General features: G+C 46.1%; 2 protein-coding genes and 1 long non-coding RNA gene across 4 annotated transcripts in view; 2 read left to right on the top strand and 1 right to left on the bottom strand.

Annotated features, from left to right (window-relative positions):
* Positions 1 to 19,118: 19,118 nt before the first annotated feature.
* Positions 19,119 to 25,359, bottom strand: LOC126516737 (uncharacterized). 2 transcript variants are annotated; one of them, XR_011892336.1, is made up of 4 exons: positions 24,930 to 25,359; positions 24,061 to 24,160; positions 21,091 to 21,276; positions 19,119 to 19,279 (listed from the first exon to the last, which is right to left on the bottom strand). It is a non-coding gene; the product is annotated as an uncharacterized lncRNA (long non-coding RNA). The 2 variants fall into 2 exon arrangements; XR_008609497.1 differs by having other exon boundaries at positions 24,061 to 24,132.
* A 2,291-nt stretch (positions 25,360 to 27,650) lies between these two features.
* On the top strand, positions 27,651 to 56,569 carry LOC126516599 (kelch-like protein 10). The gene is made up of 8 exons (XM_072289393.1): positions 27,651 to 27,974; positions 34,868 to 35,087; positions 37,846 to 37,995; positions 39,803 to 40,005; positions 51,747 to 51,825; positions 55,552 to 55,787; positions 56,269 to 56,437; positions 56,555 to 56,569. Exons 1-8 carry the CDS (start codon positions 27,730 to 27,732, stop codon positions 56,567 to 56,569), a joined length of 1,317 nt encoding a protein of 438 aa, XP_072145494.1. The 5' UTR covers positions 27,651 to 27,729.
* Positions 56,570 to 60,172: 3,603 nt separating this feature from the next.
* LOC140215379 (uncharacterized) overlaps positions 60,173 to 72,089 on the top strand; it is a 12,319-nt gene continuing 402 nt past the window's right edge. Inside the window, exons 1-4 of the mRNA XM_072285967.1 lie at positions 60,173 to 60,325; positions 64,688 to 64,866; positions 67,714 to 67,833; positions 70,920 to 71,045. Coding sequence (XP_072142068.1) covers positions 60,186 to 60,325; positions 64,688 to 64,866; positions 67,714 to 67,833; positions 70,920 to 71,045 — 565 coding nt within the window. The 5' untranslated portion in view covers positions 60,173 to 60,185. The remainder of the gene's footprint in view (positions 60,326 to 64,687; positions 64,867 to 67,713; positions 67,834 to 70,919; positions 71,046 to 72,089) is intronic.

Genomic DNA, 72,089 nt, shown 5'->3' with positions numbered 1-72,089 from the left:
TCACAGCACATAACCGCAGCTGACGCGCGTAACATGTTTGCGTCCCCCAGACATATTTCCGCGTACTGTAGTTACCGATGCACCGAAAGGCTTCCCTGACGACCTTATATGAACGAACATTGCGTAAATTTCACAAAGTACGACCTAAAACATGTTGAAATCGTTCCGCAGCAGGCGACAGTAACACTTTCAAGCAGCGCCGCGCCGGATTGCGCAAGCCAAAGAGGAGGAAAGGCTCGCCGCGCGTCCTTTCCTCCTCGCCCGATGAAAGAGTCTATAGAATAATGGTGCGACAAATGGAAAATGAAAATAAATGAGAGTAAAACTGTTGTATTGCGCATAACGAATAAAATAAATCATATTTTCGATTTTGATTACACAGAAAATTCTTCGGTGCTTTCCACTGTTGACGTGCTGAAGTTAGACATACATATATCCGCGAATTTAAGCTGGTCAAACAATGATATAAAGATATGCGAAACTGCGGAAAAGAAGCATTGGTTCTTGCGACAGAAATTGCAATTATCCTCACGGTCAGTAAAACTAACAGCTTACTTAACTTACGTTCGGCCCGCGCTAGAATATGCCAGCATAATCTGGGACCCTTATCAGTCAGGGTTAATTGACAGACTCGAAAGAGTTCAACGTCGAGCAGCAAGGTTTATTTTATCACGTTACTCTCGCACAGATTCTGTCTCCGAAATGCTCGGTTCGCTGAACTTGCCTATGCTCGCTGAACGCAGGTGCATAGCTAGGTTAAAGTGCTTTTTTCTTGTTACTAAGAGCGAACGATAGGTGGCACAGAACAGTGACGACTGGATCACATTGCGCTCCGCTTCTTGAAACAATTTCATGCGGAAATTTCACCGAAACCCACCTAAAAGTATATATTCTTTTTCGTGAAGTTCAAAGGATTCGAAGGACACCAAAATCTGGGACCTGGACCCGCTTCACGAGGACGTATCAACATAAGAAGAAACGAGTTGCACAGAAGAAGCTAACCCTAACAACGACTTCGGTGCGCGGCGCAGCGCGGGGACGCTCGCATGTTCGATGTGCGGCGACGAGTGTGTGCGTGGACTTTCTAACAACCATAAAACGGACTTTTTCGGACATTCTCTCGCCAAGTAAGAAGCCAAAGGTGAGCAATATTTACCCCACATTTGGACCTTTGAGCGCGAAAACCCACGTATTTGGCAAGAAACGAGTGAGCCTAACTGTATAGACCTTGCGCAGCGGAAGGCGGTGGTCAACAGCATGCCTAAAGAGGCCTAACGACTTTTCGACCGTATGGAAGTCGACGAGGAGCTTCCCGGCCCCTATCGGGCGTCGGAGAACCATTCAAACCAAGCGAGTAGCGTCTCGCAACAAGTGGAATTTCATGACGAAACGCGGACGTTGAGCGACGCGTCCCTCGACGAGAGGAACGCCGACGCGGGTCTGCCTCGTGCGTGGACGGATGACGGCTGGCACACGGTTCTTTCACGCAGACAAAAAAGAAAATCAAGAAAGCGAAAAAGAACCCGAGAAGGGAACCGAAAAGGAAAATGAAAATTCACCGGGCAACTCGTCCGCCTCCGCACGAGGAGAGAACCAAACCAAGAGGGATTTCCGACGTAGAAAACGCCGCGGCCCGCTGCCCCTCCCAAAGGAGGTTATAAAGATTAGTCTGAGACCACACAAAGGCCTCATAGTCAAGAATCTGCTCGGATCAGAGCTCTTTGTGGCAGTGATAGAGGCCTGCCGGAACAGTTGTGGAGGGGACAGCTTTTTACTGCGGCTCCACCCCGGATCGAAAATCGTAATATTATCCACACCATGCGAACAAGTGGTGAGCCGGCTGAGAGATCAGCCAGATAAAAATCAGAGGACAGATTCACCCCTTTAACGCGTACGTGGCAGACCCCGAGGACGTCTTGCGAGGTATCGTTCACGGGCTATACCACCCGGAACCACCCAGGCCGAACTTATGGGCAACCTACGAATACGGACTCAAGGGGTGAACATAGAGAGCCAGGATGCTGGGCCCTTCGAAGTCAGCAATAATAACTTTTACGGGCAACGTACTGCCGAGGTGCGTCTACTTCATGGGTGCAGAGGCGATCTGTTACCCCTATAAGCTGTTGCGTAGTCCAGGGTAGCGTATCGTACTGCTGCCGAGTTGTAGCGGCGCCTGCCTATCGACGCTCGACCGACGTTACTTATTGGGTAGTGTGGTGTTATCGGCGGGCTGCAGGCATACGGTAGACCATGGCGACCAAGCAAGGGCGAGACGATTTCTAGTGCGAAACTTGCACGGTTTATTCAAAACTTGGTGAAAGAAAATGAGAAGAGCATGAAATGATCTAAAAAGTACCTTTCGGAGCCCCTTAAATAGGCTCTCTACAATCGTGGGAGGGATCTTGCTTCTGTCGACGTCACGGGACCGGCACAGAAAGTCTGCTGCAGGGAGGAGGCCATCCCGTCTCCAGGAATTGTACACGCTTGTCCGTCTCGTTGTTGGTTCGTGGAAGTTCTCCTGTAGACTGGCCGTTCGAGGAAATGGTCCCTCTGAAGACGCGCGCGCGCGCGCACACGCAGCACACACACACACACACACACACACACACAAAAGAGGCCTGTAAACACTGCGGGGCTTCCGCCAGACCGGCAGACACTAGAAATGGTCATGGCGAATTAGGAAGTCACGTTTCATTTCGACGAGGCAAGGTGTGTGAAGGTCGGGTGAGAGAAATTCCTTTCTGCACGTGGTGCGGGACGCCAACCGTAGCAGGAGTAGTCACGCCTCATTTCGACGAGGCATGGTGAGAGAAGGTCGGGTGAAATCCCTTTCTGCACGTGGTGCCAGACGCCAACCATAACAGCATCTCCGGCGGGGGAGGAAGATCCCGACGCGTAGGGGCCAGCAGCCGCTGTGCGAGGGATCGGCGTTTCAGTAGCAGAATTCCTCTTAGAGGTGACGAACCCTTAGTTCGTAGGTGGTAGATTCCTGGGAGTTGTCATCAGTCCCCGTGGCCGTTCTTGTGACTTTTCTGCCTGGTCCGGTCCGGTGAAATTGGTCTTGCAAGCAGGTCTCGCAACTTTTCGTCTCCTGCGTGGACAAGCAATCACCCCAGAACAGTGCTGGACCCACAACCACAAAGCAGCGAGCACAAGGCCACCCTCCTCCAAGACACCGGCTTTAAAAAAAAAAACCGCTACACCTTTCCCATTCCTTACGCGCGTCCTCCCCCCCTGAACACTAAAAACAGCCATTTCTGAAAGCGTTAAGACGTGGTCATAAAAATCAGCTAACAATCGACTACCTTTCGGGAAAAAAAAACGTACGAACGAATGTAAAAATGACACGGAAACCCGGATTTGCATGAGGCTTTCGTTACTCTAGGGGCAACGACTCAAACCGTCGGCATTGCCGTTAAGCTTACCCTTCTTGTAGCGAATATCGAAGGCGTACTGTTGAAGAGCCAAACTCCAGCGCAAAACGCGACCGTTTTTCGTAGACATGGACTGCAGCCATGTGAGGGGACAGTGGTCAGTCTCTGGTGAACCTTAAACCAGCGATATAGCAAGCTAGCTTCTACACCACCCATACTACGCAGGCGCATTCCTTTTCTGATGCACTGTATGCTTCCTCACGAACTGAAACCTTTCTACTGGCGTACAGTACAGGGTGTTCGTTCTCGTCATCCCTCTTTTGACAGAGCACCACCCCCATACCCCTGTCGCTGGCATCACACTGAAGAATGAATGGCTTAGAGCAGTCGGGCGCGTTCAACACTGGCCGACTCCTTAGTGCGTTCTTCAGCATACTAAAAGCCTTTTCTTTTGCGTCATCCCACTTTGCCGTCTGTGGTTGTTTTTCTGAGAGCATCCGTTAAACTCGCAATCTCGGAATACCGAGCGTTCTATCTTTGGTAATAACCCGCCAAGCCAAGGAATGACCTAATGTCCCGCTTGGTGCGTGGTTGCGGGAAGTTGTCTATTACGGTCAGTTTAACCTCGGAAGGCCGACGATAGCCTTGCCCTATTATGTGACCTAGATAAGCTACCTCCGCGCGCCCTAATTGGCATTTGGGAGCCTTAACAGTTAAGTTGGCCTCTTGTAGACGACACAGCACGGTTCGCGGGTGTTGCATATGGTCGTCCCATGATCAATAAAAGATTGCTATGTCATCGAGATACGGAAGTGCAAAGTCCTCCATTCCTCGTAGCACCTGGTCCATAAGGCTAGAGAAGCAATATGGCGCATTCTTCAATCCAAAGCTCAGGATTTTCGGACGAAAGGTTCCCATCGGGGAAATAAACGCCGCAAGCCTGCTTGACCTCTAGGTCAACGGAACCTGCCAGTACGCTCTGACTAAATCGAGCGTAGAGATGAAATTAGCACTACTCACTGTCTCAAGCCTTTCCTCGATATGCGGTATTGGATAAGTCTGGTCCTTCGTGATTAAATTGAGCCTGCGGTAGTCGATACATGGTCGCGGCTCCTTTCCAGGGACCTCAACTAAGAGGCGAGGTATAATCGCTCTCTCCTGGCTCGATTACACCTAGTCCTAACATATTGTTTATTTCAGCGGCCATGACTTCACGCTGACGAGGTGAAACGCGATAAGCTTTCGAACGAACGGGGTCCGACGAGGTTAACTCGATATCGTGAACGATCGCGGTGGTCCTGCCCGGTGTGTCTAAAAATACGTCGTTAAATTCAAACACGAGCTCCCTTAGTTCGGCCCTTTGAGTGGGATTCAACTCCGCCTGTTCTACTAAATTGTCAATGGTCTCGTGAATGTCTTTTGCATCCGTCACTGTTGTTAACTCTGGAAAGTCGACAGGCATCTCCTCAGGTTGGTTAAGGGACATGTTCACAATGGCTTCCCTCTGCCGAAAGGGTTTAAGTAGATTGCTATGGTACACTTGTGGTGTCCTTCGTTTTCCAGGTACCGTGATTACGTAGTTTGTTTCAGATAATTTATGAATTATGTCAACCAGGTCCTTCCCATTGAACCTCTAGATTGTTTTTCAATGAGGGTTTCAGGATCATTACCTTTTCCCCAACTTCAAAGCGTCGCGTGCGAGCCGTCCTGTCATAGTAATGCTCAGCATTGCTTTGTGCCTTACCCATTTTCTGCTCAGCAATGACTGTGGCAGGGCTTACGTTCAATAACTTTCTCCTGCATTCTGCCTCTCGAGACATTTCAGGCTCCGGCACTTGCCTGACCTCTTCCTTAGCTGGTGCACTTTCCGCATTATCCCCTAAAGGGCTGTCCTGTTTGGTGCTGGGTGAGGAATCCTCCGTCAAACATGTTTCCTTCACCACTGGACATTCGTACACTGCCTTGGCCGCGAGCTCCCTTGTCTTGGAACGAGTTAGGGCTTGCACTGTTCCCTCACTAAACCCGATTCCCTTGCGTCGTAGCAAATCCTCTGATTTGTTAGAAAACAAATACGGATACTGCGGCGGGAGATGTGCCGAGACGGCGGCTTCAGTGTCCAGTACTCCAAAAGGGCCTTCGATACGAATCTTGGCCACAGGGAGAGAAACACTGGAGGCCTCTACGGCTTGCCTTATCGAAGCACATTCTCCTGTGAATTGGCCTTCCTCTACGTACGACGGATGCACCACGTCCATTGTGGCTGCCGAGTCGCGAAGCACTCTACAGTTTGCCGTTTACCACGAGGTCTCTAATGTATGGTTCTATCAAGTTCAGATTTTCTACGTTACTACTTAGTGACATCAACACTAGTTTGGGATTTTTGCATCCCACGGAGATTCGTCCCGTTTGCTGGCAGTTGTAGCAAACTATTGGTTTCTTGGCCTCGAAAGCTTTTTTCTTTTGCCTTTCTGCCCTCTGTTTGGATGACTCCTCCTCTCCCTCGCTGTCCTCGTCACTAGTTTTCACCGAACCTGACCTTTCCAGTGTTTTATACCGACTCATCTTTCACCATCGCCTTGGCTTGTCGGGTCTGTAATTATTGATCTCCTTCTTAGGAGCTTCGTTGCCTTCGTCCGCACGGCGAGTTACGTACTCCTCAGCGAGATCGGCCGCTCCCGTGATAGTGTCTACGCCTGGCCTATCCTGAACCCAATACTTGATGTTTACTGGCAGCCGGCGGTAGAACTGTTCTAAAGCAACGCACTGCATTCTCTTTTCGGCGTCGCCGTGTGCACCCTATTCTCTGAGCCATTCCTTCAGGTTTACCTCTAAGGTGTATGCAAAATCTGACTATGACTCGCTTTTGTTTTTCTCGACTTCCCTGAATTTTCGCCTGAATGCTTCTACTGATAATCTATACTTCTTAAGCAGATTCGCTTTGACTTCATCGAAGTCCTCTGCTTCTTCGTTCCCATTGCGGGCGACGATATCAGCTACCTCACGTGGCAGTAACGCAAGCAAGCGTTGCGGCCACGTGTTTCTCGTGAATTTTGCCTTCTCACACGTGCGCTCAAACTGTACCAGAAAAAGACCAATGTCCCCTCCTACTGAGTAGGGTGCCATCAAGTCTTTCATTCTGCGCTCGTTTTCACGTGCCTCTGTGCTAGGTCTTTCAGTATGTTGAGCTTTCAGCAACTCAATCTCTAGGCGCTTTATTTCGAGTGCGTCGCGTGCAACACGGTCGCGCTCTTCTTTTTCCTCTAGGCGCTTACGCTCTTCTTCCTTTAGGCGCTTACGCTCTTCCTCTTTCTCTAGGCGCTTACGCTCTTCCTCTTTCTCTGCAATACTCTCTAGGCATTCCTTCAGTTCGTCGTCTGCCCCGATCGCCCCAATGATCTCCGGCTTTCTCTTTGATTCGGCAATTTGGAGGCCCAACTCTTTGGCAAAGCTCAACAATTCCGGCTTCTTTAGTGCCTTCAAGTCCATGGCTGCCCTTAGTGCTGCTAAGTCTTTATAACAACCGTGACGTACTCAAAACTTCCGTCAACGGTTAAAGAAAAATCACTGCACTGTACTTTCCAAAAAAGACGTAAAAGCAAAGTGATATCTCAGTAAAGAAAAGCCGTGCACTCACCATATGCAGTCATGAATCCAGGCATCTTCCTACCGAACGTTGTCACCAGGACGAAGAGGCTACGATCTCGTAGTTGTCGTCCAAGTTGGGGTCTCCAGGGTTCCGTATCCCAATCGCTGCCAGTCAGTTTGTTGCGTACTCCAGGGTAGCGTATCGTACTGCTGCCGAGTTGTAGCGGCGCCTGCCTATCGAAGCTCGACCGACGTTACTTATTGGGTAGCGTGGCGTTGTTGGCGGGCTGCAGGCATCCGGTAGACCATGGCGACCAAGCAAGGGCGAAAGGATTTCTAGTGCGAAACTTGCACGGTTTATTCAAAGGTTGGTGAAAGAAAATGAGAAGAGCATGACGTGATCTAAAAAGTACATTTCGGAGCCCCTTAAATAGGCTCGCTACAATCGTAGGAGGGATCTTGCTTCTGTCGACGTCACGTGACCGGCACAGAAAGTCTGCTGCAAGGAGGAGGCCGTCCCGCCTACAGGAATTGTAGACGCTTGTCCGTCTCTTTTGCGCGTTGCTGGTTCGTGGAAGTTCTCCTGTAGACATTGGCCGTTCGAGGAAAGGGTCGCTCTAAAGTCGCACGCACGCACGCACGCGCGCGCACACACACACACACACACACAAAAGAGGCCTGCGAACACTGCGGGGCTTCCGCCAGACCGACATATACTCCAAATGGCCATGGCGAATTAGGAAGTCACGCTTCATTTCGACGAGGCAAGGTGTGTGAAGGTAAGGTGAGAAATTCCTTTCTGCACGTGGTGCGGGACGCCAACCATAGCAGGAGTCACGCTTCATTTCGACGAGGCTTGGTGAGAGAAGGTCGGGTGAAATCCCTTTCTGCACGTAATGCCAGACGCCAACCATAACAAAGCCCACCATACAGGTTTGCAAGATCTGTCGGTCAACAGGACATCGCACCCACGTGCGCCCGACTCCGAACGCCAACGTGTGCTACAAGTGTGGGGCATCTAATCCGAACCAAGGACACGAATGTGCCCCGAACTGCGCCATATGCGGTGAGGTGCACGCGACGGGAGACAAAGCGTGCAGAAAAAAACTGAAAAACGTGCCTCCCCGAATATCGCGAGTGGACCAGCGCCGAAGAAAGCCAGAATGGACCAACTCGGAGAGGGAATTCCCTCAGCTCGCGCAACACCGGCAAAACCTCATCGCTGGTTTAGCTCGGAGCGAGATGAAGCGGCGCAACAGAGCCGGCAGGGATCCAGATCGCCGTCGAGATTGCGATCAAGATCAAGGAGCCACAACAACCAACTAAATAAAGCCAAGAGACCCGATCGAGGGGACCCCCGGGAAACCCAGCCTGAAAAACACATCTTGTAGCAGCGGAGAGAAGAGTTCCCCCCAGGCCGGGGAAGCAGAGGAAGAAGCAGCAGCCGCCGGACAACCAACCAGGTGAGCTGGGTGAGGGTAGTGTCTCCCTGTGCTCCAATAACTGATAACCATCAGTACAGGAAAATTATAGAAGAGAATAAAAGGTTAACACAAGAAATTAAACAGCTTAGGAATCAAATGGCCGCGGAACGCAGAGTATTAATCGGGAATCTCATCAATGGAGAAAAATTCGGAAATGCCATTAAAACATTGCAAAACTCAGGGTCGGTAGGCAACCCCAACGAGGGTAAGAAAGAAGCGCAAAAACGTCCTGCCCACGAGGAGAAAACAGAAACGAGCGAAGGGATGGGCGAAGACACATTGGTACCCCGACGCAAAGCAGCGAACTAATACAGCAAGTACAGAACCAGGTTCAGGAAAACAGGGAAGGTATAGCAAATTTCAGTGAGCTTTTAGGCGATTTCATGACGGAAATTAAAGCTTTCGTCGGAGAACTGAGAATTCAGAGGCAGTACGTTAACGACGTGGGAGGATTGCAGAGGGCAATAAATAAACGCCCCTCTCCACCCTGGTTAGTGAAAAACCATCAAAAGCGGGCCGCGGCGACGTGGACACGCCCATGCAGCATGGCCAAAAATAATATGAAAAGCGCAGAACAATTAGAGATTTGGCAGTGGAACTGTCGCACATTTAACAAGTGCGCAGCAGCACTCCAAAATGACATAAACTCGGCTCCCATTCAGCCAGACGTAATATGCCTGCAGGAAGTTGGCCAAAAGATGGTCAAACTACAGGGATATTACTGTCTTCAAGATCTCAATTATCCCTGCGTAGCCGCACTGGTAAGCAAGAGTATTGCAGAGGGTAGAACATATAGAAAGTCTAGAGATAAATCATGAAATATTTAGCCTCCTTCCTCTGAAGAAAGGCAGGGCAAGGAGTGTCATAGTAAATCTACACAGTCCTCCTAAATATATAAAATATGCATTTGCAGAACTTCTTACGGAGGCAGTCTATACTGCTGGAGGCAGAGACAGACTCATGGTGTTGGGAGGCTTTAACGCACCCAACACCACTTGGGGCTATCCGTGAGATTCTCCCAAGGGAACGCGTATCGAACATGCCGTATACTAACTAGGGTTGAGCCTAACTACGCTCCCCCCCACCCACGCCTACGAGGATGGGTAACACCGTAAGTAGAGACACGTTCCCAGACCTCACCTTTACACACAATATTAAGGACACCAAGTGGACAAACTTCGAAGAGGACCTCAGCAGTGATCACTACACAACCAGCATTTCCCACTCGACCCCAAAACTACACAGGGTCATAGGGCACGTGGTGATCACTGACTGGGAATGGTTCCGACGACACGGTCTCCCACCCGACGCCGTACCGGAATCGATGAGGGAGTGGTCAGAACGCATAAGATTGTCACACAAACATCTAAACGCATCGCAAGAACAGCAGAGACGCCTGCAGTAGACAGGCACCTGCTCCACCTGTGGGAGAGCAGGCGCAGTCTGCTGAATAGGTGGAAAAACCAGAGATTGAATAGGAACCTCCTCCGCAGAATCGGTGCTCTAGCGGAAGAGGCGAATCAATACGCTAGCAAAATTGCAACCGAGAGATGGATCCAGTTCTGCAGTTCGCTACAGGACACTCTGAGCACTGCAAAAACTTGGGTCATCCTGAGGAACATGCTCGACCCAGAAAAATCCAAATTGACAATGAGCAGAACATTACAGAGAATCACGAACGAGTTTCCGGGTACAGATCAGGAATTAATACAAGCCCTTAAAGACAGATACGTCGAAGACGCCAATACTACCAGGAGTCCAATTATCTACACGGGTGTAAAAAGCGGGAGCCTCGACGCCCCAATAACCAAGGGTCATTGGGGCAGCTCAGGTGGCCAAAAAAAATACTACCCCTGGTGCAGACCAAATTGCAAACGCAATCCTTAGGAACATCAGCGACAAGGGCGTAGAGGCAGTGACAAACAATTTTAACGAACACTATTGCCTCATAGGAAAGATCCTCGGTGAATGGAAAAAAGCCAAAATTATAATGATACCGAAATCTGGGAAGCCATCCCTGCAGGCACTGAGAACCATAGCTTTGACGTCGTGCATGGGGAAGCTTTTTGAACGAGTTATACACACACGCCTTCAAAATTTCATAGAGGACAAGGGCCTACTCCCAGCCACTATGCTCGGTTTCCGCAGTGGCCTCTCCACTCAGGACGCATTCCTCCTATTATAAGAGGATGTCCTGAGCTCTGTAGCGAAAGGAGGAGAGCATTTAATACTAGCCCTTGATCTAAAAGGAGCGTTCGGCATTATCTCGCATAAGGCCATCCTATCCGAATTAAACAACGTCGGATGTGGTGAAAACATCTTCAATTACATAAAGGCTTTCTTAACAGGGAGGAGTGCTACAATAAGCGTAGCACAAGTCACGTCGGAACCTTTTCAGATGCCAAACAAAGGTACCCCTCAAGGAGCCATCATCTCTCCTCTGCTCTTTAATATCGCCATGAGAGGACTCGCGCAGGCCCTGGATGACGTACCGCAGTTGAGATACACCTTATATGCGGATGATATCACTTTGTGGGCAACGCGCGGATGCCTGGCTAGCAAGGAGCAGACATTCCAAGAGGCTGCAACAGCAGTTGGAAATTTCGCCCGGGCCAGCGGGCTCAGTTGCGCCCCATATAAATGCGAAATTATCAGGGTACATGAAAAAAGATACAAAAGTAATGAAGACAGACATAAAAATTGAAGGAGTCAAAACGAATGAGGTAACCGTTGCAATAATTTGAGTTACTGGGTTCAGAGTAATGGAAGAGCAGACCACACAATTAACATGTTAAAATCAGCGACGAAACAAGTTGCCAGAATGATACAAAGAATAACGTATCACAAAAAAGGAATGAAGGAGGCAGATACAATTAGTTAGTAAAGGCCCTTATAGTGAGTAAGATAACGCAGTCTACCTTTCCACACACTAAACAAAAGTGGAGAAGCAAACATCGAGTCTATTATTAGGGGCGCCTACAAAGTGGCCCTGGGGCTACCGGTAGGCACACCAACCGAAAAACTATTAGAGCTTGCAATACATAATACCTACTCCGAGCTAAAGACGGCGGTACTGCCTGCGCAGAGAAGTCGTCTAAGCCAGGCGAGAGCGGGGAGCGAGATACTCGCTAGGGTGGGCTTCTCACCGTACCCACCGAACCTGGATGAGGTACTGGTGGCAATCCCGGATCCCGTCCGGTGCAAGATCTCTGTCACTCCCCTGCCCAAGAATATGGACCCAAACCAAAACAAAAAGCGGAGAGAGTAAGATGGCTCCGTAAACACCTAAAAAACAAAACAAATGTTTTGAATGTGGACGCTTCCAGGTACAACTGGAGACGGGCCGTAGCAACAGTAATTGGTAGCGACAGGACAATGTTGAGTGCCTCCCTGTACACGTCCTCGATCACTAAGGCGGAATGCTTTGCCATTGCCCTGGCGATCAAATAGCAAGAACGGAGGGAGGAACCACACACGATTATCATCTCTGACTCGCAGGATACGTGCCGTTTCTTTTTGAACGGCCGCCTCCTGATAAAAGTTAGAAATTTCCTAGGCGGGATATTGACAAACGGATACAAGTTGATCTGGTGTCCGGGACACACAGGCCTGGAGGGACACGAGTGCGGACGCTTTTGCTCGAGGGCTCACGAACCAAGCAGAGCCTCGACAGCACTGTCAATCACCCCAAACATTCCAGGAGTCAAGCAAGGAGGACAACGACCTATCCCAAATGGCCCCTCGCAAAGTTCTTGCTCACCAACGCGGCATGCGACAAAAATAAAGCGCCCCCAGCAAATCATTAGAAGGGGAGGACAAAGATTAAACAAAATTTTTCCAACGCTGTATGGGCACACCTGTCCGTGGCGTGGTGGCTCGCCATCGCTATCACATTTTGTCGGGCTGCCAAAATAGACCACGAAAGTTAAATGCCTTTTTAGGTAAATTTCAATTATCAAACACTTTGGATCAGTGGGAGGCACAACTCGCCAGCTCTGACCCGGAGGTGCAGCTTGCACTTTTGGGTCACGTCAGGCAGGCGGCAGCAGCCAGTCGAGCCCTGTACTTGGGGCCCCATCAATCAAGCTCATAAGCTTTCATCCCAACCCCTTTCAATAGTTATTCTTTCCTTCCTTTCTTCTTACTAATAACACATTCAACATCAATAGTGAACAGTATTTGATAGCACGACAAGGCAGAACGTTACGGAAAAGCAAATATAATACTTTTCAAATACCTCAGATGCACACTAACGCTGACGCATTTTCCTTCTTCCCAAGAACCATTAAAGAATGGAATGAATTACCAGTGTTAACGCGAGAAAGCACCAGTGCAGAACAATTTGAGAACTTAAAGCTACATTGAAAGATGCACGCACGTATGTGTGCTCACTGCTTTTTTTTTTTTTGGCGGGGTGTGTGTATGAGCTCGTTTGTTGACACTGCATTTATAGTCTTGTATTATTGATCGGAGTATGTGCAGAATATTTCACTTATGTATCTTTTTTGTTTGCTTATGCTCGCCTAATCATGTACTGTACTAATTGCCGAAATACTGCTATTGACCTGTTTTTTGTGCTATATGTAATATTGCAATATTCATGTATTGTTCTAATTGTTGAAGTGCCGCTTTTAACCCACCCTGTAATTGCCGACAGGCCAACAGTATGAGTAAATAAAAAAATATTCTTCAACCTGACTCTTACACTTTCTCTGTTAAGGTCCTCAATCTTCGGTGCAGTTTGTCCCCAGTGTTGCTGAACCGGACAATCTCATCTGCAAACCGAAGGTTGCCGAGATATTTCTCGTTGAACCTCACTCCTAAGCCTTCCCAGTTTAATAGCTTGAATAATTCTGCCATGTATGCAGTGAATAGCATTGGACAGATTGTGTCTTCTTTCTTTATAGGGATCATTCAACTTTTTTGTGGAGAATCAAGGTAGGTGTGGAATCTTTGTAGATATTTTCCCAAGACACTCACATATGCCTCCTGTACTCTTTGATAACGTAATGCCTCTACGACTACTGGTATCTCTACTGAATCAAATGATGCCTTTTCATAATCTATGAAAGCTATATAGAGAGGTTGATTGTATTTGCAAATTTCTCTATTACCCAATGGACGACATGAGTGTAATCCATTGTAGAGTATCCCTTCCTGAATCCAGCCTGTTGTCTTGGTCGACGGAAGTCGAGTGTTGCTCTTATTCTATTAGAAATTATATTGGTCAATATTTTATACAATACTGAAATTAAGCTATTGGGTCTATAATTTTTCGATGCTTTAACGTCTGCCTTCTTGTGGATTAGTTTAATGTTGGCATTCTTCCAGTTGTCTGAAACCTTTGAAGTCGTGAGGCATTTCGTATAAAAGGCGAAAAGCTTTTCAAGCGTATCTCCACCATCTATGAATAAATCGACCGTTATTCCATGTCATCCTGCCGCTTTTCACCGGTTAATGTCTTGCAAGGCCCTTCTAACTTCACAAACAATTAGAGAAGTAGCCTCTGTATCCTGTTCATTATTACTTAGAATGGATTTTGCAAGGCTGCTCTGGGTACTGTACAGGTCAGTATGGAATTCCTCTGCTTTTAATATATCTTCGAAATTGCTAATGATATTGCCCTACTTATCTGTCAGTGCATACATCTTGGCCTTTCTCATGCCTAGTTCTCACTGATTTCATGCTGCGTCCAGCCACAGCACAAAGGTCAGTTCGCTCGCTGCTGATGCCGCGTTCCCACATTGCAGCGCTTTGACAGCGAGTTCTGCGGTCATCGAATGAGGTGTTCAAGTGTGCCTGTCCACCGCGTCACCATGGTTGGTAATTTATTCAGTATGCCTATGTTTACAACTTTATGCGGCTGATAAAATACTATCCTTATATCGCATAGCTGTCCACTTATTTTCTATCGCATTCAATGTTTCGCCTTTCGGGAGAAACTGTGCTTTTTTTTTAGTACGCAGAGTGGGTCTCGCGGTATCCCCTCCATGCCCCATATAAAAAAATCTAAATCGATAGACCACTTCGTTGTATCTCACTAGAGTTGAATTTCCCTGTAAAACTATCATTTGTGTTTTAAACACCAGCATAACACCTTAGGAATATTTGTTGCGCACTTTTTTGTTTTTTTACTTGTACCAAAATATTTTCATGTTTTTTTATCTATGTTCTTCACTTTTACCTTTTTTTTGTTTGTTTAGTATTCTTTTCACTAAAATAATTTTATTATTCAAATGCTTTAATATTGCAATGTTTCGTCTTTGTTTGATTAATATTACTTTTATAATGCTAACACTAGTCTTCTTTTTCGGTACCTTTCATTTCCCCCAATTTTTAGTTTCTCGTACATTTCTCCTAGACTGCAACCTGCCGCCGGATTGTGGGCCTTCCTGGGTACGTGCCACAACTGAAGGTTATCATCCTCATTATCCGAAGCCAACACAACGCGAGAAGCAACACGTGGCATATTGCCGTTAGGCACGGTCATCCATTAAAAAGTGGATGAGGGGGGAGTGCAAGTAGGAAACCACCAAACTGATCGTTTTTAACCGATGTGCACGGTAAAAAAATTAGCCTTACTTTACAGAAAATCTGCTGGTAATTTGTGACCGAACATGTTTCCGTTAATAAAGAACGGTCATTTCCGTAGAACGGACAACTGAAACAGAGAGACCGTAATACAAGATACAAGTGCTTCTGTATCTAGAAAACGGAAGACTGTAGTCTGAATCTCTACTATAATCGTTAAAATACAGGTGCTTGCCGTATTCAGAAAACGAAAGACTCCGTATGCTGAATCTGTACTATATCCGTTAAAGTACAGGTGCTTCCCGTATTTCGTGTTGCAGAGCATATCCATTGTTTGGAGAATGTACCATCAGGGACAAAATTGCGCAGGACGCGCGAGTCAGCCGGATTTTAGTGGTGCGCTATTTGCAGGGATCAGCCGCGCTAACATCTGCGTTCGGAATGTGCATACGTGACCCACTGTTTTCGGCGGTCTTGAACAAAGATGCAATTTGGTCGATGCTCGCACTTCCAGGGTACTTTTGTCCACGATAGTACACCTCCTTTATTGCAAATGTCATGAAGGCAGCTCATAGCCCAAGCAGCAAGTCACGATTGAGAAAATTGTCTTGCCAACGCACTGACATGGCTGCAGAGATAAAGACTTTGCACTTTGTGATACGAAGCACTGCATTGCATATATACGAATAGGTGCAAAATTTCAGTCAAGTTTTAGATCACAGAAGGAACTTTATTGTCTTCACTCACTCGTCTTGCACTTTTTGCTGGTGAAAGTTGTTCTTCACCCCAAACGACTTGCCAGGATACGCTTGCTGCTGTTAGGAGAAACAAATAGTATTCATGAATTTCCATCTAAAGAAAGCGGCAAAAAAGTATAATCACAGAATACAACAATGCAGTAACTTCTGCGTTAGCAAAACATGTACGTAGACCAACATTGTTGGAACAAGGGATGTTGCTGTCGCCAATATTTCGGCATAGGTGCTTGTCATCAGGGTAGCAAATGTTTTCCTTGGCTGTGTTTTTTTTTGTTTGTGCATAGCTCACATGCCTCTAGCCTCATTGGGGGAGAAGCTGGTGCACATAATAGGTCAAGAGTGGCCAAAGTGTTAAAACAAAGGCAGGAAGGGTGTTCTTAGCAGTGGTGATTGTGATGGAGCGGGTATGAGCACTGCTGTCAGTTCTTGCAAAGAGTAGGGGTGACCAAAACAGAAAACGATGTACACATGTAAGCAGTCATTATTCTAATTTTCCCAGAAGTCACAATAGGTATTAAGATAAACAGTTTGCACATTTGGAAAAAGGCAACGAAGAATTAAGGAAAATAAATTTTGTATCAAGATGCATCTGGTTAACATCAGTGTAAATGGTAAATGGAGGCACATTATGAATACATATTTTGTTCAAAGCCGATGAAAAAAAGATGTATTGACCAAATAATAAAAAATAGGGACATTAAAATTAAACTGGGTATGACCATAAAACAGTAAAGAACAGCCTGTGGGAAAAAATGGGCTGGACAATATGATAACAGGTGCAAGATTGCGAAATGTCGAGCGCTGTTTATATTCATGCGCTGTTGATGGCTTAAGTGTCTGTCTTCCTGTGGAACCTTTGTCTTGAACAAGGAAATAGGTCATTTTTTAAACAAGTCGGTGTAAATGCTGTTCAAAACTTCAGCCTTACTATAATGGAAGAAAATATTATGGGCAGTTCTCCTGGGTGGGCTTTCATTCACCAGTTATTTCCACAGGTGTAAGCTCAAAATTTAATTGTCTAAATGGACCTTAGCTCCTGGCAAACCATTAGCTGGTCTTTATTTTTCAACACAGATGCCTGCACATTATATGTTGGCAGGAGCACTAGCGAACTACATTATACTTGTTGCCACAACCAAAGTTAAATTTGGTAACAGTGAGTGAAAAAAAACACAGCATTCCACAATACCGATTCAAGTCATCTGGAGAATTTGCTGAAGTTATTGTACACCCCCCACCCCACCATACACACAATTATACACCACACTGACTCTCATGGTGTCAACCATGCTATTATAACACTAGGCATCAAGTGAGGAGAATTGGGGGACAAGAGGGCACAATTCTTTTCGTTAGAACATCAAATGTGCTTTACATTAATGCTACATTCCAACTAACAAAGGAGCAGCCGGTTTGTGAGATAGTGACCAATGCATACGAAAGCTCATGACATTCTGTGCAGCAGAATGTTGCCGATGATGTGTTATGCGCACAAGTGCACTCTTTCACACAAAATGACATCCTGCAGTCAAAGCTTGCGTCAACATTAGAGGTTGAAAAACACCACAGTGGAATGCAGAGTGCTAAATTTGTTGAAAACTACTAAAAATTATTCAATTATTCATTATCCTTACTGTTTGTTAAAGATTCACAGACTGTTCTCTACGGATGCTGTAAACAGGCACCCTGCTTTTACAGTCGTAGCAACAATGATCTGTGGCACAGACAAGGAGAATTGCTTATGAAGTTTATGCAAGAGTATACCCTACAAATTACACCCCATTTCACATTCCAATGTGGTAGAAGAGGAAGACATAAAAAGCTATTTTCTGGTGGAGGATGCATACCCCAGAGTAGAAGAAACAAGTGTACCCTAACCATTGCTGTTGCCGATGCCTGTGCACTAGCAGTTACATATAATATGGCAGTTACAATTGTTTTTCCACAAGCATTGCAAGCTGCTGCCAGTTTACCAGTACATAGCTGTAATACATTTAGGGCAAGCTAAAGCTCGCTAATGGATTTATCGCATATGACACAATTGGAATGCAATATTCTGCAAATAAATGAAGTGCGATGTGGCATCCCATAATATGAAACACCTTTGAGGAATCTGAATCACCACCTCGGCCATGACGAGGTAAAGAGTGTTCTGTGTAGTGCACCTGTATAGCCTAAAGCTGTGGAGAATGCATTTAGTATTAGCTGTGAAGGTTTCTAATTTTAACTGCACACAGTAAAAACCTCCATGCAGTTTTTCAAAATGCAAACCCCCTACCTTTTTGCTGTTTAAAGGTAATGACACATAGGGCCATAACATGTACATTATGGGCTTCGTTCCCAAACAATCAAAGTGAATAGCACCACCCTAAGTGTTATGTGCCTGCCTCACATTTGCTGTCAAAAATTGTTAGTGTCGGATGCTGCGATCGGCAGAGAAACTGATTTGTGGAGCAATATAAAGTATTAAGTACTGTGAACTGAGTTCTGTTTAAGCATTATCGGATCTTAATGTTAAAAAATGAGGAATAAATACAACATGCATATCTCACGTTGCAACCCTCATGGGGTATTTAGTAGTCTGAATTATAAAGCATTCCGGATTTACGATGCAGGACAGATTTTATTCCACTGAAAGAATGGCACCATGCCAATGATTCTTGCATTTGGTGCTACATTTATTTGTATTTAGTTCAGTTGGAATGTGTGTGCACTCCCAATTTAGGCAAATTTGTATTCTCTGATTACCTTGTATATGACACCAAGCACTTGCTTAACAGGAGTATTTCTAACATTTGGAAGATACAAGGCTCCTGAATGCAGATCTAAGCCTGGGGTGCACGCCGCCCTCAAATCTGATCAGCAAGTTTCTGGAACTCATCTACAAGGTTTCTTATGATGAATGTAAAGTTGCTTGTACGGGAGAAACAGGGAATTTAAACAGATGAATTATGCAGCATAAGAATGTCAGCAAGAAGCAAGCATCAAGAAGCACTGTCACTCGATGTACACAGACTATCAAACAAAATAATTATTTGAGATGATTTAAAATTCTGGCATTGGAATGAAATGTCTTTTACACTATACATAAACTTTTTGATTATTCACTCTACTACCACTACCTTCAACAGAAACATTCATAATCATTATCATATCTATGCTACGTCATCCTGGCCAATATTCAAGCCTTCATTAGCTCCTTTTTTTACTGCTAATTCTCTGCAGGAAAGAAGTGTCCATATGAAGACCATATCATATACTTATTACCCGTTTTTTGATAAAAGATAAGGGAAAAACTTCACACTAAAAATGCATTGAGCTTGAGCAACTTCTATGCTTGAAGCTGTTGATTCTTTTTCCCTTTGCCATCTTTGACCTACCTGGTTAGCTAAGTAGACAGAAAAGCTGCAGAAGAAAGGTGGGGGTGCCAAATTAGACATGTGCCCCAGGCCATGGGACCTTTTCACGGTCACTGGAGGAACTGCTTGTGGCCTCGGCATCTTCCTTGAGGGCCATGGCCATGTCTACGAAACCTTGTCTCCACAGGCTGCATAAAGAAGGATAATTTTCTGAGCTAAGTCTTTTTCTTAAAAGAACCCATTTAAGTTGTATTCGTGGCTTTGCACCACAAAATCGCCACGTGACTGGCCACTCAAAACACTTTACGTGTATTCGCAGGCTTATTTCTTGGAAAGACACGTTTATGTAGCTCACAATGAGTAACAGAAAAGTGTATTGGTAGGCTTTCATATTGCTCTACAACTTTTCATTGACACTTTTCATTTAAGTATTTGAGATGTTTATTAACTAATTACGAATTATTATGTAATTAGGCAGAATGCAAAAAATAATCCGAGTATCTCCAAGTGACGGCAAACATTACCTTCGTTCTGTCTAGTTACATCACATTTACATATTTCTAAATCTTGGTGCACGATAGTTAGGACACCCTGTAGATTAAAAAACATTACAATTTTCATAATCATCTCTTGCCTGTTATTGGTGGCTATGGCTGCTTCAAGTGATTCTTTCAGTAAGGTACAAGCAGTTTTGAAGTAAAATTGTTTTGCATCAAGCGTGTGTAATCTAGAAAATCAAGCAAAAGGTCAAGTTGTGTTTACTATTCAGATGCTTAACTAAGGAGCTGCAAGAAACGAAAACAGGACACAACACCTAATAAACGACGCAAAATTTGAAAATCTCAACTGTACAAGAAACCAGTTTTTGAATATGCAGAAAAAAGCCACCAGCTTACGTCGAGTACACCCTTGCTATGTACTCCAAGTGAAATTGTTACTGCAATGCTTGGGCACCATATCAACGTAACAATCACCAACTTTGAGCAGAATATTAACACTACTAAATGAACTGGCCTTTGAAGATTCGCAATCTGAAATCCTCAACAGCTTGTTCTGGCGTTTAATCCGTTGAGCTCATTCTGTATTCTCAAAAGCTGGCTCTCGGCCATAATTTCTCTAAAGGCAACATCAGCCTAAGTCTCAAGATAGGGTTGACCAGTAGATAAAGCGGATAATGCATGGCAAACATCATGAACACTCTTACATGTTAACCAGAGGGTTCACTCATGCAGCCATATGTGATGCAGACAGATCATATATTGAAGCTGGTTTTGTGAAGTGTTTCATGCTTCCAAGGCTTCTTCTCCAGTTGTGAAAGCTGTCTCAACTAGCTAAATAAGCGATGAGAATAAAAAAAGAACTTCAACATGTTAACAATACGTTGGCCATGTGCAAGTAACCAGCAGTCTTTTTGGGCTCTTAGGTTGCCTGGTGCAAATCTACTATGCCACAGTGCTTGCGTTACCCAGTACCAGCTACTTTAAGATGCAATGTGTTCAGAGCCCTTCCTGTTTTTCTGCTTTGGAAACAGTTTACCATGTGTTCAGTAGGCGTTGAGAAAGGGGACAGAAAACACTGTGCACCACGGATTTCTAATATGTTTTGCTGGATGCAGCAAGCCACACCGGATGCAGGTGAAGCCAGTGGAAATGCGGTGTAGCAGTCGCTTGTCCTGGAAGCAGGGCACATGGTGGACTGACTAGTGCGTGCGATCAGATAATATTGCTGCCGTAAAAAATTTTCTTTGTGGTTTTTCACATTTTAGGAGGTGTCTACATGTCTGGTAAGCATTTTTATGACAATCTGAATCCGTATATGATAGTGTTCTTACATCAACTTTTTTCTCATTTACCAGTGTTTCCATTGCACGCCACTTATGTTAGCGACACTGTGGACACTGCAATGAAAAAATTCTGGACACCTCGAAACACTGCTCTGGCCTGCTTGGGTAGATTATGGTACACCAGGCAGGCATTTTAGGGGAATAAATGCCACACACCCGTGCAGACGAAGTGCTGCTGCAAAGTTGTGAAGCACCAACTTCCGGGACAAGGTTGGCTTCAGTCGAGGGAGCTCGTTGTGCTGTCCATCCCTGGTAGTAGAGATCAGTGGTGTGGACCCCTTTATACTGGCTTTCCTTTCTGGTCAGAAACTTGGCAAGAGCTCCTACCTTACTTTTTTGAACCTGCAACATGTGCACAGAAAATCACATCATGGTGCGTTGATTGTATGGCATTATTTCTTTACACATTCTATCAAATCATTAAAAAAATACAGTTCGCACATTTTTACTACTGTACATAGACAGTCTAGTTGCTAGACATGTGAAACGTTACCCTCCCTCAGACAATGCAACAATAGAAGCATACACTGGAAAGCTACACTAAAATTTAAATTTATGTGGCACGGTATGGGCATACAGTGTGCTTACTGTATGGTCTAGCCCTGTGTCAAGTAAAAGTTAATTGTCAATCGTTTATGGTGTATTTCTACTTATTCTGCGTCGTCAAACTGTACAATCAATGTTCCAAGTTTACACATTGATGGCTTTTGATTGCCTATGTGATCCGTTTCCTACTTACACATGCAGTAATCCCACTGCAATAAGGAAAAAGAGAAAAAGAAATGCCGTGATAATCTTCCACATTTGCTGAGGGCAGGAGCAATGGCCAATAGCATGTGGTTGAAGCCACATAAATATTCAGTTTTCATACAGCTTAATTGTTCAGCATGTAATAAAGAGGTACGCTGTGCGCCTCTGCATGACCAATAAAATCTGCCTACTTGAGACTGCACTAAGGCTGCTGCTTGGTACTGTTCGGCAGTTCAGCTTTGGTTTCCTGATATACAGAACTGTTTAGGTATCAGTAGTTTGCGATAAAATGGAACTTGGAGCACTGGTCACTTGCCCATAAATAATGCAACAGCAAATACAACACCAGGATAGGAATACGGGTCTCTTAGAAAAAGAACATACACATTATGATTGTAATGTGATGTGATGCCACAATGAAACAGAAAAAACACATAGAAGTGGATGGCACTTCCATGCCACCAAGGTTATTGGACAGGTGGTACTTCAGAAGTGCCCGCAACACAGTTAAACAAGGCAAAGCCACATTTTCTTGTGTTCAGCACAAGGCGTTGGCAGGCTAGTTGGTGCGAATCCGTAAATACTTTGTTTAGCACAAAATACCGGACACAAGAAAGACGACCCCCCCACCCCCAGCACAAGGCACTACTCTCAACTGACAACACTTTATTGCATCACTCCTTTATAGACAGCAGAATCTAGAACATGCGCTGTGAGCACCATGTGCAGGAATCGCCAACATCCGATCACAAGAGCACACTCATGTCACGGAATCCAAAAAACCATATTCAGCACTGTACGATGTTAAAGAAGGCACACTAATGCATTGTGACCCCAATGACCGTATGAAGAAAGCTTCCGATAACTCTCGGGCGGTGGTATCCCAGCACTTTTTCAAAATCGTAGTATCACGAAACATGGCTTTGCACTTCCATATTTTACAATGTTGAGCCAAATGGGAACCTGTGCCTGCTGATATGGATCGCTCATGTTCGCCATGTTTCGTGATACTACGATTTTGAAAAAGAGCCGTGATACCACCGCCCGAGAGCTATCGGAAGCTTTCTTCATGCAGTCATTGGGGTGACAGTGCATTAGTGTGCCTTCTTTAACATCGTACAGTGCTGAATATGGTTTTTTGGATTCGGTCACATGAGTGCGCTCTTGTGATCGGATGTTGGTGGTTCCTGCACATGGTGCTCACTGCGCATGTTCTAGATTCTGCTGTCTATAAAGGAGTGACACAATAAAGTGATGTCAGCTGAGAGTAGCGCCTTGTCCTGGTCACCTTTCTTGTGTCCGTTGTTTTGCGCTAAACGAAGTAATTATGTATCCCTAGTGTGTGTTTGAAGACAGCTCCACATGCAGTAGCAATTCCAGTATTGCTGCCCAGTGGTTTAGCTCGCCGCAGTTTGAAGTGCCACAAAATATAAGGAGAGAAAACTGCATTATAGTCTTGTTGCAAACAAGAATATAACGTGAAGTGCATTCCAAGGCCAGAAACTATCGAAACAAAAATCCTGCATTATATTCATGCAAATTGATAAGCTGCATGACATGTTTAACATGATAAGTTTTCATGACGCACCACTGTGCAGGATTTATAGACAAAGTCAAATATATTTAGTGGCAATATCACACTATGATGGTACACAATGGTGGTAATCTGTAATAATATAAAAGGTGTTGCCTTAATGTTACAACAAAAGTTGACATTACTTAATAATAGCCCTGTAAATTTTAATATGCAGGGGCACCACTTGGTTAAACAATAGTGATGTAATGTCTGTGCACAAGTATTACCCATGCATTTCTGCCATTGTCCAAATGGCAGAAATGAATGGGTAATACTTGTATACCTAGATATTACATCACTATTGTTTAACCAAGTGGTTAAACAATGTCTGCCTCACACAAGATTAGAACTAAAGCATAAATTATGTATAATCACCCTAACAGTAACACCTCATTTGAACTTCACAGTAAGTAGACGTTTGTTGATGCCAGCCTCCCCCAATGCTAAACCATGCTGCATGCTTTACGGAGAAATTATAGTGGTATCACTTAACTATGAAGCTATTCAGGTGCAGCATTGTAGATATAAGTGCAAATTAAGATTACTTCTCCCTGTTTAGCACTTTTGCCTGCTAGACCACAATCCAATGACATCAATACATTAACTCAGAGAACCTAATTTGGCTTATATATTAACACCTTTGCATACAGCCACAGCTGCACTCTGTCATGTGTGCTGCAATAATGAAGGAGTGCTTGTCCACCAGCACTCCAATGTCACTAACAGTGATCACCTACACAGCTGAGTAGATGGTAATGATTCAGGTAGCAAATAGAGAAGAGAAAAAAATATCCACTCACTTTGAGAGCTGCAATACTGCGATAGCTCGACAGACGTGGACCCATTGCAGGCAGCAGACCTCTTCTCAGCTCCTGCAGAACAACAGCAACTTGTCTTTTACTGAAAGAAAAGATTAATTAGTAACGATAAGTTACCTTGTTCCTGCTGAGTATCAATACAATCTGACTTTCATGCATATCCACTCTCCGCTTTAGTAATACAAGTGAATTATTCGTAAAATAGTCTATGATGATACCATTCGCTTCTCTTGTATGTCCAAATTTTTTCGCACTGATACACCGTTTACTGCTTGCTTACTGACACGAATGTCTTGACTGCCCTGACATCATTCGAAGCAACACGTCTTGCACCCCAAGTTGCACCAAGGAAACACAGTAGAGTAGCCAGAGCGAAGAACTTTTGTTTGGTCAGTACAATTAACACGTACACCCAAGCAAGAAAGTAACGATCACACGTAGTGAGCCACTGCTAATGCCTCGAGCGTTTATTTCCGTATTCTAACAGAAGTTCTTGTATCGGATACAGTACAGTACAGTACAGTACAGGATACAGTACAGTATAATACAGCTCTCAAGCCAATACAAGCGTCAATACAAGTGCGCTACTGAACGCAGTTTCATTCTACGCTTTTAACGCGAGTGAGCAAGAGGTTAGAAGTGCCACGCGGAAATTGCGATCGAGCCGATCACGCTACCACCGGAATCGATCTGAAAGATAGGGTGATCCTTTTCCCCATTCATGCGTCATTTTTGCCCGAAGACGTTGCATAGTGGTCTTTTGAAACAACATTCCTGTTCGCGACACCGACTTACCACACATCATTTAACACCTACGTTGTGCAAACCAAATAACATTAGAATGGGCTTACCTCATGAGCAAGTTACGAGCGCGCGTAGACTGTTGAACACTCGTTGAGAGTAAGCAGGCTATCGCGTGTCCAAGCGCATACGTGCACCCAAACACAGGACAACTTCTTCGATGCCGCAACGTGCAGAGTTTTGTACACGAAGTGAAAGACATTCAGCGCAAATATCCCCGCGCGATGACGGCAAATGATGAGCGCACAAGCGTGCACCACACAGCGACAAATTCGGAACTTTGCCAATTCGAACGTGCCGAGAGCCAAGCAGCGTAACCATCCATCGTTTCAGTTCTTCGCTCCCGATGCGCCAATCTCTCTTCCTTGCGGTCTTGCTCCACTCTTGAGTACAAATCAAGATATATTTACGGCAAATTAACAATTTTTACAACACGACACGATAAATGCCAGCTGACTACACATGTGCAGCTTTGTCTACCACTCCTAACGGAAGCCGCGAAGCGCAGTGCGCGCTGCCCCCTGGTGCCGCACTCTGTGAGCGCGGAGAACAACAGAATCGGTTTCGTTTTCGCATTTGTGCTCTACAAATAATTGAATTCTAGCAGAGGAGAACGCTTTCTCTGCCACAAGTTAGCGCGTTTTATACAAAGGGAGAGAGAATGCCAGAAGCAGAAAGGCAGGGAGGTCAACCAAACCGTTCGCTACTGGGGATAGCAAACCCCTGCACTGCAATGAAGTGCAAAGCAGTACATTGCGATGCGTCAATAAGCTCTAGTATAGTGCCACTTTGGGCTGGTTCGTGCATGTAATGAGCGGGTAAATAATGAGTTGTGTCATAACATTTACCCATAGATAAAGCGCATGGAACTAATGGTGTTGCATGCATTCTGGGTAAAAAAGAAATAAAGCTTGAATCCCTACATTTCGGCACTGGGCGTTCTTTCTTTCCGTCTTTTTTTTTTCTTCTTTTTGACAGTACACACAGCACTAGCACGGTCATAGGTCCTTCATTTTCAGTCACCTTCCAGTAGTTTGCACACATGTCGTTGCATGTTCGCGTTCTTTATTCTGCCGTACAAGAACGAGCGCGCTTACCGGTCTTGTTTCAACATGAAGCGCCAAATGTTTGCGATTACATCTTACCGCAAGAATTAACGCATGAACAGTGAAGATTATGCGTAATCGATTTCTCTCAATGAATGGGCAGTTATTGATAGAGACGAAATATTTAGGAAATATTATGGGAATGAGTTAAACCAACTACATTGCAGTTCAGCAAAGCCCTTTTCACACTTGGGTTAATTGCTTCCCGCATTCGAAAATTTCATCTGACCGTTGTAATTGGATCTATAGGCCGCCAGTTCCCTTCGAGACCATTTGTTGCTAAATGTAAACGCAGTTACGGTCATTATATCACTCCCTGCGTTTCGGTACTGATTTATAGTGCGCACAATTTTTGGCGTAGAGAACCAATGTCATTCCCAGTGCACCAGCCCCTGAGTGCCGCAAGTTTGTTTGCATATGCATGCATGCCCACGGCTCTTCGTTCACTTAAACATATATGCTGTATTATTAACTACAAAGCGCTTAATTTGAGAACATTGCAAGAACACGCATATATTTGCGCATATGATCAACGTTACAAGGCCCGGTATGCGCGGCAAACTGCAACCGGAATAGAAGATGCGTATATATATTTATACGATCTGTTATTGCAGCTTTTTGTAGAAGGCTAGCTCTCACACTTTGTAGTATCTTCATAATGCGTGCAGTTTGCGTGTACAATAAAATATTCTTAGCTGAAACTTTGTGAGTACGAGCGCTCATTCAGACCGCTTAAATTTTCTCACAATAATACGGATGTTCGCATAACAAAAATACGGAATTCTGTCTGTTTCGTGCAAAACAGTGTATAGCCGCTGTATGGCTACAGTGAAATGTCCGTAAAGCTTAAAAAGGAGAGCACTTTCCGTATATTAACGGGTGCTTTTGCTATATTTTGGAAATATGACATACTTTCCGTACTTTTACCTGCGATTCTCCGTATAATGACGGAAATTTTTTACAGTGTGGTCTCAGGTAGCCATGAGCGACGAAATTGGAAAAGGCCAACGCTTCAACGGGCACGCAGCTCGCGCATCTCCTATATGTGTCACTGGGGTAATGTGGCACGAAATCAAACAAAACATAAATAGGGAAAAAAAAAACGTGCAGCATCATAGCGTCCAAGTACTTCAGCGTCGCCTCTGCGACCTTAACTCACCCAGCGCTTACAGTTGTCCCGTACGTTGGGCTGCACAACTACCTTTCTTTACCGTCTTGCTTTTGATGGCAGGAATCTCAAAGAGCACAAGTGCAACAGGTGACGAGAAACAGACGTAGCCACGGAATGCTGGCATTAAGACCGCTACTTTTCATCACCAGGCCACCGTAGCAATAACAGCAACAAGAACGAAGACGAGGAAAGCAGCAGCAAACTACGAGCGATGGCAGCGCATTTTACGCTATTCAGTGCTAATTCCATAGATATTAGGAAATTTGTGCTCCATTATAATTTGGAATAATCCACCCATTTCTTGGCCAATCCCCCACCGTGGGTAGGAGCCGCAAAAGTAATAGGCAAAAACAACAACAACAAATATCCGGCAGCGCTATTGCGCGTGCTGTTCGAGCCACGCGGAGCCCAGGAACGAACGTGCAGTCAACCCGCGTGCTCCATTCTTTCGTCGCCCCGGTGATGTGGCAGTGCCAGCCGGAAGACATCTTTAAAAGCCCACCTGGTCGCCCTACTCAGCGCACTGCTCCTTTTCGGGTTAACTCACGGACTTAGGCTGACGCTGAAGCAGTTATGAACGCCATGGATGCCGACGACGCTACTACCGAGGCAGGAGACGGGAAAATGATCACCGTATGTTTCGAGGCTGCGCAGCTCTTCAACGACGATGGCCGGCAGCCTGATTCCACGGCGGTTGCAGCGGCCAAGGCCATGCCGGCACTGCGCGATCTGAGGAATTCGCGGCAGGACTGCGATGTGGTCTTCCGCGTGGCCGGCGGGGTCGAGGTGTGGGCACACCGATCCATTATGGTTGCCAAGTGAGTGTCGTTTTTCGTGATACTTTTCTCTAGTCTATAGGAGTGTTGCCCATACATGCGTGCTTGCGAACGCGCTGCAGACTTTGGCAACTGCAGCGCCTGTGCGAGTACATTATCCGGGTGCTGTACAGTGTTGTATAACTTGCAGTAGCGGAGTTCAAGTCCTCAGTGGCCGCGGCGTCGTTCACGCGTGGACCCGAAAGCTATGGGTCTTGTCGGCCGGCGGGTCCGTCTAAGTCATCCCTATTCGCTAGCCGCCCCGTTTCCGCGAACTCGACCCGCTCGCGTCGAGCTCAACACGCGAGGTCGTCTAGTTCACGCCAGTCGTCACGCCAAAGCGGGTCGAGCAAGTCAACCTAAACCTCGCAATCTGACTGACCCAACCTGCCACGACGACGCTCTCTTGGCCGAACCCACTTCCGTTTCCTTGAATCCGACTACCGCGTATTTTGGCCCGACAGAAAACTTACTTACCACGAATTTGGTCGGTTCAGGGGCCATTTCGCGTCGGGCTAGCGCTGGGCTAGTTGGAGATCTTAGCTTAGGGGGAGATCGCAACTCGCCGCCACGTACTGTTTTCTCACCGACTGCCAACGAGACGCGAATATGTTTACGTGAGTTTTTCCAAGCAAGTCAGGCGGTTTATCGCCCACTCACCTCATTTCGATACGTGTGAAAAAGCCCAGCAGCCAAATTTCGGTGCGACAAGAAAAATAAACCCGAATTTGTCGAGTTCATGCATTAAAGCAAGAGCTTGGTGAGAAACTGTTTTTTGGGGTTCATACAAGCTTTAGCATCTCGGTTCGGGAGAGCAAGCAACCCAGTGGACACGTCTTCAAGTGACGCTGAGAGAAGAATCATTTAGCGATATTCGTACCGTGACATATCCCCTCTGACAGAAGAGTATATGACACAGGGAGTCAACAGCGGTAAATAAGGAAAGCGTGCGCAAGGATCACGATGATGACTGCTAGGGGACAAAATAAACCCTAAGTGATGTAAATTTTTTTTAGTGTAAGCATCATACGACTAAAGCGGATCTGGCGGTTACGTCTTTTTATATGAGTAATGGTTATCTTACTATGAGTAGCCTTTAGTAACCACAATTGAACAACCCACAGTACTCCTTTTGCTCACTCTGAAGTGCAATGGGCACGTCATGGACAAGTCCACAGATAACCCCATCTAAATTCACGCAGTCACTCTAAGCTAAATCACTATGTACTCCTTTTGGACACTCTGAAGTGCAATGGGCACGGCATGGACAAGTCCACAGATAACCCCATCTAAATTCATGCAGCCACCCTAAGCTAAATCACTATGTTGTCGCTGTCGGTTCTTCGCGTACAGGTACTCCGCCTCCTGCGCACTCTTCACTGTCGCCAGGAAGCGCATGAGTCCGGAAACAAAAACAGAACAAGCGGACCCCTTAGATTTGATGCGTGTATTATTGTAGCGTTCGTGTTGTTGCTCATGTTACTTGACCGGGCACCGAATGAAAATGAAGTGCTTCAAAATTGTCACGGCGATTGACTTGCGACCGCATTCACTAACGGGGATACTTTCACATTTGCGTGCACACGTAGCGTCCGCTGCGTCGCCCGACTTGATAGACTGGGATTTTACTCGCTGGCTTTGTGTGTCAACCAGCGCTCAAAGGGGTAAACTCCGAAGGGCATTGATGCAGAATACGCATTATGAGTTAGCACAGTAGACTAAACACATTAGTTGGGCGAAAGAAATGTTCTCCCAAAAACCATTCCGATATTAGACAGTTTTAGTATAGCGTATGCTATACCATTGCATACGCTATAGAATAGCGGGTCGTCACTGCACATGCGCAGAATGTTAAAGGACCCATAGCATATAGCGTACGCACGCTATTTCTCAGATTTAGCGTTAGCGTCTTTGCGTGGTTTGCGGAGTTTGTGTGAAACATGGGGGCGTCCCGGCTGCCCGCTTCGAATTGAATTTGGCGTTGCTTTTGTAAAATGCATTTCGTTCGTAGCAAATGATTGTGTAAGCGGCTTTCGCTTAGTCTCAGGCAGCTTCGACGACAGAGTATTATGGATAACCTTGTGGTGTTGTCGAGATTGCTTCTCCTTTCGAACGAGTCGAAGCCTAACGAAAGAAATGGATGGATGGGATGGATGGAAGGTAGGAGCGTCGTCTTTGAAACAGGGTGATGGCAGTTGCCACCATGCTCAGCTTTTTATTTTTGTTTAACTTTGTTGTAAGTTATTAAAATTCGCCATTTTCTTTAAATAATTCTTCCTACACTTTTAACCTTATGTCAACTCTCTGCTTTTGAGCCACCAATCTTCCGATCGCTTTTTGCTAATTTCCAACGCATATTTATTTACATGAATATTGTTATCTCTAAACCCTAGGGCCTCAGGAAGCGTGACTGTGCCCGCATCGACATCGGGATGGATATCATCACATTTTTAGTGTTCTATTGTTTTCTACAGATTTACCACAGACAGTACATGTGTCTTCTTTGTTAAATTTCTTTTTATAGCTGCGTGTTCTAAGATATCCTGACCTAGCTTCAAAGAGTAGGGTACTGCCTCTTGAGTTATCATAAAACGCTTCTTTCCTGATCTTCTGTTTCCAGTATCGATATAGTTCAACACTATGCTTCTTTTCTATTGAATTTATCCAATTTTTACCTTCCGCGTTTTTAACCTGTCGTTTAATGCTCTGTCTTTCTCCGTCCTCGTGCCTGGCATACTTACTGGTTAGCTTCCTAGTTCATTTCCGCCATTGTGAGTTAATGCTCTTTCTATATAGGTATTTAAATACCTTAGCTGCCCACCGTTATCATCCAATTTCCTCAGGCGTTTTTCGTATAGGATTTTACTCTGAGCTTCCCGTACTTCGAACGATGCCCCAGCTCATATCCCCCTGTACTGCCTCGTTTGTGGTTTTCCGGTGGGCACCTAGTGCTAATCTTCCAACAGCTCTCTGATTTACTTCTAGTCTCGACTAAACTTCTGCCCTTAAGCACAGTACCGCTTTGCCAAAATTAAGCCCCTGCACCATTATTCCTTTGCCAATACCTCTCAGTACCTCATAGCTGCTGTACCCTCACAATGCCCTATGTTTCATTATCCCGGCATCTCTTCGCCCTTTTGCCATGAGAGACTGTTCGAGCTTTTCCGTGTACATCTGGCCTTTGTTTATCCATACCCCGAGATATTTGTATTCGGCCACTCGGGGTATTTCATGACCTTGTATTGTAAGCTCCTGATCAGTTGTATCGTTGAAAAAACATCCCACCGGACTTAGCTGCGCTAAAACTGAAGCCTAGACTGTCTCCTTCGTTCCCACAGCAATTAACCAGAATTTGCAAATCTTCCTGGCTATCTGCTAACAGTACAATATCGTCCGCATACATTAAACCCGGTAGTCGTTGCTCAACAACCTTTCCGCCTAATATGTACGACAGATTATACCCTAGATTGCTTCCTTGTAGTCTTCGTTCCATACTTATCATATAAAGCCTGAACAGCAGCGGTGATAGAGGACAACATCGCCTTAATCGTTTGTGTACCTCGACAGTTGTCGTACTTTTAATTCTTTCCCATGTTATTTCAACATTTTCTCGATATATTTCCTGTAGGAAATCAATGACCTCATGACCGATACCTTCATCTTTGAATATGTTCCACAGGGGTTCCCTGTTCCCGTTGCCGTATGCCCCGCTTATGTCCAGGAAGGCTAAATACAGAGGTCTGTTTTCCGCCTTAGCTATTTCTATGCACTGGGTAAGCACGAACAGGCTACCATCTATGCGCCTACCACTTCTGAACCCGTTCTGAAGTTCTCCGAGTATTCTATTACTTTCTACACATGATTGCATTTTTAATTTCACCGCCTGCATCGCCAGCCTATATATAACTGATGTTATTGTAATTGGTCGGAATGATTTTATCTTCGTCTTATCGCCTTTCCCTTTAAAAATCGAATTCATTTTACTCTGTTTCCAGCTGTGCGAAATTTGCTTATTTGTTATGACTGCCTCCAATGCTTTTATCAGCGTTTCCTTGCTTCTTGGGCCAAGTTCATTAATTAACTTGATTGAAATTTCGTATCTCCCAGCGGACGTGCATTTTGGAACATTTGCTTCCGCCTTTTACCAGTTAAGGTTGGTCAGTTCTAAGCTGTTTTCTATTGTGCTATACTGTGTTGCTCCCTCATTTGGGGCGATTACCCTATAATCTTTCCTAAATGACTCAGCTATAACTGAACCAATATAGTTCACAGCGTCATCTTCTTCTAAACATTTTCCCTCGGCATCGTAAATCTGTTCCTGATTTCTGTGATTCGCTTTACCCAGCTAACTTATATGGTTCCAGAAGTTTCGTGACCCCCCTTTAGTTGCACTGCAAACTTCAGCCAGCCAGCGATCAGAGGAGTGCTTTATTTTAGCCTGGACGAGGACCTGCACTTGTTGTTTGTTTTGTGGATAAAATTCCCATTTTTGGCCTATTTCCTCTTCAGATAACTGCGCCTTCTTTGCCTCTCTGTGTTCCCGTGATGCCAACGGTCGTTGTTCGATGGCCTCCCTAATTTCCTTATTTCACCAACTTCGTGGTTTCCTCTTTCCTCTCCAGCGGTTTACTCCTTTTACTTCTTTTATTTTGGTACTAATGAGTAGTTCTAACTGATTATAATCGTAGTTTTCCATGCGATGTTTTTCTATTTCTTCCTGTATGCCGGCTGATATTTGCGCTATGTGTTCATTATTTAATTTTGCGTACTCTTTTTGACTTCCCTATATTCGAGATGAAACATTCGAGAAACATTCGACATGTCTACGCCGCCTATCGCTACAATCGGGAAATAGCCGCAACAATGGCATATAGCCTCCGAAATCCAAAGATCTCGCCAGCCAACTAAAACTGTAAAAAACGTGCGCTGCCTAGCGTACACTACACTATAGCGTAGAGCGTACACTATAAGTTGCGTATGCTAAACTAAAACTGTATTTTCTTTCTCAGAAAAATAAGTCGAAAGGAGCAGCCCAGCGCAAAAGTCGTACAGCCAGGAATTTCATAGAGGTAAAAACCTCAGTCACATCATCGAGTCCTTGTTTAATCTGAAAGATTCAGCGCTGCTGCTAGAGCTGTAAGGAACTAACAATCACCAACAAGAAATTCCGCTTTCCATGTCTCCTGTTACCAAATGGATGTAACGACACATATTCCAATAAACGCTCAATGCCATAAGCCAGTCTCTCCGTAAAACACTATGTCATGCAATGAACAGATCTTGCGTAGGGCAAAAGATGGCTTGTAAAATTTCTATGCAAATTTTCATTATACATATTTTTGTTTTCACCGTGAAACACTGCTATTGCTAGAGGGAAGGATTTCGAGTGAAATATTTGCGCGAAAGACTAAACTGTTGTATTATACGACCACGAAATTGCTTTAAGAGGAAGCTTTAGCTCGGGCCCATCTCCGACGCGGCCTATTCAAATACATGTAAAACGCAAAAACGTTTTTCTGAGATAACCGCTACACCGCTTTTGATAAAGTTTGCTGGATTTGAGAGAAAAAGTTAAATTATACTGACTGTTGGAAGCGGAATTTCGATTTAGGGCCTGTATCTTATTAAAAGGATTTTGAAAATTTTGAAAGTTCGAAAAAGTTACAAGCACGAAGTTTACAAATTAATAGCTCTCCGTCAAGAACAAATATCGCGGTTCTGTAAACGGCATCCATTAGATTATTCAAAGTGGACAAATTTGATATGCCAATTTATATAGTATGGGAATTCGTTACGTTGTGTACAAGAGTTTTGCAAAAGGTCTATTCGCGCTTTATTAAATGTTTTGAGATTCATGTGTAACATATCAACTTTGTGCGCTTTAGATGTAATATGAGATGCAATTCACAGAATAGTTATATCATTTTTCGTTGCCGAGTTAAAAGTTGTAAAGTTGATAGTATCGTATTGTGGAAATTTGAGATTTTGCCAACGTTTTGTAATTTTGTAAAATATAGACAACCTAAATCAAAAATTTTGAACAGTCACTAGATTTAAAGATTTTCTTTTAAATGCAACAAACCTCGTCAAGTTTGGTGGAGTGGTTGCCGATAAAACGAATTCTCCTTTTGCATCTATTTAGATAGGAGCACCCGAGCTAAAGCTTCCTCTTAACGCAGCACATTTATCAGTATACCAAAGCACGACAAAGATTCTTACGCAGGCTTCGCAGCAAGACAGGATGTCGTTACCGCCTTTAGGCCATATAAAGCGCATAATAGCTTACCGGGGAAATTTTGGAGGACACTACGAGCCGCCAAGACCAACTTGACTAACTCACGACTGATTTTTGCCGGGCGAAGCAACTCGTCGGAAACGTTGTCGAATTCATGTGAACAGGTCTACTCGGAAATGCTCCGTGAGCTACACGTATCTTGCGCTTACGGTTACTCACGGTTACTCGCATTAAATAGCTTTAAAAAAAGAGGGAGACAGTAGCTGTCAAACCTCTTTCATTCACTTCAATCAGACAGAATAAGTTGTAATGACAATGGTGGTCAGTCTTGCGTGCACTTCTGCTTTTCTCACACTTTCTTGTCAGGAAGGCAATCTCAAGTTGGATTAGTGCATGCTCTTCATGACCTTAAAGTACGAAATGTGCCGAAGGGATTTTTCACTGATCAGCAGCAGCCCTTAAACCCGAGTTGTTGGAGCATCAACCCGCAAACGACATCATCGGCGAGCGCCCACAAACATTAGAATAGGGAAGGGAGTATAGGGGAAGAATTTACACATTTGTAAAAAAAAAACAGAGTTGCCAGAATTATCGTTGTTGATTGTGCGCAGCACCCTAAGCTAAATCACTGTGTCATCGCTGTCGGTTCTTCCGCGTGCAGGTACTCGGCATGCAACGCACTATTCACTGTCGCCAGGGAACGCATGAGTCCCGAAGAGAAACAGAAAAACAAGCGGACTCCATCGATTCAGGTGATGATGGAAGACCTGGAGCGCGACATGATGGAGCTGCTTGTCGACTTCGCCTACGACACTCCGCTGGATGAGCGCATCGGCCCCCACAACGTCGCCAAGTTTCTCGAGCTGGCCCAGAAGCACAGGGTCAGTCAGGGGTTGCAGTGCTGGTGAAGGGGTCTCTCGAAACTTGATTTTGAGAAGATGGTGCGCCGAAGGGAGTTTCCGTTAGCCAGCAAACAGTAGGGAATGAAGCAAGAGGTGTGCCCTGTTTACAATCCCCGGTCAGACTTCTCCTAAGGTAGAGGTCGCTGGTTGAAATGTGCACAACTCGATGGCTGCATTTCCACGGGGCGTCTTTTACAACCGGGCTGTTTAGCCATTGCCTTGCCTCACTCAGTCACTTGCATTGCCATTGCCTTGTCCGGCCTATCACTTAGTCGCTGAGTCACTCTCTCTCAGTCGCGCGAAAAGATAGTAAATCGTGGCAGAGAGCTAGGCTTGCTGTAATTTCGACGTTTAGTGCATTTCCAGCGCTCAAGATGAAACGGGAAAACCAAAAAAGAAGAAAGAAAAGGAAAAGATAGGACGCTGCATCCCCCTGTCCGATTGTAATTTCTCCTTCTGACTTCCTGTTTCCACTTAAGCGCTGTAAATGTGAGATGTTATTAAGTTGTCGAGCCCCGCAGACTAGCACATGGAAGCACATATATATGCTTGATATAGAGGGTCTTAAGGGGTTAAGTAGATCTAATAAAAAAAAGCGATGCTACCTACTCAATTTCTCCTTGTAGAGGTGTCTTATGCACTTTGGTGCACACAGTTTACGCAAAAAATTAGTTATCAAACGCATAAGCAATAAATATTCATAATTAAATATTATATCACAATCACGGTATGTGTTGATATTTGAAACCGTAAGATTGTCGCACTTCAAGACGACTTCAATTTATTTGATTCTGCTGGAGCAATTCTGTTGCGAAATATTTATCGTAAGATTTGACACTCAGCTAATTTCGCATTCAAGGGCTTGGACAAAAGCGTTGGGTCGCTAAACCATCAAGCAAAACGTTTACCATGTTCTCAGCCTGACGAGTAAGCCCCACTAGACGTACGCGATGGAACGCGTCAGCACGCGCCGCCCTGGGCTCGGCGTCGCGCCGTATCGCGCCCGGCGGAGGAGCACGGCACGCAGCCGCACGATGCACGAGTTGCCGCGCCTCCCCGCGCTTGTAGTCACGACAGTGCAGTGTTGATAGGACGCCACGTTCAATGTAGTCTAGCGGCAATGTTTAGCGATGTGTTAAAATGGCAATCATACAGAATAATTTTAACTTCAACTTCATATTTCAATTTTTACAAACCATTAGCGTTTCATCCAGTTTTGTTCCAGAATTCACATTGGCTCGCTATTTTCACGTGAGGTCACGTCACCCGGGCGAAGCAAACGGCAACTTCCAATGCCGGTGAAAAATTTAGCATTGCTTGGTCACGACGCTGCCAGACATAACGTGCGACGGTGCCTCTGTGCTTGATATCGAACGCTCGCAGACGCGGTGCGGCGTGTGTGGACGCGTTCCGACGCGCACGTCTGACTAGGGCTCTATTCTGCTGCGCGCGTGAGGGAAAGGGAAAAAGTCAGTAGGTGCTTGTTTTCGCCAGCTGAGAGCAAGAGCGCACCTGTCTTCAACTTCGGCCAATTTGCAAACGACTTCCCAGACGCTGCAAGCTACGTCACAGTGGGGACTCAACGTTTTGTCGCAATTGACGTCTCTGAATGCAAAATTAATTGACTGAATAAAATTTGATTAGCGATATTTCAAAGCAGAAGCATTCCAAAGTGCATAAACCGCTCATGCAAGCGCATATTACGTATCTAGCATAGCCTCTTTACGGAAATTAGTATTGAATTTAAAGTGGGAGGCTTGCCGGCTGATACATATACTTGCCTTTCCATATGCATGGTCTTCAATGTTAAACAAACTTTGAAGACCATGCATATGGAGAGGCAAGTATTTATATCAGCCGCCAAGCCTTCCATCGGCTAACCACCGCAACAGCGTTACAGGTGCCACGTTCCTCCTGCAGCAAGCCGTCTCCCGCCGTTGCTGGGGGGGGGGGGCTGCTATAATGTTGTCATTATCAGTGAAGCATTATATGGGAACATTTGCATGCCGGCCATACCTATGAACTTGAAAATTCGTAAAAACACTCACGGACATTACAAATCGATGGGTGTGGGATAACGGAGCAGCGCACGATTTCGTTCTTGTCTGCCTTGATCGCACACGTTTTGTGAGATGCGTACGCACTCTGCTTACGATTACTCACGTTTAGACACTGCATACAAGGAGCACATAGCTAGGCACAACAGAGAACCGGAAGCAATGTAGCGTTTTTAGATCACATTGCCTTTTTCAGAGACCTTGCTTTTGCCGATTTAGCCTGGATTAGAAAGTTGTCGGAGAACGATTATCGAAGCAAATAGCCCGCTGTTTAACGCCCTGAATTACGACAAAACAGCGGTGCAGGCACTAGAGCAACTTCATCCTTGCATGGATTTTCTTATGGTCAATATTGCTCGCCCCATTCTTCAACACCCCCAGAACTTTTTCGTGGACAGAGTGAATTCTTCGTAAAAATTGACGCTACATTTGTAAAATCACAGGGGCCAAAATTTATTTATTTTAGATAAATTTGGTGGCCTTGGTAGGCATGGCACTTGATGAAAGCGATACTTTGTACAACCATAGCACATGACGTTACGTGCCTGGATTTCCTACACGGTAAGCGATCGTTCTCTATAGCTTGCCGGCGAGATGCACTGTGCAGGAGGACCGTGTCCCCGGTTACACATAGCCGCGCACCGTCACTTCAGCCCAGTGTTCTCACTTTTACGACGCAGATATTCTGGCTACTGGATCACTGCCTTAGCACCCTCGAGAAGGACCTCGACGCGCAGAACTGCATCGGAACTTGGCAACTGGCAGCCAGCTGGTGTTACTTGCATCTCGCGCAAGAAGCCTTGCGCTACCTGGTTCGCAACTTCAACGAGGTAACAAAAGCGACGTGCTTCACGGGCTTCGACCACATTACGTGCGCCTCTTACGACGGCCATCCGATTAAGAGAAGTCAGGAATTTGACAGAAAATTTTAACTGCAAACTTCTTCGGCCGTGGTTGGTGCCAGAATACGTGTGAGAATCGTCCATGAGATTACATCATTTCATTAATGTTAAGTAGTGCCCGCAGGACATGTTATAATTGTAGCACTGAAGCTGTCAGAAGTTTTGTACATTGCGCCAGTTTTGAGATAAATACTCAAAGAGCGAAGCAGTGAACAAGGTAGCAAGCACGGAAGACCTGTGTTGTTGCGCAGCGTAAACAGCACCCCATAAGCTACCAGGCGTCACAGGTGCATCCGACGCGACGGTGAGTGCGTACGTGGCGAAACATCGCCGTCAGAACTCGGGTGCGGTCACGTGCTCGCGGCCGTCCACACGTGCACGGCATGCGCGCACACGCAAAACAGCAGACGCGTGAAAACGGTGATGATTATATTTATTGGCATCCCCTTTAAAACGGGCTAGTACATTTATCACGGCCTAGACTTTTGCCCATCTGACCTCGAGCATAAATTTCCTATTTAACATACTTATCGCTATAGTTTACGTTATCTATGCTTGCAATGACTCCGGTTCTATCAATCTCTTCAATGCTTGCTATCCACCAATACAAACAGCATGAGCCGCCGCGGTGCCACCGAGCGGTAACGGTTGTCGCAGTTGTCGGGGATTTCCCTAGAAACAGCGCCGGAAACGCAGTGGTAGCGCCGCTGCCCGTAGTGTGTCGCAAGACACTTCCAAGCCCGACATTTATTAGGGGCTAGAAAAGCCTTCTATCATTTATACCAACATCTTTACTACCCTTACAGGCCAGCGGCCACATTTTCAATAAAATTACTCAGTAATAAAAGAAAATGTACTTGAATATCTTCATCGCAACAAATATACGTCACCAAGGGGATGATTCGTTAAAAAGAGCAGACCTTTCTACCCGTTTATGCCTACATTCCTAAGCATTAGGTAGGCACAAAACGGCAAGGTATTGCCGTCTCGTGGATCTCTGTGATGATGATTGCGCGAGGTACGTACAATAGACAGATTTTTTTGGTGAGGCCCCTTATAAAACACTATCGTGTCAAAAAGACTCCATCATAACCACTCGCCGAAAGTGCAAATCATTTGAAACGCGCGGCTCCCCGGCATGACCTGCGATATTGGACACTGCGCACAGTGCGCTGAAAAGTCTCGCTGGGGACGTGCTAGGCATTACGTGTTTACGTGCAATTTAAAGGCTCCTAATAAGAAAATGACACAATTACTAGGCCCTCATTATTGCCGGGATTTTTTTAGGAGTAGGTTACCACTCGCTTGTAACCAACTTACCCAAAATCAAAGTTTGTTGCAGCTGGTCTTGGATGCGCCAACCGTGGGAATCCCAAGTGGAGAAGGTTGACCTCAGTGAATTCGCATAAACGAGTAGCGCATCGGAGCGAGACATTTTTTCCACAGCATCAAAAAAAAAAGAAAAAAGAAGAAAAAAGAACATCGCATTAGCGCTTGGCAACTCTACATAAAAGAAGAATTAACTATTTCTCTTTTATTTACTGCAGGCATCGCCATTTTATTTAAAGCTGGCGTAGAGTGTATGTACTTAAAAGTCCATAATGCACAATAGCGAGGTTATGCGTCTCGGTTGGCTAAACCTGCAGTTCTTGGTGATATAAAGGGACGGAATTGGAAATCTTCCGGAGCCTTCGTTTGTCAACAGCGAATGAAGTTGTCTGTATGCGTGACGCAGGTGTGGAAGAGCAGCCCTCAGTTCCAGGATCTGAGGCCGGACGAGATGCGCACCGTCCTCGCAGACGACCGCCTGTGCGTTGTCAACGAAGTGGAAGACACGTTCGCCGCCATACTCAAGTGGATCTCCAGCGACCCGAACAAGAGAAAGGCCCACCTCGCCGAGTTCTTGCCGCTCGTGCGCTTCGGGTCCCGCCCCTTGACGTGAGCACACACTCACGACGTCATAAGCCACGCGTCTGCACTTAACGTTTTAGCGCTTATAACTTGCTTACGTTATCGATCATGACGCTCCGCGGAATTTATCTTGGTGCATAAAGACACAAAGCGGTTTGGTGGGAAGCGCTTGTACTGCATCCTTAGATTGACAACGAGGATATAGTATAAGGCTAAATGAAATTGTTAGTAAAGGCTGTCTTTAAAGGGACACTAAAGTGAAAAATGATTTCTTCTGAATCAGTAAATTACCGTTCTACAACACCAAAAACACCACTCTTACAACGATAAGGCGTTTGGTAAGCCAGAAAAAGCGCAAGAACGAAATACGGGTGGCGACGCCCACTTAAGTTCCCGCACCTGGTGGCTGTGACGTCTTGGATTTTGGTGGCATCTTCTAGGGCCTACTAATCATATATAGCGGTACAGGTTGACTGCATTTTGTTATAAAGGAACCAAATGTTAAACATGGCAAGTTTTGGGAACCTTTACTCAGCCAACGCGGCCCAAATGCGAAAACATACTTTGAAATCCTTGAAGTCACACTGACGTAGAGGCGACGGGGTTTCGGCGCGAAATTCAAATACCGATACTTGGACCTTCATTTCCTCATCTAATAATCAAACTATTTTTTAAATGACTGCCTGCAGGGTTCTCAAACAATGCTTCATTAGTCTAAACTGATTTATTGTTTCGCTTTAGTGTTCCTTTAACTCTTTGGCATTAATGCTGGAATTGAGAAGATGGTTCCAGTCCCTGCAGGTTGGGGGAGCTAAATATTGGAAATGCAGGTTAGTGCGACAACATGAAACATAAACATTGCAACGATAATTTCTGGACGAAATAAATGTGGCGCATCGAGCAATAGAAGGAGCCACGCGGTTACGGGGGTTGCCCATCCCCTTAAAGAGACTTCGCTGAACTCCTTGAACCATATATAATGACATTCATGCTCAAACGACCAGTTGCCCTTTTCCTCACAGTATTAAAATCCCAAGGACATGATCTGCTTTATACTCATGAGCCGATAAGGTATACGAAGACCGGAATCACTTTTGATGTACCGACAAAAAAAAAGAAAAAGAGAAAAATCGTTACTGATAATGCCGGTAGCACCATTTGATGGCGAAGGCAATCAACTAGGTGGCCTGGCCTCCGAAATAAAACCCACCCCGAAGCAGGGTTTTGTTACCGACAACGCCACCTCAAGACTCATTTCAGGAATCATCCGACGTTTGTGCGCAGGCGCGAGTACAAGCAAGTGCGAGAGAGAAAATCTGGGGCCTTCTGCTCCTTGAATATCTGACTTCGCCTAGGTACTCCGGAGGAGAAATTGATTTGATCGCTCGGTATGCGTTTGTCCTTAGGCGTGCTGGCATTACGGTCGGTGCGAGGTTGTGTGTGGGCGTGGATGCCGTGTGTCGTCCGCAAGCTTTCCTCTTGCTCCGCGGATGTTCCTAGTGAGTTTGTTGCATTTTAGTGGCGACGGTAACATAGGAAATTGCGCGATAGTCGTGCGCGGATCATTGAATCTGTGACATTGATGGCGGGTTAGATAATGTAACTTTGTCTAAAGGTACGTCAGACTCATTTTCTCGGGCCTGCGGCGCTCGCGCTGAGTCTGTCATGCCGGATTATACGTTTCACGCACCTTACGGCGCTCGGCCTTGAAAATAACATCCGATTTTCTCGGGGGAGCCCCCCCCCATACCGGGCTTGCTCTCCTGCAGCAATATCTTCGCTCGTGCCAGACTTCTCGTATGCAACTACCTACCGATTTATGCACGTATTTTTGCAGAAAGACGTTTATTTACCTGAAAAGGGACCATTAAAAAGGCCTTGGCAAGGACAGCAATAGATTAAAAGCAATCCTGGTTGTACTTCTAGTGCTACGAGACGCAATCAAATAATAATTTTTTACGCAAGGTGTTTGAGCGAACACTTCCAAATATTCTTAAAAATAGGCTCTTCGAGAAAAAAAACTCTTCAGAAGGAAACTGCTAGCTGCGGTGGACACCAGGAGGTATCAAGGGCGGGCTAATTAGTTAGCTGATTAATTAAACTTCATTAATAAACTTCTTAATTAGGAATATCTGATGGTTATTGTCAATCATGAGTTTGTAGCCCCGGAGAAGACGATGTCACATCAGTTTTTAAAACAAAGAAAAACTCTTTTGCTAAAGCCCTGCAGCGCTAGAAAGCCTGGCGTTTTTTCCGCTGAAAGACGAAACTCTGCGATTGAGGAGCGCCGGAAGTCTTGAGCAAACGCAACGTACGCTGGTGACGTATTGCAATGACTGTGGCGGCTAATTCGAAATGTACGTGCTATTTTCCCTAGCTAGGAAGTGCCGATGCTAAGCATAGGGAGCAGCAGGCGTTATCTTTCGCTTACTCACTCGGCGGAAGGCAGAGGCTAGTCATCGCCAACTACGCAGCTGTCGATTTTAAGGTGCTGTTCGGCACTGGCCTGGAGCTCTGCCAGTGCAGTTGCCTCCGGAAGGAGTGCTTTAATTTCCATTCACATTACGCTAGCTTCGTTGAAAGAATAAAGCCACACTTTTGCGACGGTGCAGTTTTTTTAGTGGCGCTGCATCGTGACATGCGACTACCAGGAGATGTTTTTAAGTGGTATGCGCTTGACAGCTAAAATAAACGAGGGATCCGTAGCTGACAACTTCTTGTCATTGTAGGGCGACGTTGTTTCGTACCAGCCCCCGTCCCATTTGTTGTAAGTGCTGGCCTAGGATTAGGAAATCTTGACTTCATACTATGTTTAGCAGTTTTGAGTCATGTAACAAGCATCAATAAACAAAAATGGTTTATTTCAATCTTTCATTTGGCTGTAGGCCTATTCGGGCACTCCACGAGAGTAATATCATTTTGAACGACAACATAGAGTATTTACATGATGTGCTCAAATTACTTTCCCTCCATTGGGATGCACAGACGAAGGCGCTCTTTCATAGTAGATAAAAGCATCCGTCTGGGAATGTTGTCGAAGGAGATTCTGACACGGTGCTTCGTATCCTCGAGGTTGGTTGGTTCCGTCTTGAAAACCTCATTTTTAACATATCCCCAGAGAAAGAAGTCCAATGATGACAAATCGGATGACCTAGGCGGCCAGGGCGTGTTGGGAAGGACTCGTCAACGAATTGACGAGACGGTGAACAAAAATGCGGTGGGGCTCTGTCGTGCTGGAACCGCATTTTTTTTTTCAGCGCAGCCAGTGGTAACTCTGAGGCAAACTCGGAGACGACGCCCTCTAAAACGCACTCTTGGTACTTCTTTCCAGTAAGGTTTCCGCCGATGAAATAAGGACCAACAATACGGCCGTTATAAATGCCACACCATACTTTCGCTGACCACCTTACCTGGTGCTTAGGCTCACGAAGCCAGTGGGGATTCTGATCGCACCAATACTGCGCGTTTTTCAATTTGACATTCGAATCCCTGCAAAATTGGGGCTCGTCGGTCCAATGCGTTCTGTTGAGAAATTTCGGATCTTCGTCGCATTGAATAAGGCACCACTTTCAAAAATCGAGCCGTTTCTGAAAGTCGCTTGGTCTCAGCTCTTGGGGAAGACACAGATGATATTGGTGGTAGCTGTGTCTTGAAAGTGACCCCCGACCTGAAGCTGGGCTCGCTCCATATGCGCTGGCAATTTCCCTGGCGCTTGCTTCCTGCCTGACAGCGACGTTTGCCAGCACATCGGTGTCAAAATCATCGGTTGCACTGGCTGGTCGCTCCCTTTTCTGTGCATGGACTGATCCAGCGGTCCTAAACTGATTAAATATCGATACGAATTTGGGCGGGCTGGCACACGACAGCCAGGATGTTGGGCAGCATCGATGCCAGCTCCGCGTCCTTTTGCGCGCTCAGATAAGCCAGCATAATGTCCACTTTCTCAGCAAGGGAGTGCTGGAGTTGCGCTGGTGCGGCCATTTGCACAATATTAACGCTGCGGCGTTGAAACCTTGATCCTCAAATGGGCGAGGTCGCACCAGTGGTAATGCAATGGCTATGTCGCACGCGCACCCCGAAAACAAGCACTTTAAAGGGAAACGTCAACGTGTTTGTAAAACTGGCGCTACAAGCCACAAGAACTAACAGCATGCAGCCACTGCCGCGAAAGTCCTCCTTGTTCCTCAAACGAACCTTTCCTTCGTCTCATGCGATTCCTAACACTCAGAGATTATAAACGAACAGCACATGAACCTAACGAATAAATGAACGGATGGTGATGCCTCACATCTAGCTCTTCAGGTAGCCACGTCAGAAGTAGTCGAGACAAAAAAAAAGCAAGCCTGCCGGAAACGCCTACCAGGGCTCCCAAAACGGGGGACGGTGTAGTGGGCGATGACTAGCCTCTGTCTTGCGCCTACCAACGAAAGAAAAGATAACGCCAGCCGTGGTCCAAGCTGAGCGTTGAGGCTCCTTAGCCTGGGAAATCACCACAGACATTTCGAATTGAGCGCCGTAGTCACCGCAACACGTCATCAGCGGACGTTGCGTTTGCACTAGATTTCCGGCGTACCATGTTCGCCGCGTTAAGCTTTCATGCGGGAAAAAATACTTGATTTTCGCGGGCTGCAGGGCCTTAGAGTAGCTTTTTCTTTGCTTTAAAAACTGATACGGCATCGTCGTCTTCGTGGCTACGAACTCGCCATTGGCAATAACCGCCAAACGTGGCTAATTAAAAATTTCGTTAGGCAATTTTAGTAGTTAAATATGTAATTCGCATGTTTTTCAGAATTTCTGACGTCCGCCGAACCTGAAAGCTTGCTCCTTAAGAGAATTCCTACTTTTGCTCGAAAAACCTACCTTTAGGGTTTTTTGAAAGTGTTCGCTGAAACACCCTGTAGAGTATTCGTGAGGTGCTGCTCTTTCGAAAGTTCTACTCCGAAACGTTCTACTCCGTTCCTGGCGTTCAGATGAGTTCAAGACGAGGGCAACGCAAGCGGACTTTACCGAATTCGTGTAAAAGGTTAATGGCTTCGAAAGGGCACGAAGGAAAAAGTGTCGGCTGTCTTTAATGCTCACCTCCGCGCATCGTCGACGCGCGCTGTCGCTGGATGTGCTTCGTCTATCGGCCATCACGCGGAAGTTCACGAGCGCTGCACGTAGACTTAATGCGATGCCATACAGTCCCACTCATCAAGACGCGGCTAAACAAAATTATCATGAAAGCCGAATGGCGTTACTGTGCCCAATGATGAACAATAATGAAAAGTGATTTGTTTCATGAGAGATACCAGCAGTCATAGAGGCATTGCGTAATGAACGAGTACACGAGACATACGTGAATATCTTGAGAAATAGCTGCAAAGCTTGCGCCGCTGCCATGGTTCTCCGTAGTAGAAAGCTACCTATCAAGAAAAGGGTCAGGCAAGAAGAATCAATCAATCAATCAATCAACCAATCAACCAATCAATCAATCAATCAATCAATCAATCAATCAATCAATCAATCAATCAATCAATCAATCAATCAATCAATCTATCAATCAATCAATCAATCAATCAATCTATCAGATCTTCCCGTGACCATTGGGGGTCCCTTAGGCGAAAAGCGGTAATAACACCTCTTGAAGGTGCCTAAAGGCCCACGTACATGACAGCGGTATTAAAATTCATACTTTCAAAAGCAAACTTACAAGAATAGAATTAAAAATGCAGTTTAGAAAAAATAAATTAAATATAGGTGGTGCATATACAGCAACGGAACAATAGAACAAATCAGGTCAATATATAAGTGCACTCCAGGACGGTTGTACATTGTAGCTGAAATATTGAATGTTCACGTGAACCCATAATAAAAAGACGAAAACGATAAACGCGATACAAAGGGTAATGAAACATTCTTGATCATGTTCGGAGAATATATTATAAAATACATTTACAAGAGTTAGAAAAAATTCACGCATTTCTTTTTTTTTTTGTAAACGTAGAAAAGTTGGCTTCTTTCTCTTCGTATTTATTAAGTAGGGACGGCAGTGTGAATCTAGGAGACTGCAAAAAATAGGTAGTGCGGGAAAGAGGAACAATACACTTGTCGGCGCTGCGGGTGCGTGGATCAGTGTAATGAATGCTTGTGTTAGATGAATCTTTAATAAACACTCTGAATTGTTCCTTTGGGATGAAATAAACAATCTCTGTAGTGCTACTCACTGCATGCTTAGAAAAAGTATTCAAGGTATTGGAATGGGAAGACTTAGGAGTGAGGTTCAAGGGCGAATATCTAAGCACCTTTCGGTCTGCAGATGATATTGTCCTCTTCAGCAGCACTGGGGACGAATTAAAGTAAATGATTGAGGACCTTAATCGAGAAAGTGCAATAGTGGGCTTTTAGATTAATATGCAGAAAGTAATGATAATGATCGTTAGCCTGGCAAGGAAAAAAACCTCAGGATCGCCAGTCAGCCGCTAGAGTGTGTGAAGGAGTACGTTTACCGAGGTCACTTACTCACGGGGGACCCTGATCATGAGAAGGAAATTAAAGAATAATAAAATGGGTTGGAATGCATATGGCTGGCATTCATCATCATCATCATCATCATCATCATCTTTTATGTCCACTCCAGGACGAAGGCCTCTCCCTGAGATCTTCAATTACCCCTGTCCTGCGCAAACCGATTCCAACTAGCACCAGCAAATTTCCTAATTTCGTCGCACCACCTAGTGTTCTGCCGTCCTCTACTGCACTTCCGTTCTCTTGGTACCCATTCTGTCACACTAATGGTCCAACGGTTATCTAATCTGCGCATCACAGGACCTGCCCAGCGCCATTTTTTTCTCTTAATGTCTATTAGAATATCGTCTATACCCGTTTGCTCCCTGATCCAAACCGCTCTCTTTCTGTCTCTTAAAGTTATGCCTAGCATTCTTCGTTCCATCGCTCTTTGCGCGGTCCTTAATTTGTTCTCAAGCTTCTTTTTCAGTCTCCAAGTCTATACCCCATATGTCAACACCGGTAAAATGCACTGATTGCATACTTTCCTTATCAATGATAACGGTAAGCTCCCAGTCAGGAGGTCACAATGTCTGCGGTATGCGATCCAACCCATTTTTATTATTCTGTGACTTTCCTTCTCATGGTCAGGGTTCCCTGTAATTAGTTGACCTAGGTAGACGTACTCCTTCACGGACTCTAGAGGCTGACTTGCAATCTTGAATTCTTGTTCCCTTGTCCAGTTATTTACCATTATCTTTGTCTTCTGCATATTAATCTTCAAACCCCCTCTTACACTCTCCCTGTTAAGGTCCTGAATCATTTGTTGTAACTCGTCCGCATTGTTGCTGAATAAAACAATGACATCGGCGAACCGAAGGTTGCCGAGGTATTCGCCGTCGATCCTTACTCCTAAGCCTTCCCATTTTAATAGCTTGAATAATTCCTCCAGGCACGCAGTGAATAGCATTGAAGAGATTGTGTCTCCCTGTCTGACTCCTTTCTTTACAGGTATCTTCCTGCTTTTCTTGTGTAGAATTAAGGTAGCTCTAGAACCTCTGTAGATATTTTCCAAGGTATTTGCGTCAGCGTTCTCTACTTCTTGATTACGTAATGCCTGTATAACAGCTAAAATCGCGACTGAATCAAATTGCTTTTCGTAATCTATGGAAGACATATAGAGAGGCTTATTTTACTCTGCGGATTTCTCGATAACCTGATTAATGACATAGATGTGATCCATTGTAGAGTATCCATGCCTGAAGCCAGCCTGTTCCCTTGGTTGACTAAAGTCCAGTGTTGCCCTTATTCTATTGGATGTAATTTTGGGAAATATTTTATATAATTCTGGAAGTAAGCTAATGGGTCTATAATTTTTCAATTCTTTAACGTCTCCCTTTTTGTGGATTAGTATAATGTTTGCATTCTTCCAGTATTCTGGGATCCTTGCAGTCGATAGACACTTCGTATAAAGAGCCGCCAGTTTTCCAAGCAGTATTTCTCCTCCATCTTTGATTAAATCGACTGTTATTCCATACTCTCCTACCGCTTTCCCCCGTTTCATGCCTTGCAAGGCACTTTGACCTCGTCTCTAGTCATAGGAGGAGTTTCTGTATACTGTTCATTATTGTTTCGAATAGAGTACTCCTGAGTCCTCTGGGTACTGTACAGGTCAGTATAGAATTATTCCGCTGCTTTTATTATACCTTCGAGATCGCTGATGATATTACCCTGCTTATCTTTCAGTACATACATCTTGGTTTGTCCTATGCCAAGTTTCCTTCTCACTGATTTCAGGCTGCGTCCATTTTTTAGGGCTTCTTCAGCCTTTCTCACGTTATAATTTCGAATATCACTTATTTTCATTTTGTTGATCAGTTTTGACAGTTCCGAGAATACAATCTTATCTCTTGAGCTGGACACTTTCATTCTTTGTCCTTTCTTTATTAGCTCCTTTGTTACTTGGGAGAGCTTGCCTACTGGTTGCCTTGGTGCCTTGCCTCCCACTTCAATTGCTGCCTCTGAAGCCAGTCTCGTAACGGTCATTAAGAGTTACCGAATGGATTCCAAAGGAAGGAAAGCGTAGCAAAGGGCGGCAGAAAGTTAGGTGGGTGGATGAGGTTAAGAAGTTTGCAGGGACAACATGGCCACAATTAGTACATGACAGGGGTAGTTGGAGAAGTATGGGAGAGGCCTTTGCCCTACAGTGGGCGTAACCAGGCTGATGATGATGATGATGATTTGTTTGCAAGTAACAGCCTAGATTTGTCTGCGTTTACCCTTACTGCCTCTAAGTTGACCTGTTTTTTCTTTACCAATTTTACTCTTTCTCTGTTCAAATTGAGGTGAATCCTAGCCCTCACTAACCTATGATCACTGCACCTTTACTCTACCTATCACTTCTACATCCTGCACTATGCTGGGATCGGTAGAAAGTATGAAGTCAATTTCATTTGTTGTTTCACCATTTCTTGTTTCGCCATTAACCAATGGCCCCCAGTCCCCAGCAGCTGCGGAGCACCAGACCAAGGCGGCGGTCAGACCTGTAACGCAGCAAAGGGTACTAAGAATCTCTTGGTCCGGACATGCCGTGAATGGAAACTGACCCTTGCAACGTTTAACACCCGAACCCTCTCGAGTGAGGCTAGCTTAGCAGGACTCTTTGAGGAACTATCAGACATTGTTTCGGATATTATCGGCCTTAGTAAGATTAGAAGAACTGGTGAGGCTTACACGTTATTAAATAACGGCCATGTCCTTTGCTATAGAGGTCTCCCTGATAAGAAGCAATACGGGGTAGCATTCCTAATCCATAAGGACATAGCTGGCAACATTGACGAATTCTACAGCATTAACGAGAGGGTAGCAGTAGTTGTAATCAAACTTAAGAGGTATAGATTAAAGTTAGTACAAGCCTACGCTTCAACATCCACTCACGATGATGAAGAAGTAGATCAGTTTTATGAAGATGTTGAATTAGCGATGAGAAAAGCGCAAACTCGGTGTACAGTAGCAATGAATGACTTCAATGCAAATGTGTGGAAAAAGCAGGCGGGTGAACAGGCAACTGCCAACCTAGGCGTCGATTCTAGAAACGCTAGAGGAGAGATGATGGTAGAATTCGCAGAAAGGAATAAGCTGAGAATAATGAACGCCTTTTTAGGAAACGTAGCAACAGAAAATGGACGGCTGGCATTACGAAATCCTAACTGGCAGCTTACCACTGTCATTGAAAATAAAAGTCTACAGTCATTGCATTCTACCGGTGTTAACATGTGTGGCAGAAACTTGAAGGTTAATAAATGAGCTCGAGAACAAGTTAAGGACCGTGGAAAGAGTTATTGAACGAAAAATGTTAGGCGCAACGGTAAGTGACAGGAAGACAGCTGTATGGATGAGAGAGCAAACGGGGATAGATGACATTCTAGCTGACATTAAGAGGAAACGATGGAGCTGGGCAGGCCATGTATTGCATAGGGTAGATAATCGGTGGACAATTAGAGGGAGACAGTTACAGAATAGGTGCCAAGGAAAGGAAAGCGCAGGAGAGGACGTGATGAAACCAGGTGGGGGGATGAAATTATTGCAGACGTAACTTGTAATCAGCTCATGCAAGACATGGGTAATTCGAGATCCACTTCGTCCTGCAGTGGGAATAAAAAAATAGGCAGCTGCTGCTAGTGATGATGATGATGAATGAGCGTTGTCGTTGCTACGGTGAATAGACACGGCCTCCTTCGAGACACCTCTGCCTCACGTGTTGCTTTTGAAAGCGCTGCGGCGAACGTGACGTGATGCGTTGCCACCGCTGTGCCATCATCGATAGGTTACGTGTATGTGGTGTCGCAGTATGTGAATGCGCTAAAAAACGCAACAAACTGTTGTCCCATTCATGTACAGAAGGCTGCATACACATTTTCGTCTTTGTGTTGGCTGCAGTGTAGCGCAAGGACCGATATATAGAATACTGTTTGCCTGATCCCTTTGTTCGCATATTGCAAGAAACTAGGATTCCCAGCATAAACCACTGACAACGATAGAAGGGAATACAACACAAGCTTCAACGTGCAATCCGACGTCGTATTTACTAATGCGGGCTGCCATACGTATACTTAGTTGTGGCACACGTGAAGCCGAATACCTTCTTTGCGCACATTGCTTTATCGAGCACCATGCCGACGATGCTTTACCTACGGCAATCATGTTCGCGGGTTCGTTAAATTATCAACTTCTTTGTAGTAAGCACTGTAGCATTGCTCTTCCCATTTACTGTTTTGAAGTGGTTGACGTTTGATGTCATTTACCGGTAAATAGGGAGCAGTTCACGAACACGCCTGGCCTCCGAGATTGCTTGGCACCATGGGCCGCACAGATTTCCCTGCAATAATTACTAGAGGGAACTCTGGCATTGCAATCACTCAGCCACCATGTTACTGATGGGTAGTACACGCATCTTTCTGATCTTCGTGCTCGTGGATTCCGACGTTCTTCCGGTTTGGTTTATTGTTTAATCTGCCTTAATTTTCCTAAATTTCAAAGCAATCTTTACTTTCCTAAATCCAGAAGACTATGAAAACGTACAATTGCTACCAGTTGCTGTGGTTTACCCTGTCGAGGTAGTCAAATCGATCGAGACGCACAAAGCGTCTCAACGTGCTGGCTTTCCTGCGAGAAATTCGTAAGTGCGCTCTATATCGCTTGTCCATGCATATGGACGTCCGTGGTACAATGCATTCAATATAGGGCATCTGTGCTAGAGGTCCTGTGTCTGAATCCTGCCTTCGCATAATTTTATTTAATGTTTCTTTAGCTATTTGTTACACAGTATTTTGTATGCAAATGACGAATTTACAAAGACACAACGTCATTTAAAGCGAGAAGGACAAAGTTTAGGGAAATCCATGTTACTACCCATCATTCCCAAACTGGCTGAACCACCCCGCTTGCAGCTCCCGTAGACGCCAACACCAGCGTTCCCTCTAGTAATCATTGTACGAAACTCTAGGACGGCCCCATCTCGATGATCACAGCAAATAGCAAAGTCCTGCTACAAATGCAGACATCGCTCGAGGCCTAGTAGCCGGTCTAGGGGATGAAGTTTCCACTACTGTTACGTGTTCGAAGGCAGCGGGCCGTGAAATTACGTCAGAAAAGGTGGTTTCAATGACACTTCACGTGGGAACACCACACCAAATATGTAGTAGTTAACCTTGAGTTGCCTGCTTTGTTGTGTCATTTCGTGCCGCTTCACTTTCTACAGCAGAGTTTACGTCTTTCTGCAGAGACTTCGAGAAGGTTGCCTCTCACCCACAAGTACAGAGTGACGAAGACAGCGTGAAGGTGCTGAAAGTGATTGAACGGGTTAGTTGCTTTTTCTGTGCACTGCAGCTGGGGCCTCGCTTTATTACTGATGGTACGTGTCTACAATTGCACAGGGCACGCGCACTAATCGCGACGAGCGTTAGGGCGCCTTAATACGAAGCGAGGCTTTCAGAGGGAAGACGTGGTTTCCACCGACGCCATATCGGTTCTCATCTCTGCGGTGCCGCCTCGGAGCGCGTACGAAAGCTGAAGCACCTCATCCGGCAAGCAGCAACCGCAGTACACGACTGCACCAGAGAGAACCAATATGGCGCCGGCGCTTCAGATAGGTGGCGCCGAATGTGTCAAAGCATGGAGTGAGGAAAAAATTAGGAGGGAGCCTCGCGCAACCCGTTGGAAGCCAGGAGTTTCGTTCCTGCACGTGGCCAGAGATACAAGCAAAGTGTGACGAGATATACAGGTACAGCAGGCGAGCAGCTGCCGGCCGAGCGCGTTTCCATAAGAAATATGCATATCCCACGCACTGTGGGAGTCGGTGTAAGCGAAGCTTTCCGCGCTGGATGCTTTGATTGACGATAATTAGCGGCGATGTTGACGGCTAAAGCTTAATTTCTTCGCCGTTTAGGCTAACATGAGAGTGGTGAGTTGATGTTAAACGTTACTTTGCGTGCACCACTGATATTTGTCTGCGTACTAAACAGAACACACAGAGAGAGGTGGTTGCTTGAGGCGTTGTTGTGCGCCATATCTTATAACCACTGAGAGAGTTGAGCGTTGTCATTTCCTGACTTGTGATATCGAATTCTGGAGGAGTATTAAACTTGAATTGGATTATGGGGATGTACGGGCCAAAACCACACTCGGATTAGGAGACAAGCTGTAGTGGCGGGCTCCGGATTAGTTTTGACACTGTGATGTTCTTTAACGTGTGTGCACGTGCGTTTTCTCTTTCGCCCCCATCGAAATGCGGCTGCCGCGATTGGGGTCAAATCCACGATCTCTAGCAATGCCATAGCCCCAAAGCTAATGCGGAGGGCGCAGAAGTGTTGATTTGAAGGTCGAGCACTTCCGTATATAGTGTCACCTGGACCCTGCGGTGTGCTTTAATTAATGCAGCTCTGCTTGCACACCCTGCGTAATTTCTCAGATTGACATATTTGCATGGCGCTTATTTTTCAGAAATAGCAGCAGCGTACTGTACCGTACCTTGAACTTAAGTTTATCCTGTTTCCCCACAACCGCTGTCGTATAGTAGTGGGGTTTCCTTGCCTTCTCACGCCACCTCACCCCCTCTCTTATATGGGAACTGCCTCTTCTCCCTCCCGCTCCTTCTTCTCTTTTTCTCCTCTCTACAGTTCTATCTGCGTGCCCTCTGGCCTTGCACGTTAGTAGAAAGGGAAGCGCCGCTGTATCTGCAAAGCTTCTGAGGGGAGTCACGGATAGTTATAGCTGTCAAGCGACTAATGTAGCGACGGCCAGGGAGCTCCAGAGAGCATTGTGCACATTGACGCGGTGGGGTAAAAACGAGTTGCTCCCGTTGCCTTTCCTCTCTTACTCGCTCCTCTCATCTATATACACGCTGTGAACCACCCCCGACGTGGTGTGCGCGACAGCAGCAGCCCCAGCAGCAGCAGTGGGAAACTCGAAGGAAGAAGCAAAGAAAGCTTCGCTTTAAGAAACTGCTCATGGGATAAACAACCAACTATCGCACCCCAAGCGTCTCGGCAAATCTCGATTGTTGCTCAGTGATCTCGATGCAAGAAGTCAAGTGTTGGGCCGACACTTAGAAATGCACGGAGCAAAGGGACTGGCGTCACGGAGCGGTCGCTTGCAAAGGCTGGCTGCGTGACGTCATGTTCTCTACTATCTTTTTCCTTGCTCCATGGGTAAAAGGTTGTCTGCACCCTGAAAAGTGGCGCTGCTATCGAGGCACCCTAGACATGCGTATGCTGTAAGTTTAGTCATCAGAAATGCGTGTGAAACGAATTATTGATAATAATGAAATTTTGCTGCTTTTTCTCGCACACATGCGTACACAGTATGAGTGCCACTTAATATGACGGTGCCTACCACACGTGAAATCCGCGCATAAGTGGTTCGCACTAACGTCATCTCGAGGGCCATATTTGAGTACTAGTACAAGCACTGTGAAACGCTGCGCCTGAATTTGATGCATTTATTTTCACCTTATCGCCAGCATTGCAGTAGAAGGTTGGAATTGGGTCTTAATTTGCTATACGCGAGGTGCGAATCAATTGCAGGATATTGTCTGTCGCTGTTGGTGAAACTTTAGGACTCGCCAAGTGCCGCCTCAGTGGAACGACCGTTCATTCCAAGGAGGTTAAAGAATTGCTGGAGTGGAATGTATGTCCCGAAGGTGAAGACAACTATAAATAAACGAAGAAAACGATGAAGCGCTTTTCGCACACTTCCCACGAGTTAATCAACCTCCTTCGTTAGTCATGGCTTATTTTACCAGACAGATGCTTATCTACGTATAATTCAGTATTACTGGTATTAGAGTCAAATCAGAATATCCTGGCATATTGTATTGAGGAGAAGGTCATCAATATTCAGTAGAAATTACTATTCTCGTTGGGAAGAACCAGCTTTTATTTTCTAATTGGCCTATAGCATCACCATAACCGAGCCAAATGACCTTATCTGTAAGCGGACATCAGCCGGCAAGGCTCTATTTCAGGTGAATGAGGGACAAGCATTGGCTCCACCTTTCCTTGTAAGAAGCTGCGGCAGCTTCGACTCTAGCAGTTTTTCTTTATCCTCATTGGTTCAGTCGGTCGCGGCGCGCCGCTGCCTGCCTACTTCATTCCAGCATATATGTGCCCGTGCCGTGAGCGGCCGGTCGGGCTTTAGATAGTATCGAAAGCTACTGCAGCTTTCTCTTGTAGTGAGAAGCAAATAACGCATGCGCTGTTAGGGATGTTGGCGCATGCTGCGCCAGCAATGTTGTCGTGCATTATTAGTGCTTATACACTGTAGTGGTATGCAGAAGCTCAGGACCTTACAATCTCGCAAGATCTCGTGCTACGACGATCCTCCTGCCCTACAGTTACTGCGTAACGCGAACAGCAGCGTTGACAGTACCATCGCGTCATATAGAATGCAATTAGAGCACGCAACACTATTGTTATGACTGCAGCTTATTTTCTGTTGTTAAGGCGCCGGCAGCAGCATAATGATTAATTTATGTATCTCGTCGTTTACAACAGCTTGACAGTTTCTGGCGGTTTTGTTGTACATATGGGCTTTGTGTTCTGTTGCCGTGCAATGTCCGGTGTTCCCATATTCCGTAAACTACAATATGTAATTTAACGCATACAACTCATACCTTTCCTGGTAAGAAGCTGCGGCAGCTCCGATCCTAGCAGTTTTTCTTTATCCGCAGAATGCTCATCAGAATGACGACGTATAGCAGGCGTGTAATGCAGTAACAACGCTCATACGGTTGTCTTGTGACTTTTTGTCCAAGCACAACGTGGCGCTACACAGCAGCCACATAAGTAGAATCTGATTGGTCGCAGGAATAATAGCTGTGTACTGGCCGGCTGAATTCTGCGCCAGACGAAGGCGCTATTAACGGGGCTGATCTCGTCTATATCCTTGGTAACCCGGTAGACGTAGACGGACAAGTTCATGCTCTCTTTCATTCGTCCTGTTACGTACTTTGTATCATTTCTCTACTTTCCAAGATTTATGGACGGCAGGTCATTTTTACCGGACACATGCGTGAACTTTTCCCCGCAGACGCTCACCCAGCCCTCCATGCCTTTTGGCGCGTTCGCCGGCGATGAACCTTGCATGGTGGTTGGATATGTTGCACGCGTCGACCTGAACAGGCGGTTGTGGCTCAAGCCTCGCTTGCCAAAGGACATTCTCTTCCTCTTCGGCGGCTGGACAACGGGCGCGACCAACGACATGCTGACCTACGACTGTCGTGCTGCCAAGTGGCGCGTGATGGACAACCAGAACGCTACGGCCAGGTAATGTGGCCCCCTCAACAAGCTAGATTGTTGCAAGTGGCTGTCAGCATGCAGAAAAAAGGGTAGATTTTTTTCAATGAGATGTTTCGCACAGCCTGAAAAGAGAGGCAGCGTGCCAGAAATGGTCACCACTAGCTCGGAAGTCCACGCGCACAAATATTTCGCAGGTACCAGCTTCCGAGTGCAAACTTATGGAAGCAAGTGATGCGGCTTCGTATTGTTGAGAAAACGCGGCGTTGACTAAGCGCTTTGATATTCGCATTCTGTGTTGTTATAGCTTTCATGCAGCGCTAAAACTTATTTTCCTTACTTTCCGGGTGTGCAGTTTTCTGGTCACACCTTAGAAAATGCATTCAAGTGCGCTCCAGCTGTACCGAGGGATAACGTCGATAAAGCTTCGAGGCCAGATGGCTAGATTATGCAAAGTTGCTGGGGTGTACATCGCATTTTGTACATCGGTTTTCGTCAACGTCCACCGCAGGGCGTGCCATGGCGTAGCCGTGGTCAACAAGTGCATCTACATCGTGGGTGGCAACGACGGCCGCGTGTGCTACCGCACGGTCGACTGCTTCGACGTGGCTCAGGCCCGATGGAGCGCCAAGGCTAGCATGGCGTATGAACGCTGCTACGTGAGCGTTGTCGCTCTCCAGGCAAGCACGGTTGACGAAGGGCAACCACATTACTATCGCCGCAAAGCTAGCCAAACAATACGGTCGGGGCGAGCTTTTTTGGGAACTGTACACATTGCATGCAACTATTGCATACAGTGCTGTGGCAAGTAAAGAAAAAAGAGAACGAGAAAGTGGTGTTTGGAATAATATTTCTTATACTGAGTGATTACTGTATGTACTACCATTCTCGGTTTTTCGAGTCTTGCACTTAAAATGCTGCTACGAATCTTACATTGACACTAACGAACCACGAAACCCCGCGCCCTCAGCTGTCACCCGGCGTAAAAGCCACGACATTTTTAGATTAGATTATGGATTTTAAAGTGCCAAACCACTTTCGGATTATGAGGCACGCCGTAGTGGGGGACTCCAGAAATTTGGACCACTTGGTCTTCTATAACGTGCACGTAAATCTAAGTACACGGGTGTTTTCGCATTTCGCCCCCATCGAAATGTGGCCGCCGTGGCCGGGATTCGATCAGGTGACCTCGTGCTTAGCAGCCCAACACCATAGCCACTAAGCAACCACGGCGGGTCCACGACGTTGTTACTTTGGACCTAGGATCGTCTAAGTCTTGAAACGTGCCCTTACTGGCGCAAAAGGCATCCTGCACTAATTCTTACTGGCCCTAAATTCATAATAAAAGCGTAAAAATACTTATTGAGATTGAGGTCAGGCAGTCAGAGACAATCTCTCTAACGCTACCCACTGTTTACTATGTTAACCTGTTCAAGGTAATATATCCCCTTCAGTCACGAATTATGATTGAATGTCGATACATGTGTGAGACATATGTGGTGCTCGAGACTACACTGAAAGCAAACCAAAGTGGTAGAATGACTCATTGAGCATTTTATGATGAATCATTATAACTGCCGAGTAACTAAATATTTGTATATTGTAAAGTCAGTGATGCTATTTTTCGTCATAAAAATGATTAAAGCCCCCATTCGAATTACACGCACAAGTTATTCATTGGCCTCAAGCATTTCATGTAAGAAAAAAAAAAATGTGTTTCAAGGTTGCTAATGACATGCACCACGTCAAGCTACACGTAAAACATGGTAGTGCCTCCACCAAAGCGGTACTCTGTAACGACACATACCATTCAGAAGCAAAATGGAACCAACTTAGGTTATCAGTATGCTCAATTTGCCCTAAGCTTAATGTTTGTGCTCTATTCCTTGCTACGTACCACTGCACAGAAATGGCGAAAGTAGGTCACGTCCACAAATGTGGATGCCGTGACGGAAGGGGATATTGGAAAGAATGCGGAGTGAGATTCAACGGGGAATATCTCAGCAATATACGGTTGAAATTGTCCTATGCTAAACAAGTGATCATCCTATGATGGGTACCTGGCCACTGTGGCACAAAAGGCAATGGAGCTGCTGACGAGAAAGCTACCTCAGTAGCTTTTAGCGACACGGACAAAAACATACCCATCCCAGCAACAGATCTTAAACCATACTTGCGTCACAAGCTGAAACTCAACTGGCAGAAACAGTGGAATACTCAGATATCCAATAAACTGCACTTGATCAGACCCAAATTAGGACATTGGATATCGGAGAAAACACCAAGGTATAGCGAAGTGCTCCGTTGCCGAAAAAGAATAGGACGCACTTATGGCACTCACTCTTACCTCTTGACTGGGGGGTATCCTCCGACTTGTGGTAAGTGCGGCAAAAATCTCACAGTCCTGCAGGATCTTATTACATGCCCTGCATTAGAAGCACAGAGGAAAAAGTATTTCACTTCTGCATATCGCGAAAATTTACCTCCTCACCCGACGTTTTTCCTTAGCAATGAACCGCTTTTTAATCTGAAATTGGTCCGAGAGTTTTTAGCAGAAACAGACTCTGAAAATCATTTGGCCAGGTAATTTTTAGCACACGTATAACAGCCGTTGTACTCAAGGGATTTCTTGAAGCTATAGTGTCATTGTTATGTTATGTTGCATCATGTTGTTAACGAAACCCCGTTGCCATAGCCCCCATCACTACCTAGTCAGTGTCATTATTTTAGCACCTATATATTTTACACCATTTACAGCGACAGGTTTTAGGCCCTTTTACAGCCACGTCACATATACCATGAGGAATTCATTGTCCACGCCATTCACAATACATCGTTAACATGACCAATTGTCATGGCGCTCTATGGCCATACCTGGCCCTAGCGCCAGAAAACACCACACATCATCGAAGACATTGTCCTATTCAGTAACGACGGGGATAACTTGGAACAAATGACTGATGACCTTAGTAGAGATAGTGGGGAAGTTATGGTTGAAGATTAATATGGCAGAATACAAAGGCAATGTTGCTGGCAAGGAAGCGAGAATTCCTGAATTGCAGTCAGCCTCTAGAATGTGTGCCAGAGTTCGTTTACCTTGGTAAATTGCCTAAAAGTGGCGGCAGGCATTACCAAATCATGACCGGGAGCTTACCGCTATCCCCGAAAAGAAAATTTCAGGTGTAACGTTCAGAGACAGGAAGATGGCGGTGTGGATTACAGAGCATACAGGGGAACCCGACATTCCAGTCGACACTGAAAGGAAAAATATGGAGCTTGGCCCGCCATGTAATGCGTGGGGCTGACAGTTACATTATTAAACGTTATTAACTTATTATACAGTTACATCATTAGATATTATTACACTATTACTTTATTAGTTTAATATTAGAGTTATACAATGGGTGCCAAGGTAAGCGCAGTCGAGGACGCCATAGAATAAGGAGGTGCGATGGAGGGAGGAAATTTGCAGGCGCATCTTGGAATAGGCTATAGCTCTAGAAAGCGGTAATTGGAACGAGAGGCCTTTGTGCTGCGGTGGACATAAAGATCAGCTCATGATGATTACGTTGGTGACGAAGATCGCACTATGAAATTTCGCAAGCATACAATGGTGTCGCGGGACAGGCGGTAAAATATCGAACAGGCTGCCACTAGAAGCAAAACTAGCAGGGCTTTTAGGGAACTCATTGCGAATGTTACACTGCTGTCGCATGAAAAAAAAAAGGCTTTTTTTTTTTTTATTTTTGACAGCACCATTCCTTGGATGGACGAACGGAACTACAACGCCCATATTTCTTTCCTTCTTTGAGCATCTGCATTTCCCTCTACGCCCCAGCCTACTGCCCACTGCAGGGAGCCTTCATTTCCTTCAGGAAAATTGCTTGAAGCTGGGCTAACTACGCATCAATTGAGCTATTACAGCGTAACTGCCCGAATGCCAATTGTCGCAAAAAATTTGAATAAAAATTAGTTCTATTGATAATGTATTAGTTACAGAGAAGGCAGGAAAGGCGCAGTCCGTTATTATATAGGCGAAATATGAAGGGATGCATCAAAAACGTGTCTTTCATACTGAAACTGTAAACACCCCCCCCCCCCCCCCCCCCCAGCTGCATCTCGCCAGAAGTGACGTAGAACCCAGACTGTGCCTTAAGTGAACCATCGGGGCTTCTCTCTACTTCCCTCGCATAGTGTATGCTACGTCACCTCCGGCTTATTTTGTAGTTTCGCGACTCACCCTTAGGGGTGCCTGTCATCTGCTACGGGGCTTTTGATTATCGGTGTACTTGCTTGTCTTACGGCTTTCTAGCAATTCTTTAGCTTCATCAGCTATTATTATTTAGCATGTTGAGCTTGTGGGAGATTTCCCAGCTGTTGGCAGTCGTTTCACGGGCTGTCATGTCTTCCCAGGGTCACATTTACGCCATGGGAGGTTCTGACGGCCGGAACTGTACCGACACGGTGGAGCGGTACGACGTGGAGAGAAACCAGTGGTCCATGGTGGCCAGCATGAACGACGTCCGCAGTGACGCCAGCGCCGCCGTAGCTGCAGGACGTATCTACATGTGAGGTCGTTTTCGAATTCCCTTTCTTCACAATCACTTTGTGGGGAGTGAAGACTCACTCATAGAATCACTGAATCGATTGATCAATTTATGACTCGGTGCAAGCTGTGTGACACTTGCCTATGCTATCGAACGGCGCTCGTTTCAAATTTCCTAATAGACTACACCAATGGATGACTGTTGTGATGATGATTGTTACATCTGCGTAGCGTGAAATCACTCAATCTAATTCGGTTTTTCTATATAAAGGGCTACCTAGAATTTCGCCTATCTCTCCTTCAGTTTATTGTCGTCATTCCTTCTGCGTTTCGCGCACAGCGTGCGAAAGTGCCACAGACGCTGATCATGTTGTTTTAAACTGTCACAGTATACATCTAGCGGTAAATGTGGGAGCAGTTAGCCTGCTCAAGGATTTGGGCTTCGAGGGTAGCCAGGGGAAGATAAATAAATTCGGTGTGGGGGCTAAGCGATGGCTGGAAGGTTGCTGGGGTGTCGTTGCGCTGAAATTGAAGTGATGTTCGGACTTAAATTCTCCTTGGTCCTCTGATTATTTTTATTTCTCAGCTTGCTTATTTTTTTATTTCTTAAGCCGTCATGTTATTAGCATGTACGTTTTCTCACTTCTAGGATTGACGTCCTATGCGGGTTATCATGTACTTGCGCGGCACACCGCTAGAGGTGCCTGCATGCTATCTGCTAAGGAACGGGCTGTTAATTATCTCCGTGGCTGCTCTCTTTACGGCTTCGGGCAATTATTCTTTACTACATTTACTTGGCATTTGGCTGAAAGGGACCAAGAAATGATTTTGACGATTGTGTACAAACGTACTGAGTCGTTAGGTTAGGTCCTTCTAATAATTAGGTGACGCATTTAAGCGGTCCGAGAAAAGCGTATAATTTATTATAACATTTTAAGTATGTGCAGCGCTTCCGATTGCAGCGGCGCCGCTCCCTCGAGTTTTCAGTCATTCCATCCCAATGGGCGCATTTAGTTATTTATTTAGAATATACTGCAGGCCTTGTAGTGGCCCTTGCAGGAGGGGCAGAAGTACAGGAAAAAATAATAAGGAAATGCAAGAGTATGTGAGTAGCAAAACAGAAATAAGAATTACATTGGAATGATTGCAGGAAAATAAAAAATAACAATTTCAGAAACACTGCAACAAAACAAGATATAAAAGCAAACTACATTTTTCAGCTGTCGCATGGTCAGGTGTCAACGCATTCAATGCTTTCAGTGTTAATAAGAAGTGATATGGGCAAGTTATTCCATTCGGTTATTGGGCGAGGAAACAAGGAATACTTAAAGGTGTTGGTCCTGGCAAAATACGGAGTTAATGACTTGGCATGCCGGTGCCTTGTAAATCGCCCTGTTAGTGGTTGTATGTATTGCTGGGGATTAATAGATAGCTGATTATTCTGAAGCAGATAGAGGAACTTAATCCTTTGAATTTTCCTTCGCAATTTTAGTGTTTGTATATTATTCATTTTCATTAACTTTGAGGGTGAGTCAGTTGGACGGTATTTAGAAAATATAAAGCGTACAGCTTTTCGCTGAATTCTTTCTAATGCATCGATGTTACGTTTCGTGTACGTGTGATGAAGTGACTTGTCAATCAACACAGCTGTATTTCGCGATAATAGAACCATCTGTATAAGATTATGATAATAGATAACGCTGCTGCGCTTCAGCCTGCTACGCTGTTGCTGCGACAGATCCCTTGGTCATTGGCTTAGATACACCTGTGTGTTCGTGTAGGCGCGTTCTTGCAAGCTGTTACGTACAGGGTCTGGCCCCGTCCGTGAAAGGAATCCACATCGGTTGGTGGCAGAAAACAGACTGAGTTTATTCTCTACAAAAGACGCAGACGAGAGCCGCATGTGTTCAAGGGGGGCAAACTCTCGGTCCCTGTCCGGTGGCCGAGATGCTGGGGGTGACTGAGAATTCTTGGAACTCGACTCAGGGCGGGGTCGCTTCCTGTTTCTTCCGCGCTGGTGCTTCTTCCAGCCGAGGAGCGGTGGTGCGTCGCTTGTACACAACACAAGCTTTCGCTAGCACAGCTACAAAAAATGTGCCATCGCGCCGGACACAACCGAGTACAAAGCGATGTAGGTTGTCTCAACGTTATGCAGTAGCAATAAACAAACAAAGAAGCGGCACAGGCAAGATGACTGCACAGTGTTCCAAAGGTGGGTCACCAAGTCAACGCCACACATGCAGCACAGAACGTGACAGTGCAATAGTCGCATTTTCGCCATGGCGTGGAAGCTTCAACCTACATCGACAAAAAGATGCCAGTGTCGTCTGCTGTTTGCGATAGTTGCCGACTTCGAACAGCTTTGCTCTGCACACGGCCGAACGGTTGCCAGCTTTCAACAGACGTCGCATCCCCAAATCGGAGTGCGGATGCCGGCACATGTGAACCGCTCGAGCTGATAAAAACAATAACTAATAAAAGAACAAACGTAATAACAAAATCCTGGCCCGGCGTGAAGTTTAGTTGGTCGCGAGCACATGAGGCTGACAACTCGCTGTTGCATGTTGCCAGTCGCTGGTTGCCTGTTTTGGACAACCAGAGGGCGCATGCGAACCGCACGGCACCATGCGGTTTCAGCGTAAATGCAATTTTGCGGCCTATCGCGACGACCGCCCGCTTTTCACAAACCGCCCGCGTGCGGTGCGGCTGGCGGCGATGGGCGGCTCGAGCGTAAATCGCCCCTAAATGGCGCGCCCGGTCGCGAAGTGTGCAGTTGCTACTTGTTCTCTCCGCTTTCTTCCTTCGTGCGTGCCAGATTGAGCCACGATCGTCGGATTCCCCCCCCCCCCCCCCTCGTCTGCTTTCCCTCGCACGTACAGCATACGACGAGCGGCGACGGTGTTATCGCCCTTGGACTTATACGGAACATCACGGTGACGCCGACGACGACAGCAGAAATGCGGCAGGAGTGTCTATATATCTGCTGTCGCAATAAACATAACAGAAAGAAAATACATAACGACATTCTATCACGACACTCATGCACCTCCGGCACACAGCAAGTGTTGTTTGCTTGTGTTACTACGCTTGGGCTTGCTTTTGACGCGATCTGTGCGATGAGTGTTTGTCTCTCCCTTTCTTTTCGCGAGCTCCATGGATCGCCCTTGCTACGTTGTGGTCTGTAAATATTGCGAACGCTAACATGTCAAGGTGCGGCGCAGTGCTCCTCTGCAAGGCCACATGCGAGCGGAGTGGCTGCGACGCATGGGGCTGTCAGTATCCGATCAACGCCAGCATCTACGCGTTTGCGGCTGTCACGCCACGCCGGAGGTTTACTACTGCTATAGAGGTTAGCGTGTCGGACTGGGCGTGTTACGAAATGTGCGGAGGCGCAAACGTGAACGGCATGCACCGTGCCGTTCACGTTCACCTGGTGCCAGAGAGTTCAACCAACAGACCTAATGTAGCAGTAACTGAAGTCTACTACTACTCTATAGCAGTAACCAAGTGTATTCTACGTTGGCTGCTGGTGTACATGTGGGACAGGAGCGTAACCACGAACACATTGTCTTCTTAGATGTTTAAAATGTTTAGTACTTGGTTACACTAATACCAGTGCTGTGTCTGGCTGCTTAAGCTCTGTGCCATCAAGTGGCTGGGCCGTGCAGGCCGATAAGGCCGCTCACGTACGTCTACTGCGTCTACGCTAAAGCTCGCTCATCACAGCGGTAGTAGTACAGAGGGTATTTAACAAAACGCCCAGCTCGCCTGTGGTTATTGGAATGGGGACACGCTCTACACTGCGACAGAACACTCGCAACGCACGCTGCTTGGAAAGCTCTCGCTGGGGATCGACGGCCAGGCGGCTCGCGGAGAGGTTGGAGAGGCTTCGCGCGGTTGCTCCAGGACAACCGGAACTAGACAAGACGTCGTCGCGTCATGACGCAGAGCCAGTGAAGGCGGAGCCTAGCCCCGATCACTCGGCGAACGAGTTGAGGAGAAAACGCATGGCTAGGCAGCAGGCTAACTTGTAATCGTGCGTAGCTATCTTAATATGAGACGCTTCACTTAAATTGTGGCGCGATGGTTTTGTTGTAGCTGTACCGAGCCCGTGCTGGTGGGCGAGTTGTTTATACATGATTACAACGACGGCGGCGAATGAAACAACGGACGAAGTACCCTACACGTCTACGAAATTTGCCTGAGCCGTTTTAGGGACCCTTTAGTGGGGCGTGGTGTCCTTTCCTCACTCACCTTTAAAGGAGTAGTATCCTCAATATTCACGTATAGAAGAGATAGAGATCCGTAGGGGAGATTTCTAATCATAGTGTATGCTTAACTATGATGATGATGATTATTACCATTACCATATTCTCACCTGCAGCGTGGGAGGCTTCACGGGTCGCGCTATTCTCGACACCGTCGAGTGCTACGACCCGTCGACCGATGTTTGGACCCGGCTGCAAGCCATCTCCTCGCCCCGACGTGGCCTCATGGTGGTCGCCGACAATGAGACGCTGTACATCATGGGCGGCTTTGACGGCACCCACACTCGCTGTTCCAGTATGCTTTTATTTGTTCTAAATCGTTACCGCGCTAAGCATCGTTTTCGTCATGTGTCAACGCAGCATCGATGTTATTGAAAATTCGCTCTGGGCAAAATGCACCCACTTTCGCAGACATTCGGCATGGTGCGGCTACATTCCATGAGGCTCGTTGTTTTAATGTTGTTTCCTACCGCTAATCTTAGTCCCATCGATGTAAATGTTTGGCATACCGTTATTTTTCCATCATAATATTATCATTTAGAACAAGTTACCGTGAATTAGGACACATTTATTTTTATTTAAGTTAAGACGAGCAACAGGGGCGGCAAAATTTCCGGGTCCTTTCTGGCCAATCCGCACGTCTCCGGTATTCCTTCGCCGACCATAATAAAGGTGCTCTGAAATACTTTTGGGAATATGTTTAATGAACCCGTCCAGTCGCCTATACTATGCCCTCATAAACAAACCGAGCCACAAGTTACTCCCGCGGAATACTTTTGAGCGCACGCAATTGTCTAGAAAGATTGTTTGCGTTTTCCTTTAGGGACGTAATCGCTGCGTATTTTGGCCGTACATTCTGACTAATCAATAAACACGACGGCTATAGGCCAGGCTTGATTAAACGTTATGACTAAGTTTGATAGGCTTTATTATCGGGCAAGTCTCTCACCTTTTAATATATGTGCTGCAGGACCTCTATAACGGGATACTCAAGCTTTTTGTCTTTTCTCCATTCAATTGGTATTTACAGAATTAAGTATTGCGTGAAGATCCAGATGGCGTCACCACCCCTATTATATATTTCAGTCATGTCTAGTTTAGCGATCGTCCTCTTGCTGTTAAGAGTGTCAGTTTTTAACTGTCGCGAAAGCTGAATCTTCGAATATAAAAATTGTGGGGTTTTACGTGCCAAAACCACTTTCTGATTATGAGGCACGCCGTAGTGGAGGGCTCCGGAAATTTCGACCACCTGGGGTTCTTTAACGTGCACCTAAATCTAAGTACACGGGTGTTTTCGCATTTCGCCCCCATAATCTTCGAATATAGGTCAACCGATTAGGCCGAATTATACCGATAGATTATTTCTCTAGAAGTCTATCATAGTTTTTTGTGTGCCGATATGCGACTTTTTTGCATAGAAAATAGCCACCGTTGGTCCCTTGCTGCTCCTCGGTTTGAATCGCCCGCTTCAAGTGACGTAATCCCCATATGACCTCACTCCTGTGCCACTCAAGGCCCGTTCACACTACACGAAATATCCGGCGAGCGAAGCGGATTCGGCCGCTTTTGACGCCGAGGAGGGCGGAAAGCGGCGCGGTGAAGGTAATCGGTCCAGGACCCATTTTTCCCGCTTTCGCCGCCGCCGGAAGTTGCCTTTTGACGTCACAACCCGTCTAATCTCAATATGGCAGCCAGCATGTCTGAGCGACCGGCCTTCTTCGTGGAAACGGCGGAATACAAGCAGAGGCAACAAAAGCCCGCGAACGAGAGGCACACACGTGAACTCTCGTCTCGTTCGCGAAGTCACGAAACCAAAAAAGAAACTGCCTCGAGATGTCACTGTCGTCGCGGAAAGGCTTGAAGCGGCGGCGGATCCTCCGTTGCACGCGTCAACAGATGAGAACACGCTCTCTTTTTTCCGGCGAACGAATTCGCTTCGCTCGCCGAATTTTTGTAGTAGTGTGAACGAGCCTTAAGTGAATCAGCCAGCGCTGGCGTCACATGAGGTGTACCAGAGTCAAAAATAGATTGCGCCACTTCAATTTTCCTTTGTTGCTATTTCCTCGATTACGAAAGTTGTGCTCGCGCTACGAATGGTGAATTGCTTTTTAGAGAGGCCTAATTTTTCAATATAGCTGTATTTTGGTGTCCTATTAGGTGCAAACAATATTGAGACCCGAACTGAATATCTGTATGATAGGAGCCTGAATGTGCCTTTTTAATAAACTGTATCATATCACAGACAAATCTCGGTACAACAGATAAGCGTCAACTGACGATTTCACTTGAGAGTGCTGACTTCTGATTGAGGTTAGGGCTCTCCTGCGGGTTCAGTTGTTGTGGTCGGCGGTGATGGAGGGGAGGTTGCGAGCAGTGACGATGGGGGAAAAGGGCTGCGCCCAGAGGAAGGAGGCGAGAGAAACGAGAGTTTCGTTCGGCCATTGGTTGACGCCAGTAATACGTCAGAGTGAGGAGAGGACGCGTAGCGGCGACGATTGGTTGGCGCATGCGATGACGTAATTAAGCCGCCTCAACCGCAAGGATCACGTTTCCCAAAGATTTTGCATCGGCCGGCTTAACCACGAACAATCGAGAGTTACAGCTCAGCGGGCCAGCGTAGGCGCCAGTGCGCATGCGCGGAACAACTTGCGCAGTGGCGCCTACGCTGGCTCGCTAAGCTGTAACTCTCTAATGTGACGAGGGCGGCGACGCTCGCTCGACGCCGAAGTCTGCCCATGCCAGATCACATCGTCGACGCACGAAATGTCTGGTACAGCATGAAAGCCGGCAGACGTCCACCGCTTAACGCCGAAAATCGTCGGGAACTTGTTCCTTGTTGTTGGGCCTTAAAGTGGAGACACCTCGTGCACTGAGGGAGGAGGAGGGGTGGCATGGAGCACCGGCACTCCGGTCGGCCGCATCGGCGGAATAGATGCGAAAGTTATCTTGCGCCGCTTCCAGCAATGCAGGAGACCTGCATAATTTTTGTAATTCTGTTTATCGCAAAGGGCGTAAAGAAACTCGAGCTCTGCGCTGTACCGTCTTTACGCTATGTCGATTTATTCTTATTTTTCTCGACCCTGAAGCCGAGCCAAGCATTCTGACTCGTTCCTATTGGCACTTTTTATTCACCGTTTTTCAGTGGAGAAGTTCGACGTGAGGACAGCGAGGTTCTCACAGTTACCCGGCTTGCCTGAGGCCATGAGCAACTTCGCCGCCGTCCTGCTTGAAGGTTGCATCTACACCATAGGGGGTGTCACACGTAAGACCGGCCAACGGGTCTGTTGAGATCGCGCGCAGTGTTGCCAACCAGTGTGTGTGAATATCCTAATATGCCCCCTACGAAAATTCACAGGTGTCCGCGTTTGAGCCCGTGGGATCGTCTCTATGTACGATACAAAAAGCAGCAGTAATGTCATTGATTTATTTGTCGTGCCATGCTGAAAAGCATGGCTTGGGAGTTCTCTTGATTTCAGGGGTGTTACGCACCATAAACCAAAATCTTATTAGGAGGCAGACAGTAGGCAGGAACTTCGGACTCGTTTTGCCCACATGGTGCCCCATAAGGTGTACCTAAAATTTGTAAACGAGCGTTTTTGGCCCGCAATGAATTGCGGGCGCCGTAGCCGGAATTCAAACCGCCACTTGAAGCTCCTCAGCTCAACGCCACATTGTCACTAAGCAACTTCGGGGTATTTATTTATTTATTTATTTATTACAGTTACCCTCAATGTAAAATTAAATTAGAGGGGGGAGAGGTTATTATGAATTAGGGAGTAAAATCATTTTGCAGTTGCTGCTTGTTGAATATTCGATTTGAGAGAACAAAAAGTTCTATAATGAACAGGAGTCTACAAATACAACATAAAATATATAACGACGATTATTTCCTTACTATTCAGCTAGGTATGACATCCAAGACTGCATGGTCATCTAGAATAGGTGCAATTGATGCGTGGAGGCGATTGCATTCGTTTGACGGGCATGATGTCTGACAATGATGGAACACCGACCGAACACTGCGTTCGAGTCTGCGGAAAATGTATTGCGGGGAAGGATTGGCTGCTTGCATAAATCAGGCGGCTAGTATACTTGATGAAAAAGTCGGTAACGAGATTATTTGGTGCGGTATTCTAAAGATGTCATGGGCAGCTGCGATGTAAAGATGTAGGAATGTGCACCGTGGAGCATGACGCAAGGTCATACACATGCTGCATGTGATGGGTTGACGGAAATACATTGAAGAAGTTTAACATGTGACAGCTAAATAATGGCATTTCTAGAATATAGCATCGATCTCGCTTGTCGAGAATTATCTTCCGCTTTAGCCGCAGTTGGATTTTTCGCATTAAGATGCACTATGCAGAGAAGCCTGCACTCACTGCCGTATTAAGGCGTCGCTCATTTATGAGGCGCGTGTTAGCCATGGACTTTGGCATGGCGACAACAAGCGTCATTTGCTCCAACTTGCGAGTCGGGCTGTTCTATTTTGTTTACGATTCACTTGGCAGGGTGCTATCCTGTTTCCCCCGAAGAACTGGTTGAGCGAGTTCAAATAATTTACTGCGAACGCACTCATTTTTCCGACTGCCCAACAACATTCGTGTTTAACTCCTGCAATGCGCTGCACATTAACCTATAATGACAACGAATGGTATGACGACGATACCGGCGGTGGGGAACCGGCGACGACGCCTTGACGACCACACTTGATCGGCCGACATTCGATAGAGCGAAGAGCTGTCATTGCTAGGGGAACGATGAAAGTGCAGCTACGCTGTAAACCCCGCTGCTGACGACTGCTAGGTGGCGCTATACTGCGGGCGCCTCTAAAAGCCCATAAACTTCGTAAAGTAGTGACACTCTCCTCCTCTGCCTTCACTCCTCCTCGTTCTCCTTTCTTTCACGCTCCCTCCTCGACCGTGGCGTCGCCTACACTGCTCGAACGGAGCAACGGCGCCAACATGTGCTCCTCGCCACTGCGTAGACGCTTCTCGAGCAAAAATGGCGCTGATGCACGACGCGAGGGCCCACGTGATGCTATTAGACCAATAGCGACGCGGCGTCGGCCTTGGCCAGAGCTCGCGAGGAGGAAGCGGCATTCTTCAAAGCGTGGCGGTACTTTACGAAGTTTTAAGGGGTTTTAGGTGCCTCTTGCTTTCCGCGGCTTCCGAGATGGGTGCGCAGGCGCCACTACCCGCAGTCCCTTGCAGCGCGCACAAGGCTATCCGCACAGACTTACTGCCACGCACTAGAGGCGCCCCATAGCTCTGTTCCTAACGTGTCCTGTACTTAATAATTGGCGCAAGGGGACACGTTAAAATCTCGGTGATGGTGGTGCGCGGTGTTCGTATTTGTTGAACGGGAGTTCGCGTTTAGAATAATGGTTACGAAAACGAAGATGGCTACATAATACCGGACTATAGATCGTTGCGTCATTGTGGCGAGTGCAGGTGCTATACAGGGCTAGCAAAGCATATATTTTCGTGATGGCAATTTTATCGCAACTCGAAGCGCGTTTTCTCTGGCACCATCGTCGTCGCCGTGCACAGAACAGAGGGCGCGTCCCGCGTGGAGGTATAAAAAGAATGTCCACAGGTGAGAGCGTTGTGCGCTTGGCGCTACTCGATAATTTTTGCAGAGGAAACAAGGTTGCGCAATGTACGATGCACAATCCGCAGACGCACCAACATACCGTGGTGCATACACTGGTGGAACGCACAGCATACGTCAAGCTGACGAACGCCGTTTTTTTTTTTTTCGGCGGTGTCGAATCGAGCGCTCTCGATGGGTGACGCCCGCAACGCCGCTGGCGGAGCTCCTCATCAGACCAGCGTTGAGAAGCACCCATTTCTGAGACACAACAGCAGCTTCCCGGCGTGCTGTGTCAGATCGACACATCGCCACCGCGTATCGGTAGCCCACCGTTAGAGGAGCATGAACACGACGATAAATCTGCCAGTGATCCGCAAGGACAGGCGGACGTAGCGAACTGACTTAACTGATGTAGCGGGAAAGCTGAGTTTGTTGTTGTCAATGTGCGTGTTGTGCACGACAGTTTGTTCCTGGACCTTCGTTTCAACATGGCATCACGCACTAGAGGGTTTGCGGCGGAACACTGCCTATGCTTTGACGCGCACCGTAGTTATGACTGTTCAGAAAAGAGATTTTGGCACGTGAAACCCAATAATTTAATTTTAATTCAGTTCTGACTGTGTGCTACGAGGCGATGGTCCACGTATTGTCGAAAGCACCTTATTAGCGACATCGAATGTACAAATAAATCCTAAGCCTTTTTTCCTTCCTAGCCAAATATCTGTTGCACCGCACTTCTTTATCCCCTATCAGAAGTGACAACTACAGAGATCGTCAGGCGCTACGACATCGCCTCCGAGAGGTGGTACAGGGCATCAAAGGTCCCAAAGAGCTGCAGCGCGTCCGCCGCCTGCGTCATTGAAGACGTCGCCAACCCTGGTAGGTCTCATCGCTGTGATGGCCATAATGGTCACCCTTGTTATCTGGCGTACCATATTAATCTTTAAGGTGTAATTTGGAAGAATTAGGGAGCAGGTAACCGAGTATAGATAGACCATGCAGCGGGGTGGACAACAGAAATGGAAAATCGCTCCTCGTAATGGTGGAAGTGCGATTGAAGATTTCCATTAGTCAAAGCGTTGGCAAAAAGACGACGATGACGGCACGACGGCCGAATTAAACGCGTTGCAATCATGTTGCAAAACACGTACATGACGCTCACGGGGCGGACCCGTTGCATTTATGGTAGCTGTGTTTAGCTTAGTCACAAGGCAGACTGCCACGCTTCAAGCAGCTTTTCGTTTCGAAACCGCGGGTACACAGTTGTCGTTGTAAAACGGTACCACGCTGCGAGTTGTCCGCATATCCAGTGGCACACTTCCAGTGACCTAAGATGGCGAGAAATTGGGTCAATGAAGAGCAGTACCTATTCAGTGAATTCGTGGTGGAATTCGTTAAACGGTGGGCTGCTATGCTTTAGGTACCCGTGAGACGTAGGTCCGATGCCGCCTAGCAAACGAGTTTCTTTTTTTTTTCTTTTTAGAGAAGCGGTCTGGGAAGACGGTTACATAGCAAAAGGGTCGCAGAGAAAAATTGCGTGAAAATTGGTAATCGCACTAAGAAGTGAATTATGTGCTTGAATGGCTTTCTTTGCCCCTATAGCTTTCGCCCGTTTTCGTGTCCGGTGGTGCATGGTCTATCACCGGCTACGCAAAATGTGTGTGCTCTTGTGCAGCCGGCTTGAGGAGTGCGAGATCTCTCTCTTACCGCAAAATATATATATATACATTGTGTAAACAGAGACGCGCTATTTTGTGCAATTATTGCACGAGCACGGCTCAAAGGGGTGCGTTAGTCGCTGTACGTGCTGTCCCACCATAGCGCTGGGGCGAAACTGTGGATGCCGCTCCTCTTCTCTCGCCACCCTCTCCCCACGTGACATCTGCGGGAGAGGAGGATGTCAGTCACTTTCTCCACCCAGGC

This window comes from Dermacentor andersoni, chromosome 1 (genome assembly GCF_023375885.2).
Source record: "Dermacentor andersoni chromosome 1, qqDerAnde1_hic_scaffold, whole genome shotgun sequence".
Taxonomy (NCBI): Eukaryota; Metazoa; Arthropoda; class Arachnida; order Ixodida; family Ixodidae; genus Dermacentor; species Dermacentor andersoni.
This window is presented reverse-complemented; position numbering and strand designations above follow the sequence as displayed.

What these genes read in the sequence shown, in the direction of transcription:
- LOC126516599 (XM_072289393.1), top strand. Translation starts at nt 27,730, where the DNA reads ATGAACGCCATGGATGCCGACGACGCTACTACCGAGGCAGGAGACGGG. An exon ending in TGGTTCGCAACTTCAACGAG is followed by an intron (nt 37,996 to 39,802) that starts GTAACAAAAGCG and finishes TGCGTGACGCAG; the next exon opens with GTGTGGAAGAGCAGCCCTCA. An exon ending in AACCAGAACGCTACGGCCAG is followed by an intron (nt 55,788 to 56,268) that starts GTAATGTGGCCC and finishes CGTCCACCGCAG; the next exon opens with GGCGTGCCATGGCGTAGCCG.